At 35.4% G+C, this 69,174-nt stretch overlaps 4 protein-coding genes across 6 annotated transcripts; all 4 read right to left on the reverse strand.

Annotated features, from left to right (window-relative positions):
* Positions 1–315: 315 nt before the first annotated feature.
* LOC132307952 (DNA polymerase zeta processivity subunit) lies at positions 316–4,741 on the reverse strand. Of its 2 annotated transcripts, none has more exons than XM_059805860.1 (6): positions 4,544–4,741; positions 4,373–4,453; positions 3,932–4,044; positions 3,019–3,208; positions 2,290–2,528; positions 316–749 (listed from the first exon to the last, which is right to left on the reverse strand). In XM_059805860.1, the coding sequence occupies exons 1-5, from the start codon at positions 4,572–4,574 to the stop codon at positions 2,329–2,331; spliced, it is 615 nt and encodes a 204-aa protein (XP_059661843.1). In that variant the 5' UTR covers positions 4,575–4,741; the 3' UTR covers positions 316–749; positions 2,290–2,328. The 2 variants fall into 2 exon arrangements, with proteins under 2 accessions (XP_059661843.1, XP_059661842.1); XM_059805859.1 differs by having other exon boundaries at positions 316–754; positions 4,544–4,740.
* A 1,097-nt stretch (positions 4,742–5,838) lies between these two features.
* Positions 5,839–8,589, reverse strand: LOC132310406 (transcription factor JUNGBRUNNEN 1-like). The gene is made up of 3 exons (XM_059808580.1): positions 8,200–8,589; positions 6,804–7,117; positions 5,839–6,421 (listed from the first exon to the last, which is right to left on the reverse strand). Exons 1-3 carry the CDS (start codon positions 8,408–8,410, stop codon positions 6,014–6,016), a joined length of 933 nt encoding a protein of 310 aa, XP_059664563.1. The 5' UTR covers positions 8,411–8,589; the 3' UTR covers positions 5,839–6,013.
* Positions 8,590–16,664: 8,075 nt separating this feature from the next.
* LOC132307953 (molybdenum cofactor sulfurase) lies at positions 16,665–51,122 on the reverse strand. 2 transcript variants are annotated; one of them, XM_059805862.1, is made up of 22 exons: positions 50,963–51,122; positions 50,596–50,694; positions 49,270–49,328; positions 48,817–48,977; positions 47,505–47,647; positions 44,599–44,725; positions 33,111–33,213; positions 32,963–33,008; positions 32,743–32,781; positions 32,502–32,658; positions 31,255–31,357; positions 30,140–30,256; positions 29,515–29,592; positions 29,310–29,411; positions 28,428–28,527; positions 26,181–26,285; positions 25,015–25,079; positions 22,317–22,468; positions 18,545–18,777; positions 17,926–18,062; positions 17,167–17,277; positions 16,665–17,085 (listed from the first exon to the last, which is right to left on the reverse strand). In XM_059805862.1, the coding sequence occupies exons 1-22, from the start codon at positions 51,078–51,080 to the stop codon at positions 16,969–16,971; spliced, it is 2,472 nt and encodes an 823-aa protein (XP_059661845.1). In that variant the 5' UTR covers positions 51,081–51,122; the 3' UTR covers positions 16,665–16,968. The 2 variants fall into 2 exon arrangements, with proteins under 2 accessions (XP_059661845.1, XP_059661844.1); XM_059805861.1 differs by having other exon boundaries at positions 17,926–18,065.
* Positions 51,123–53,446: 2,324 nt separating this feature from the next.
* Positions 53,447–57,816, reverse strand: LOC132307954 (uncharacterized). Its single transcript, XM_059805863.1, has 3 exons — positions 57,598–57,816; positions 57,332–57,489; positions 53,447–54,102 (listed from the first exon to the last, which is right to left on the reverse strand). Exons 1-3 carry the CDS (start codon positions 57,676–57,678, stop codon positions 54,003–54,005), a joined length of 339 nt encoding a protein of 112 aa, XP_059661846.1. The 5' UTR covers positions 57,679–57,816; the 3' UTR covers positions 53,447–54,002.
* Between the last annotated feature and the right edge of the window lie 11,358 nt (positions 57,817–69,174).

The raw sequence follows: 69,174 nt of genomic DNA on the forward strand, positions 1-69,174 counted from the left end.
AATGATCACCTCTATTTATATGTGAAAGAACAAAGCGATAAATATGGAAAATACATTAATGGAGGATTCATAAAATCAATGCCATAAATCACTCCAATCATATTTTATCATAGACTAAAATCACTCCCACAATATTCCTAGAGCAATATTATGTGGAGTAATTTAAGTTTCCTATAATAATTATTCTCCAACACTTAAACATATTCTGGTTCACCCTTTCTGGGGTTTAAGAGAAATAAAATAGAAGATCATCCTGAATATGATTGATTCCAGGATCCAATCAGTATCGTACATGAAGAGTTCCCTCCACAGAAGAAAAGCAAAAAACTGAAGTTTCATTCACAGAAGAATATAAGACAAATGTTTGTAATAGCTCATACAATTAAAAATAAACTCACACATAAAAGATGCAAGATAACATGTGGAACTAGTATGTGAAGAGTACAATAACCAACTAAAGAAATAAAGCTTCATTCAAGCTCTCAAACAACTTCTATCTACCTTCATTGCAAATTGTTTTCGGATCATCACTACACTAGCAGTAATTATGACTTGTTACTCTTCTTTAGCAGTGGCACAACACTAAACTAATCCCCGTGTTTAAGTACACTTCAAATCATCTGTACCTCTACTTCAGGTCTTCTTAAATCCACCCTTGCTTTAGCCAAAGAGGATCCTTGTGCAAAATGTCAGAATTCAGAGATCAAATTCTTGTGCCAACACATCTTGAGCAGCAGTGAATCTTCCAACTGCCCTGGGGAAGAAAAAAAATGTAATAATTTTTCATTTTTTTTCAATAAAAATGGTATTTTCCTGCAGAGAAGAAACACCAATGTTTCTCTAGTTCCGTGGATTTTCTTTTGAAATTCATGCTTACTGTCATACACAAATATCATAATTTCACTTCAAGACTACATCTTGGGTCTAAAGCTTCTAGTTTCAGTTTCCAACACTATACATTCAGGCTTGCTATGTGCTTCTTGTAACAACAATCTCAGAACATGCCACTTCCCGCTTCCCTATTTTGAGAAAGCATGCTTCTCTCCTCAGCTTTCAATACTTACCACCCTAACAAAGAACTTGTTCTAGTGACTACAACAACTAAACTCCAACAATATAATATTGCACCTCAATAATATTTGATTATGTTGTCGTGATTTTTCTATGATAGTTACTATGAGGGCACTCTCACTGAGCTCACGCTCTCATAGCCGTTCGATGAAGAGACTGATGATGTCAACCTCTCCATCAGATGGAGCTAGAGGTGGCCCCACCCCATCCCACCCCTTTTCTTTTCTTTTCTTAATCCCTTATTTTTATGGTTACATAGAAATGGTTATTAATGGTAAGAACCCAATTTTTCTTAAAACACTTAAAATAACACGCGGCCCTTTAAAGTCCAATAAATCTTGTCTTAATTAAACATTCAAATGTAGCAAAAAATAAAAAAAGAAAAAAGAAAAAGAAGAAAAAGTATTCTTTATCCATATCAATACTCCATTCATAAATATATAAAAGGGCTAACCAAGTGCATGAGGCTCCTGCCACTGCGGGGGTCTAGGGAAGGTCAAATATATGCGGCCTTCCTTCCGGATGAGAAGAGGTTGTTTTCCGTTTCAAACCCGACCTCCAGGTCACAATGGAGCAATCTTACTGTTGCGCCAAGGCCCACACTCTCCATTCACACACAAATATAGATTTATAAATATAAATTATTTGTTATCTAGATGAATTCAAGAGAGAAGAAAAGAAATGCTTGACACTTGATAATCTCATTTATCGATTGTTAGCATGTTCTCCACTCTAATTTTTTTTTTCCTTCTCATATTAATTTTCAATATCTATTTATTTAAGTTGCATTCCACTCTTCTTTGTATATTCCTCATTTCTAGGCTAAGTCAAGAATAGAAAAAATATATTTATCTATATATATCACGAGGAAACTCTCACCAAGTTAACACCCTTATAACCATTGGATAGCAAGAACTGTTACAAGGATGCAAGCTTAGTGAGTGTATCCTTACAATACTGAGAACATAAACTTAGTGAGAACACCCTCATAGTAGACTTGCTCTTTTCTAAATTACACCATTAAATGTAAAGTTTTGCTTCTTAATGGATAAGTTTTACTATTTGAGTGCTTGGGGTTTCTGGATCACATAGATGGCCAAAACACACCACACACACACACACACACACACACACACATATGTAGAGATACACACACACACACACACACACACAAACAAACATATATATATGTAGAGAGAAAAAAGAGAGAGGGCTTACCTGCTTTATAGTGATTGCAGTGGCTGTCTTGTACTCTCCTTAAGGCTTTGGTTCAGAGAAACTTGGATGTTCCAAATATAGCTGCACACAAAGGGGTTCACTACTCATTGATTTAATAGGTGTTATTAAAGGAGGTTGTTGCCACTGCTTTGTGTCTGTTGGGATCCATAAGTCTGCATCCTTGCTTGTATTAGCTTGAGGGAGAGAGCGAAAGTAAGCTGTTATCTCCCACCTGCAATCTGTCAAGTCGATAAGAGCTTGAAGACCCAATTCCCATCTCAATACTTAAAAAAAAAAAAAAAAAGCACAGTACATTATTAAAAGATTAGAAAACACCTAAAGCATTTGATCAGGTCTTGCAAATCTAACAACCCAAATATACTTCCCAAATCAAGCAAAAACGCAAGCATTTAGCGAATGACGTTGAGTTTATCAGCTTTAACTAAGTTAAAGAGAGAGGGGAAAAAAAAAAAGGTCCATCACTGACTGAGTAATTCTCCCAATGCGGGGTGTTGGGAAGATTGGACCAGATTTTAACCAAACTTTTTGGTAGTACTTTATACAAAGTGACTGTTATGAGACTCGAACCCTGTTTTCAAGCTTTGGCAACCCGAGCTTCTACTATTGTACCAAATAATTACCCGTTTTAAGTCACTAGTATAGGGAATTCTGTTACCAAAACTCAACGAGGTGATTATATAATCAAAGTGGCTTACATTCAGCACTTACCCTGAGGTAGAGTATTTGTGAGAGGTTCTGATACTGTAAGCTTGACCAAGAACGATCGAAGAGAGAACTCCAGGTCAGCTTCTTCCACCTTTGAACCATAAGACTGGTTGACATTCAGCTTGAAAATAAATCTCTCCACTGGGATATTTTTAATGTTGAAGAAAATAACCGCAACTCTCTCCACCAGTCCCTGGTTAATAAAAAGCCAAGTTTGTTTTAGTCAATTTCAATGGTACATCAACCAGCAATGGAATGAATACGCAAGGAGCTTCCATCAACAATTTGTCAAATAGAAGAGTACAGCACCAGTTTACTCAATACCCAACTACGCATTCACCCTTCTACCTATATCTGCATATGTACGCAACAAACTTCACTTCCTTCAGCCTACAGGTGAAGTAGTAGATGTCAGCATAGGCTTCCATAATCTACCATAATCAAATAGTCACGATGTTTACTCACAACTACAATTGATTGGTTCATGGATTAACTACTCATTGTCATTGCAACATCTGTATCCCATAGAAACGGAAATGTTCCATGTTATTTCTCATTGCATTAAAGAGTACAAAATCCACTCCTTAGAGTGTAGACACTACTTAAAATGTCGCAACATCTATGCACAGCCAATATACATCATTCTCACACAACCACACATAATACATGCACACGCACACGCACACACTGCCAGACACATACATGAATACACATGAACACATACTCGTGCAAGATTAATGCGGATATGTATATGCACTTCAAATAACATGCACATAGGGTATCCAATTGCATATTTATAAAATAAAAAAAAAATCATTTTTTTGGAGCCCCATAGTGGGCATTTGTGGGTGTGTGCGAGTATTTACCTAAGCAAAAAAAAAGAAATTTAAACAAAGAAAAGAATGGAAGAAAAAACCTTCTGAATAAAAGGAAGGAGTCCAGTGACAGCAGAATTGACGTATTCTTGAAGCTGAGGGTGTCGAGCTTTCTGAACCACAACATTCATATATCGCCGCCTTTCAAATGCACCTACATCCCAACATTTGCAAACATCAAAACCCATCACGAATTTCAGTTCCACTACAACCTCAATCAATAAATGGCCTTCTTTTGATCCAACACTAGTTTTAATTTTAATTATAAGATTTGAATTCAGGACGTTGTCTACTCTGATACCATGTTACTAGTAAGTTTTTATATTTAAATTTTCTAACACACACTGATGAGTAGGCAATGGTGTTTGACATTGTGGGCATAAATTTCAAAATAAGTAAGCTATATGAAATTGGGGCATTCTTGGTCGGACAGTGATAAAAATAGGAAAAATGAAGTTGGAATTGAGTGGAGAAAATCGTACCAGGTGGATATACTCCTTTGAGAAAAACAATACAAGTGATGGCCACTTCCAGGAATTCCACCAGAATCCGAGCCGTCTCACCTGCAATTTAGAGAGAGAGAGAGAGAGTGATGAAAGATTACCCAGTTGGAATTTGGTAAAGAAAAGATGATTAGAGAAGTAAAATCGAACCTTGTGGAGATTGATTATCTTTGCGATCCATAACAATCTCTCACTTGCCTCTTTTCTGTGCCCAGGAATTTTGAAATTGCTCTCATGTGGTGAGCCGTGACCAGTCCGGTCTTATAAGTCTCAACCGTCTCAGGCACTCTTTCCCTTGTGCCTCGTTTGGATTGAGGGAATTGAAGAGAAGGAAGGAGGGAATGTCCCCTACCCAAAAATAAATAAATAAATAATAATAATAAACCCTAAAAAGTACGAGCACTTTATCGAAGGTGCCCTGGTGCTAATCGACCGGATCACGTCATTGATCTGGGTAATTTAGGTTTATATATATATATATATATATATATATATATATTTTAAGGTAAATTGCACTCACACCTCTTGAATTTTCAATTACCATCACTCAACTCAACAATCAATTATCGCACTTGTTCACATTGATACTATTGAAGCTTCAAAAGTCATACTTATCCCTAATTATTAAATTCAGTTAATTCACAACTTATCAAGCCTATTAATTGACAAAAATAACCCTCACTCACCTTAATTAAAAAAAAAACAAGGTGAATTATAGAAAAGGTCTGCAATGAGTCTTATTAAAAAAAAAATTAATAATAATAATTGGGTGTGTTTGTTTATGAATGTTGAGGTGGTAACGGTAGTTCTACATGTTGGTTGTGAGGAGCAAGAGAATAAATAAATGAAGGTTATTTTGGTCCTTCAAAATTTAGTTTATAGGATTATATTGATAATTTACACGTTTTTATGTATTTGTTGACCAAATTAAAGGATTAAATGGTCATTTTTTGTGGTGTGAGAGGTCTAGAGGGGGTGTGTATATAATCTCATTGTTGCCCTGGAAAAAAAAAAAAAAAAAGAGCCTCTTGAACTTCGTTAGTCAACTTGATATACCCAAGTACGAACCATTCTTAAACATAAGAATGAAAATTATTTTAAAAATTAAAAAAATCATATTATTCAAATTTGGGTTAAGACCCTAGGATCTAGCAATTACTGAAATAATGCAGCTAATTTTCCTGGCCTTACTCAATTCCAAAATTCCAAAATTAGACATATCCGCTCTATATATTTTTGTATGGGACTCAAAAAAGCGTGTTGGTCAAGATATAACTCATCTTACTTACCCAAAAAAAATTTAAAGAACGGCAGATGGAAATTTACGTATTCATTTTATATTTCTCTATGCAAATGAGTTTCCAGTGGCACAATAATTCGTACCACAACAGAGCCCAGTAGAATATTAAAGGACGAGAATAATTAAATCAATTAGGGAGAAATTATTACGTAATTTGAGATTATATGATTTTCACTAATTACATATGATCATGAAAGTAAAATTAAACATAATAATAATAATAATAATAATAATAATATCCTGACTCCTCTATTACATACATGAGTTCACCTTCCCCAAGCATGAGTGCACGAAACCACTCAAATTACACAAGCGTACGTTTACAGACGAAATGGATGATCCACAACAAAATCAACAACTGAGCTTAACTCATCCCAATCACCATACTTAATGAGCTCATTCACGTCTGGAGTACTCACGAAGCACGAGCTGGACGCTGTTGATGGAGCTTCATAGATGGAGCTCAGTTGGCCGCCTGCAACCAACTGCCGGTTATAGTTTGTTTCATTGACAGACGGCTTTATCTTTTCGTTCTGTCTAATCGTTGGAGCTCCAAAATTAATGTATCCTTCGCGAATTTGATGATCATCAGACTCCACTGTATTATATGTTTTCGAGCTTGCTGAAACAGGTGCAACGTTTCGTTTAGCTGATACTTCTCTCCAATCTGGTATACACTTTCTATATGACACATTTCGCTTGAATATTCGACAAAGTGTCCAAACTTCCTGCAATACGTACCATGAAGATTAAGATTAATATTAATATTAAGCATACAATATACACATAATTAATTAATAACTATCTAACACCAAATTTTTTTTTAGTACTGATAATATAGCGCCCCATTAGATATATAAGAAACAATTATAATGAGTATCTATTAGATGAGGCCTAGGGTAAGGTTTTCAAGAACTAAAAAAAATATAAAACTATTTTCAGATAACTAAAAAAAGATCGATGTTTTAAGACACAGTTTTCATCTCAAAAAACCGAAAACTGTTCATTACCAAGGTACCTAGTAATTTTTTATCTAACACACCAATATTTTTCCCTCCACACCATGTTATGACTAAATTTTGATTTGAAATAGGGAAGTTAGTTTCTTACAGCTTCTTGATCAGCAATGTTTATAACATCATGACTGTGTTTAGTACTTTTGTCATCGGCGGGTTGGAGGCGAAACTCGTGCATCATCCAGTCAGTTTTGGTACCTTTTCCGGCACTTCCTCGATAGTATACCAATGATTTCTTCAGGCCAATGCATTCTCGTCCATCTCCACCGGAAGAGTATATTGGCCTATCAATCCCAGTAGCCTTCCAAAAACCAGATCCAGTGACTCTATTTGGTCTTACGCTGTTCCTATATTTTCTGCCTCTTTTGCAGAAGAAATACCACTCCTTTTCTCCTGCTGGACTACCTTCTGCATTTTTTACAAACTAGGTTAGCACAAATATTCCATCAATATATATATATATAGAGAGAGAGAGCGAGGGATCACTGATATCCAGTGAATAACAGTCAATCTTTACTTTTTATGACTGAGGTGGTGCAATGCTATCCATTGGTTGCATCAACGAAATGGTGTATAAAGTGGTAGAATTATTTACTGATTTACAAAGAAATGGAAAACAAAAAAAGAGTATTGTTGTTTTTCCTTTTTATTTATTTATTTTTTGTTTTCCTCGTATAACAACAAAAAATTATGAAGTATCGGCAGTGATCAACCCTAGAAATATAATTATCTTTTGATATATCTTGTTCGTGTATGTGTATATATTTTCATATCGCAATATAAAAAAGCTTCATTTTCAGTGATCCTCTCTACATGAAGGGCATATATATATATATATCAAAGTTCCATTTCATGCAAATTGAAGGGTTAGAATTTCATCCCATACAACTAGCTCAAAAGTTGATTAATTCCATGCATAACTACGACCGATAGTCGAAAGCTTTCCCATATAAAAAATAGCCCCATATCCTGAAACCCTTATCGATCGTGATATATCATAATCCTCTCTCTCTCTCTCTCTATATATATATATATATACTGTGTGTGTATCAGTGTATGTGTGTATGAGTACTGGCCGGACCGATCACACATGCACTTGTTACGAATATGGTGAAAGATTTACATGAGATGTGACCATCTTAGTTCTTAGATGAAAATTAGTTTAGGGCTTATTGATCTCAATATGCATGTTATGTTATCAAAGGTGGAGTACTAGAATTATAAATCGTCCTTTTGACAAGAAACAAGCCTTAAATCTTATGAAAAACAGCTACTGTTTTGTTAAACACCAAGCACCACTTCACCTATGTGTATATATATATTTCTGTGTATATATATATATTCTTTAGATCCTTTGAACGAAATCCTAGATATTTCTCTTGTATTTATCTAATATTTAAAACAATATCAATAAAAAAATTTGAAGGATCGGAGGAGATTAGAGAGAGTAAAGAAGTTGAAAGAAATTAAGGATATAATTTATGACATACTTGGAAGATCCCATGGATCATATTTGTAGATATCAATCTCTTTGATGAGTTCGATACTGATGAGCCTCTTCTCAACTTTTCTGCGAAGATAAAACCCTAAAAGTTCTTCGTCTGTGGGATGAAACCGGAACCCAGGAAGAGGAACATCATCATCATCACCACCATCCACGCTGCTGCTACCCACGCTGCTCATCTTCTCTACTACTTCCATGCCCACCTCTGTGTGTATGTGTATGTGTATGTGTGTGTGTGTGAATGGGGGGATTGAAAATATTGTTTAAAGATTACTTTCTTTCTGTTTTTTTTGGGAGAATAGTGTTAACATTACTAGCTTTGAACTTGGAAGAACCTTCTTCTTATTAATAATGTGGGGGGGGAGAGAGAGAAATAGAGATTTAATAATGTGGGGAAGAGAGAGAGAGAGAGAGGGGGGGGGGGGGCTAGACTAGGGCTGTTTTTGGTCAAGTCATCAGCTTTGACTCTGTGAGTCTTGAGGAACCAAACATTTTTGGAACTTAAGAAGAAGTCTTTTATTGATTACTAGAAGACTTGAAAAGAAGGAGAAGGTGATGGAGTTAAAGCTAGCTGAACAAGTCCCGGTCAAATGCATGAGCACCCAGAATTTAAGCAACTACTTACTTATATTATATATGTGTGTGTGTGTGTGTGTGAATGTAATGCGACGGTGTGGCCAATGAATGGATAGGGACTGAGCAAGGCCCAATATATGTTCTTGAGAGCAAAAATAAACTTAAATAAAATTAAAACCCCAGAACAATTTATGGACAAAATCAAACAAATTAACAAAAGTAAACACAGACTCGTTACTCACAACATGCTTATAAGAGGACTTGAACTCTCAATCTCTTTCTTTTTAGATAGAGAAGATCAAATTAGGAGTACAAAAAGCTAACGGATAGAATCAGAGAAATGATCGAAACTGAACCGAATCGGTGCTTCAATTCCAGTTCCTCAACAGTTTGGTCTCAGTTCAAAAATTGAGGAACCATTGAATTTCTGTTCAATTCCAGTTCTAGACCCTTTGAAACAGGACCAAACCAAACCAATTCCATTATATTACAATATACAATTATAATTTATAGTCCGTCATTAGAATTAGAATTTACAATTAAAATTCCAGTATATATATATATATATATATATATTGTATTATATTACAATTAAAATTAGTTAGTATATATATTATATTACAATTTACATTACAATTCCATTATATTATATATAAAGAATACAATTACAATTACTCAGTTTATATATTATATTACAATTTACAATTTCAATTATATTATTTTGTTAATTTCTTGTTCCTACTATGTATATATTTTTTTCTTCAAAAAAGTAAACTGATTTTTTTACCCAATTTTATCTAAAGGAAACCGTCGAACCAAAACGAACCAGAGCGGTCTTTCACAATTTAGTTTGGTTTCAATTTTTTAGGAACCGTAAAGAATGGTTTGTTGCAATTTAGCCAAGAACCATACCAAACCGAACCGTATGCACCTTAGATCAAACCATGCATTAGACCAGAGGCACTTTATTTTAAAAGTAAAATTTATTTAGATCCCCTAAGATTGTCTATATGTAAGTTAAACCCCCTAGATTAATTTGGATATCTTTCTCCCTAGTCCCCCACCACCCCCCTGCGGGCCCCACGTAACGGTTAAAAGATTGTTTTTGTTGACATCATTAAAAAAGTAATTTATAATATTCGATTGCCCTCCTTATCCTAGTTAGTTAATTCGCGTATGATACGCGAATTAAACGCGTACGTACGAATTTTGAAAAAATACTTTCGTTTGTCGATTAGAATTGAAAGATACGGTAAAATACGCATTTTTTTTAATCACTCCGTATCTAACGCTTTTATTCATTTATTCGTTTTAGTTGCTCCGTTTAATTTGTAACCTAATTATTATTATTTTTGTTTACAAAATTCACGTTTCTAATAACGTATTTTTCTAAAATACAAAATATTGTCTTTTTTACCCTCTTTTATTCGGTATAGCCATTATTTTTTAAACCATCAAAATAATGTTATTTGTTGTGCAAACTATTGTATTTTCTACCCTCTTTTGCTTGGTATAGCCATTATCTTTCAAGCCATCAAAATAATGTTATTTGTTGTGCAATCTCTTATTGTTGTCACTCCAATTATGATATTTAATCAAAGCAATGAAATATATATATATATATATATATATATATATATATATATATATATATATTTATGGAACATTATAATCTTAAAGAATCATAAGTTTTATTAATGTTTGTAGATATTTATAGATTTTTTGTTTTGTTGTGAGATCTTTTAAATTTTGTTAATATCTTTATTATTATTATTATTTTAGAAGTTTGTAAATCACCACACTCCCTAGATGTTTTAGTAGAATATTACATTATATACTTATAATTTTTTTTTTTATGATTATTGTGTTAGTGTTAATTGTAATATATTTATTTCATTATTTGTTACATATTCTCTATTGTCTTTACAAATATATATATATATAAGAAAATAATAAGATGTGTATAACCGAATTTTTTATCCCGAATTTTTAGAGTATATAGCGTATTATACACGTACGTATTCGTATTTATATTTTTACGTCTCCGTATTATTTTGCCGAATTTTTTAAACATATTTTAAAAAAAATATCGAATTATACTTGTACGTTTTCGTACCTGTATTTTTTTCGTACCGTATTTTACTAACTATGCTCCTTATTCCCTCTAATTAATTTAACATTTTTCCTACATTTTCTCTCTCATTCCACATTGAATAGATTAGTCATTTTATTCATTTCTTTAACACGGTCATATGACAATGTCTAACATAAAATTTAAATGAACATTTACAAATTTGAGGGATCTAATTAAAGTATAGACAAACCAGAAGGGATCTAAATGAATTTAACCCATTGTAAATTTCTTGAGTCTCAATTTAGCTTATGATTTACTTTGTCCATATATGCAACTCTACATGCACTTCATAATTTCATCATCTCATTTTTGACCTTCAGCTAATTTGTACATGTGGGGACGAGATGCACGTGAGAGACTTCTATCGTTCTCTCCAATATATGTGTCGTCATGTCTTCTATCTCTACATGCATTACAGGGATCCAATAATGATTTTTGCAACTCTCTGATGCATCCAATGGAAGAGCAACTTGGGCAATCCTCCATTTTGATAATTGAGTTTGGCTGCTCTATCTATCTATCATTATTTAATTATGAAACAAAGTTCCTAATCATGAGAATAAAACAAGCGACTTGCCTATGATTTACATAAGAAAATAATTGTTAAAGTGAACCAAACACTCCAAATATAGGTTCGAATGGAGTACTGTTTGATGCATTTACGTGACTTTCTACAGCCCTCTTCTTTATAGACGTAAGAAAGTTGCACTTCCTAAACACATGAAAGTTAACGCTCATTGGCAGAACTGAACGGAATGATTAGCTCTCTTCTATGTTCAAACTCCAGACCAGTAAATGAATGGTTTTAACTCCAGCTGCGGGCTATAATGGTAAGTGTTACTTGGTGGACTTGTCCACAATCGGAAGAAATGCATGGGTATATATATGGGTTGGATGTTAGTCGCACTTAATAGTTAAGCTTTTGAGTTGTATCACAAAGTACTCACCTGTTTTAGTTAGCATCAGAACCAGACACATTCTTTGTTACGGTGTCACGCTAGGCGCCCGGCCTAGAGGGATTTAGGTCAGCCACTTGAATAGGCAGGGTAGTCCGACTGTTTGTTTGGGTAAAGGAGAATGTTACAAGGTAGACTTGTCCCACATTAGATCTGGATAAGAAAGTGAATGATTATATATGAGTTGGGTGTTAGCTTCACCAAACCGCTTAAGGTTTTGGGTCGAATTGCGAAACGTCCACACGTTATAGTAAGCCACTTGGGTATGTTGCCTTATGAAGTATCAGGTTTAAGATTCGACCCTCATTGAGTGTAAATAACCCACCCATTACAGTAAGCCACTTGGGTTTGCCTTATTGAGTGTAAATAATTCCTTGGTACCATGCTCGCGAGTAAAAGACCAAAATTTACCCGATCCGCATGGAAGGGGCACTTTGCACGTGCCTCGGGAATTAGTCAGGGCAAAGACCCGGATTCAAACTCCAGACTAGTAAATAAATGTTTTTAACTAGGAGTGCAACTTGGGTTAGGCAACCCGAACCCAACCCGAGCCCAACCCGATTTTTCACAGGCTTGGGCAATCATTTTTACAATTAGAGTTGGGCTTGAGTTAAAAAATCTTAACCCGAATTTAATTAGGGTTGAGCTTGGATTAAAGTGCTGGTTGGGCTTGGGTTGAAATGCTAGCAACTCAAGTCAACCCAAACCCGAATTATAATATTTTTTTCATATATATTTTTACTTTTAAATACATTATATATAAAATTTAGGAGAATTAATTTTCTAAAAATTTGTTTATAATTTATTAAAAATTTACAAAAAGTTTTTAAACTTCTTCTTGTTTAAGAGTAATGTAATATAAAACTAATTTAAGATTATATTAAATTTCGGTATAAAGATTAGCTATATGAGTAACTTGAAATAACCCGAAATTTTAACCGAGAATCTAAGCCCGAGTTGCAAGCCCGAATTTAAAAGTAGAAGGATGGGTTGAGCTTGGGTTGAATAGTTAAAGTTAAGGATAGGGTTAGGGTTAGGTTTGAGTTTAGCATTTCATATAATGAGTTGGGCTCAAGTTATACTTCAAACCCGCTCGAGTTGCAACCCTAGTTTTAACTCAAGGTGTTGGCTCTAATGGTAAATGTTATAAGGTGGACTTGTCTCGTATTGGATCTGGATGAAGAAGTGAATGGGGTATGTATGCAACTTAAGCTTTTCGGTCGGATCGCGAAATACCCACATTTTATAGTTGCATGTATCAGAGTCAGATCCATTCTTTGTTCCGGTGCAACGCCAAGCGCCTGGCCAGGAGGGGTTCGGGTCAGCCACCCGAGTAGGCAAAGTTGCCCAACCACTCGGGCTTTGCTTGTTCGGGTTGGGGGGGTGGGGGGTGGGGAATGTTAATCCCGATGAAAAAGTGAATGAGTTCATATAGGTTGTGTGTTAGTCTCACTTAACCGCTTAAGGTTTTGGGTTGGATTTCGAAACACCCACCCGTTACTGTAAACCACTCAGTTATGTTGCTTCATGAAGTATCAGATTTAAGATTTGACCATCATTAAGTGTAAATAACCTACCCGTTCCAGTAAGTTATTTGGACTTGTTATTTCATAAAGTATCAGATTTAAGATTCAACCCTCAGGACCCTTAAAAAAGAGAGTTTAATCAATAACACAAAATTATTTTTAGAAAAATAACTATAAAAAATCGTTATTAAAATAATCTATCTTTTTTTAAATTGAATTTTTAGAAAATAATTCTTATTTTATACTGTACTACAATTTTTAAATTTTCAGTTCATAGAACCAAACAAGCATCTGAAGTCAGCAGTCATAAATTTTCAAACTCAAAAGGGCAAATTTGTCCTTACAGAAGGCTGCATTTTCTCTGACAAGTTAGTAAAAGAAGGAGCCTTCCAGAAGGCTCATGACATTTACTTACCCATAAAAAACATAAAATAAAAAGTCACATGACACTTTGACCATGGAGGAAATTAAGCCATCAAAGAAAATGTCAAAAATAAGCCAATAATGTTTGATTTTTAAGAACCACAAATTTGACTTACTCCAACTATACAGTTCGATTGACAATACTATTCCCGGTGTTGGACCTTTTCTGTTTTTTTGCTTGGCCACGTGCTGGACTTATTTTTTATTTTATTTTTGTCATTGGGTGGGGTACACCAAACTTATTATTGAAGTCGCGCCACCAATAGACTTAGTGGTGTTGGCATAAGTCCGAATGACAAGTGCGTGAGATTTGGCTTTTAAATTGTATTTTAAATTTAAATGGTGTGGGGTCGATACAGTTTTTTTTTAAAAATAAAAATATTACAATATCTGATATATATATATATATATCTACTCTAGTGCATGTGGTAAATGCAATATATAAATAAATAATTACGTTGTAAAAATTATTATTAAATAAATTATACTAATTTCCTTTAAAGTTTGAATATATTATACACGGACCGATTGTTTAGTGTTTATTATTTTAATCTAACTAAAATACGTTTTTTTTTTTTCAGTGATTAAATTTTTTTAAAATGACAATTTTACTTTACCTAGTATAAAAATAGCTTTATGGAAGGCATTATTAACTTTTCATAATCAAAGTCGCTTTTTGACAACCAACAAATGAATTTGGGAGAGATTCAAACAATAAATCAGTATGGTATTTGTTCAAACCTTAAGATACATTTCTATAATATATTAAGTATTTTGATAACACCAATCACTGCATTGAATTTGAAATTAAAGAAAAATTTGATTCTTCATCGTTTTTCATAGATCATACTTTTCCTTTTATTTATTATTTGCTCCAAGATGCAATGAAAATTGAGTCAAAACGTGATTATAAAAGATGGGATTTGAAAATGGATTAACCACATAAACTAGTGTTGGCGCCAAAATAAGAAATGAAAAAATTTCAAACTTCAAAAAACCACAATTTAAAAAAGAAAAAAAAAAAAAAAAAAAAAAAGAAGAAGAAGAAAAAGAACATGTATTAGACAATCCAATTGTTTGACCAGAAGCAATTGACACAATGTTTCTCCACCAAAACTGGGGGAAAATGAAGTGTACCAACGATTTGGAGAAAAATCTATGGTTAGTTGTCTGGGAGTATTTTATATATATATATATATATAGGATTGAACAATTCGGTATATATATAAGTTTGGTTAAAAACTTACAAGAGACAAAAAAGACCGCAAATTGACTAAACATGTTTCTTTCCTTTTCTTTTTCAACCTCAACTTAGATTATATTTTACGCAAAAATATAAAATAGAATAAACTTCAGGGTAATATTCCTTAGTCCATCCTTTAAAATCAAAATGTACTGTTGCAATATATATATATATATATATATATATATATATATATATATATATATATTATAATATGTGAAAACAATAGACTATTACTGCTTCTAGAATACGAAGAAAAGGAGGCAAATGGAAATTTTCTTGCAATCGAATTAATTTATATTTCTGCTGCACGAAAGCTACCCATCAACCCTAGCTAGACATTTTCTCCCGCCTTATATATCACACACTCTTTGTCAAAATTGCAACTGGTCACATGGACTTATCAATCGATCAAGTTTTAATACAAATCCCATCAACCGTGATTATAATTAATCTGATGCAATAACAATTCGATCCAACATAATAAAATATAAGGTGAATTACAATAACATTTTTAAAATTTGCATTTATTACACACGATGTAGACTCTATGTAGATATCGCGCCAAGTTTCAGGAGTGCGTTGGTATCACGTTCCAAATTTTAGATCTATACCACACAAATGCAAAATTTATGGTTTGTGAGTGCAATTCACCCATATATATATATATATATATATATATATATATATATAATTCAGTGATTTTTTTGGGTATTTTGGAATTTTCAAAATGTGCAACTGTTTAAATATTTTTAGATGAACTTTCCAAGAGGTTATTACAATATTTTAAATATTTCATATTGATTACCATCATGTTTATCGTATTTTATCGGTTCGTAATCCTTTTTCAAAAATCCGATACCGTTACAAACCTCCATGAACCTGCCAATTTATACTGATATTTGTCCGAATTCGTTACACCACAACTGTAAAGCATGGGCATGGTAACCATCTAGTAATAATATAGGAGGGTGATATGCAAATTTTTATACTTTAGAGAAGTCTTGTGTAATTAACCTATATATGTGTGTGTGTGTGTGGGTTAATTACACAAGACTATATATATATATATATATATATGTGGGTTAATTACACAAGACTTCTCTAAAGTATAAAAATTTGCATATCACCCTCCTATATTATTACTAGATGGTTACTAGATGCAAATTTTTATACTTTAGAGAAGTCTTGTGTAATTAACCCCCATATATATATATATATATATTGGTAAAACCTCATAGTGATAGATATATGTAAAGACAAGGTAGCCGCAAGGATGGATTTAACATAGGATCAATAGTTTACTTCACATCTATCAACAAGTCAATCGTCCATGAAGAAGGGAAGACCTGAAAAATATACAAGGAAGAAGCAAAAATCAGTCTCAATTCCTCAGTCAATAAACTTGAGACGGCTCTTACCCAAATTTTTAGTTCCATTTGGGCTGAAAAGTCTATCATTTTTTTTCTTCAATCTTCAATTTTTGAAGATTTGAAAATGTATCAGTCAACCCAAACTTACATGAACCAAGTAATTAAAAATAATTCACTTTTCAAAAAATTAGAAATAAATAAAAAAGAGAACGCACGTATCGAATCATAACCCAGCAAAGGTTATCATTGTATTAATTCACAGTGACAGCCTTTCCATAACTTTCAAATGGTCCCAAATAGAAAAAAACAAATACAGCTAAAATATGATAACAAATACAAAAGAATAAAGATGAGGTTCGTATAGCATCACTACAAGCCTGATTTGAACAGCAGGAGACCAACTGAACAACCAAAAATAATGCTTTTAACAAAAGAATATCCACACTGTCTTCCTTCTTCAGCATGGTATCTTGTGTATGGATAAATGTAATTAATTCTATAAAACGGGCACTTGTAATATTTCCTCAGGGTGGGTCGGAATTCGGATGCAATTCCTGTCCCACTCGAAGCCATGAGTCTGTACCCGTTCCCACTTTATTGCTGCTCTCATATCTCAACAGTATCCCAAAGAAAATCTTCCCCTGCTCCCAAAATGAACTTTTTAACACAAACAATCACAAACGAAAATTGAAAATAGACCTAGCGAGTTAATTCTGGCTGACCTTCACTCTCCTGTACGATGCTAAAGTAGCCAAAGGTTCATTTGACCTCTGCACCTCTCCTGCTTGAAAATTGAGATTGATCATCTGGCAACGGTTGCATCCACCTAGGGACTGCATAAGAATGCTCAAGATAGATGAGCTATGAAATTTTGATCTATCATGAGAGAGAGAGAGACAGAGAGAGTTGCTTGCAATTTATTGGCTTTGTAAAAATACCAAACAATCATCACCATAAATTTCTTCAATTACTTATGTTTTTTTTTTTTTTTTTTTAAAAAAAAAAAAAAAATTGTTAAGATATCTTGAAAAAATAGAAAATAAACCTACGACCAATCTCTAAACCAACAAAGGATAAAGAACACCTATCAACTCATAGGGCTATCAAGAAACCATTAAGGATAGATTTGAACTCCTGAACTCTCCAAATTTTAGTGTCTTACCCCACACAAGAAAACCAAAAAATTGCACATGAAGATAATAATAGTAAGAAGGCATTTTTCTTACAGCTGATAAATAACCAATGCATCAGCAAAACAGACATGGATATGACGATAACTATCATTTTGGGGAAACTTTTTCCCTTTTAACAGTTTTCAGTTCGAGAAAGAGATTAAAATAAAACGTACCATATGGAACATGGAAGAAATGGGCAATAAAATGCGTGAACGTGTGAGGAAGTAGAAAGTTAACGGCAGACATCAGTACAGCTACAAACATTTACAAGGTCAGGAGGCTCAATTTTTTATAGCTAGAACTTACCCTGAAAAAATCTTTTCCAATTTTAAGACTTCTCCATTCGTCTTCTGCATACGGTTCACCACCAGATATAACAATGTTGGGACGGAATCTCATCGGATTGACTTGAGTGGGAGGTCTATGAGGGCCTATCTGTACATCTGCTACCAAAAAAGAAAACAAAGAAAATAGTTTACATACATTTGTTGATAAAACCCAACGTTTAACTGAAAATAAAAAATGAGAAACTGTAAACACCAAGACTATCTGTCATTTACATATCTAACAAATTCAGAGCTAAAAGGTTGACACTTGGCTGCTAGAAAATAAATAAACAAATAAAAACTGAGGAAATAACTTGTATGCAACAAAGACAAGTCATGCATCCCAGCATTGGGCATATCTGAAAGTCCCATGGAAACTTAGTCTCTCCACAATGTTTTCCGTAGTGTTGGAATTGTTAACACGAATATAAAGCATGCTATTAGCAAGAACATAAAGCATCTCCACATTAACTTTTCAGATAAGCTCAACATATATAGAAAACTTCAGGAAGACACTGAAAAGTGAGCTTCTTCAAAAATGTCAGAAACTTCCTAACCAAGTAGGTACTGTGTGAGAAGAAAGATGCATTAGAACATACTGGAGCTTAATCTGTTGTTGAGGTCAGATACACTTTCCTCAGATATTAGCAGAAACGGAGCTTCATTGACAAAATTCAATTTAGTCTCATCATCTCTGCACATGCCGACACCTCTGCTCTTCTTCAAGCAGAAGTAATTATTTAAACCAGAGCATCGTAACAAAGTACAAGGTCGACCAACAGCATTGCTAAACCAAATGTCAACTTCATCACCAGAACCCTGGACTTCATAGCTGATCAACAAAACCAAATGTCAACTTCATTCCCAAAACAATGGACTTCATATCCATTCAACAAAACGTATCACATTACATTTAATGATGATGTAGAAAGAATAAGGGGTAACATTTAAACCACAATCTGTGAAATGCAATGACATCTAAAGTTGCTTATAAAATAATTAATAAATAAGTCGCATTCAAACTCTATATTTTGTTAGACAATCTTGTGCAACAAAAGCAATGAGCTAAACAAAGCAAATCAAACTCTCACAACCTGCCTCATGTATGACTCCTCTTACACGTGGAGAAGCAGACAATTAGACAGAACAGAGTTCAAACAGATAAAATAGGGAAATAAAGCAACCAGAGAGATGAGACTCCAAGACCTAAAATAAATGTTCTATACCATGAAACATGTAAAACAATAGGTATTGAGCCAACCAATGTACGTTGAGCAGTGAAACAATTCAAATAGAATTTTGACAAAGTTGGTAAATTTGGAAAAAAGAGGATCTTTCTTTTAAGATCTATTACATTTTACTCTGGGAAAATACGATTCTTTCCTTGTATAAGGAAATCGTGTACAGGCTGTTAATAGCTGGGGATTTATTAGTTATTGTAATCCCTGATTTCTAGGGATCACTTTTTTATATGTATTAATGTGTATCTTGCCAATAAAGCAACACTTTGGTCTTCCACACAGAGTCCTTTATATAGACTTCCTTGTGGCATAAGCAAAGACTGATCTATGCCAAGCACAATATAGACCATACTTGTAATTCTCTAAGGCAACGATATTCCAAGGTAATATCTCTAGCACTACTAGATTAAACTATTAGCTGTACTGAAACTTTTTATGGTCTAGAATTCTCTCTGGACTATACATTCCACACAACCCTCCCCTTCCCACTTCTCGTGGCCTGCAAACTAGGCAAACTCCTAATACTAAACATATGACCTCAAATAAAAATAAAAGGGACCAAGGTCGGCCAGTGAGACAATGGGGGATAAACTTCATCTTTGAGAGAGAAACAACCCTAATTACCAGCCACTGCCCCTAAATGACCACTTAGTGATAAAGGAGGTAGGGGTGCAGAGACAGCCAAGAGGTTTGCCTTGAAGCAACAACCCTTGATAGAGTGCATAAAAGCTCACTGATCGTGTACTCTTGCATCAAAGATGAACAGGCTAGGCAATTTGCAAAAGTTCAGGGATGTAAAAATACATTAGTAGTGGAATGTTACGCCTTAGAGGGAAGAACCAGCGCAAGAAGTGGTGGATGAAACGGAACTGAGAATGTCGAACTGCGGAACACAAACAATGGTGAGAATCCAATGCCCCGAAAACCTAAGGACTTATTCGCAGGGTTCGTCCACGGAGGATGAGTCAAGGCCTAAGATCAGGTCGAAAGGCATGTTGATCCCGAGGGTTGGAAAAAGCTAGGTTAGTTGAAAGATGGTTATTGGTTCGAGCCAATGTTTGAGTACCAAGTGCTAAAGTGCTGAACCGATAGAGAACCTTTTCTTTTTATATGAATTGCTATAACATTCCAATTCTTTCCTGATACCTCTCAAAGAAAATCTTGAATTGGATCCAAATTGATGGGTTAGTGTGAGCTTATCAATGCGATTATGCACTCATTGAATGGGAATCCATTTTCTGAAAGATATTGGCTATTGTGCTTTCGTAGATCTCCGAGATCCTTTTGATACCCTATCTTGTCATAAAGCCAGTGGTAGCAACGGAACTGGGGAAGGTATACAAAAAAGGCAGTTCTTTCCTATTGTATTAGTATTTTCTATTACAACAGAAGGACTCACTAAACTGGGATTACTAATTGATACTAATGTAATGAACAGAAAAACATGCGCACACCCTCACCCAAACAAAAAAAAGAAGACAGAAAGTGCTAGGAAATGTTCTAAAGTTAAAAAGTAAATATATGCACATCAAATAAAGATCAAAAATATAAAACATATATTCACAAATACATCTTAAACATGTGATTCAACAATGCAAATCAAGGAAGATAAAAAAAATAATAAAAAATAAAAAAGGAAAAAGGAAAAAAAGAGAGTATCTTATTGTATTATCAAGGTCTTTATAATATACATCTAAACACACAGAGAGAGAGAGAGAGAGAGAGAGAGAGAGAGAGAGAGAGAGAAACTTATTGTATTATCAAGGTCTTTATAAATAAGGGGGTCATTGTCTGGGGCAATGGTGAAGACTCAGACAAACAAGCATGAGGTTGTGGGTCTGAGTCTCATAGTGGCCACTATATGTAAAATAATGCATAGGTTAAGTTTGTCAGTAGTCGCCTCCTCCCAGCACCCCACATGGGCAGGGAACACACTGGGTAATGCACTAAAGGTATGTCCTTGTAAATATTATTAAATTTAGTACAATTGCAACCAAAAATATCCAGGTCATCATTTTAAAGCTAGAATACAATTAACAAAGCAATATGTCATTGCATATGCAATGTAAGTTGTGCTGGGAGGTTCAAACAATAAATGAACACAATCAAATTATGAATTGATAAAAATCGGTTACTACTTGTCAAAATATAATCCAACATTAAATGAACATTATTTGACCAATTTGCTTGATTTCACAAACAGAAGCATAAGGAAAAATTAAATGAATTTCAAATTCTCATTAAATCATTAGACAGGGACAGGGGCAACTCTCTCTCGTTTTAGCATGGGCCATTCACTGGGGGTTATATAAGCTCAGGACTATCACCGTCAGATCAGAATTACATACTATTCAATTTTGATGGATTGCTGATTCCATAAATTGATTCGAAAAAAGTAACTTATAATGGAGATTCTGGTTTCTTAAAATTCCTTGGATCTCTAAGAGAGAAATTATTAAAGACTTTAAGATCATGATTGTTAGGGGTCATCGCTTGGGGGACAATGATAAAAGATCAGGCTATCAAGTGTGAAACATAGATTTGAGTCGGATGACAACCACTTTGTGCAAGAGAAATGTCAAGGTTAAAATCTGTATACAATCTCTCCCTTCGGTGCACCCCACATAAGCAAGTTCAATACTGGATAATGATTTTTTAGCTTTGGATATTTTTTACTAAAATTATGGGGAAACCATTGTGGTTCTACAACAGGTAGGAACTGTAAGTAGCTAAAATAATAAAGAGAACAAACAACGTGGACTGACAACTTCCGGTGCCTTGTCCAAAGACCCCCAACTAGCAGTCAACTTGGTGCATAAGCACGACAGCGAAGAAAACTCTTCTATTTTTAATTTTCATTGTCAAAAATACTTTAATAATAAAGCAACATTTAGATCTGGAAACTCATCCTATGCTTACATTTACTCAACTATATAACTCTATTAATCCACATTGATATTTGCCAGATCCTAATTGCTTGAGGTGTGTGGTGCAGGTCCGTACCATGTCATTTAAGTCTGTCAAGCAAGTGCCCTTTGGTGTACAATATCTAAATGATGGACAAAGCCATCTACTTGAGAGGAAAAGGGTGATAAAACATAAAACAAGATGACAATACTTAGTCTCAAACCTCTGGGCAAGTAGATCCATGGCATCTCTCCCAGCTACATATGAATCTAATTCAAGTTTAATCTGCAGTTTCACTTTGCAACGTGGTGATTCCACAAATAATATTCCCAAATTGAGGTCAATAGATGTACTAATAAAGCACATTTCTGGAACCTACAAACCGAAATATAGAAGAATTAGAACTCCATGTACACATCAAATTTTAAAAACTATTTCCACATATCAATCATATATCTATATAGTAGAGAGACAAACAGATGTCCACTGAAGATTGAACAAATTGAATGAGATTCATTCATCAGTATGCAAATGGTGAGTTTCTATTTCATGTTCAAGCCAAATTGGCAGCAAATATTATTATTTCCAATTATTGCCTATCATTCGTTATCTATGAAGCACATATACTCCTACAAGGGGGACGTACCCCTATCGTGACTGTGTCAGATACCCACACTACTTGAATACTCGTCGTGACCAATACATTCTAAAAATATCCATAATTTGAATTTTTATTTTTTTAAAAAAAAAAAAATTCTTACACATCCGATACTTGTAAGATATTTTGGACACGTATACTTCTCAAATACTTCAAGGTTGAACAAATAAGGAAATGCTAGTAACAATATATACAATATGATAAACAATTTTTTTTTTTTTTTTGCTAAATACATACAAATGTATGTATTTTTTAAATATATATACACATATATCTCCATTATACAATATATATTGATGTGTCCTTGCCATATCCGTATCCTAATTTTTAAGAATTAGTCGTATCGTCATATATTCGTACCGTGCTCTGTCTATGTCTATGCTCTATAGTTTGTGTTAAGACAAACGCAGCGAACATAAGAAACAATCACGAAACATGACAGAAAATAAACATGCCACAAACAAAGAACACAGAGATTTAGCGTGGTTCGACACAAGTCGTATCAACGTCCACAGTGAAGATCTGGCGAAAGGTTTCACTATGCGAAAATTAGGTGATTACCAGTTTCAGGCCCCAAACCCTAGTTCTTGCTATCATTCTCTTTTATGTGATTTTCAATGTCTCTCCATATCCCACTCCAAACTTTAAACGCCCTTATATCGGGCTACAAGAGAGTTCTAATTAGGGTCCATGACCCACAAGCAAAAAAAAAAAAAAAAGGGCAATCACCGGGTTGTCGGGTCAAAACGGGTCGCAATACGACCCGGAACCAAATTCGGGCCTCAAAATCACAGTTTGTTAGAATCTCTGTAAGTTCACCCATAGCTAAGGAATAACATGTGGCAACAACAAATTAGACCTCTAGATCCTCAACATAACCACTATGCTTTAAAGTTACAGGGAATTGATGCGCGTCTTGAAACTTCTTTTGTTTTTCCTTGATAAGTGTGTATATGTTGATGTTGGACAGCCTCATCTGAGTATTTGTTGGTACTTGAGAATCTTATCTGTTTCCACAAAGGCATCGCATTATGATCATCCTACATTCACAATGCTATGGATTTAGGGGTTTTGTCATCAACTATTTAATTCATCAATTCTAGAAAGCAGTGTACTTATACACAGTTCTAAATACTTAAAAGAGTGAATAATTTATGAACAATTACTTAAAAGAGTGAATAATTTATGATCAGGTAGCTTGATTAGTCTTGAGAAGCTGCAAAGAATATTTATGTAGCCATATGACAATTTAGATGCATATTATGCTTTTGTAAGAATAGCTTTTTTTAAGCTTTTTTTTTTTTTTTTTTTTTTTATGAAAACTATATCATTGTAAATTCACCTTTCACTTGATATTTCAATTCATAATCTGAGCTAGTGTACAAGGATATCAGATTTCTATAGAATAATATGTGCCAATGACGAAGGTGTTTTTGTGCCTCGATTTCGAGGAATTGCATTTTGTGTCAAAATTTTATTTATTATTCTTGATAAGTATGTATATTTTGATACTTGACACCCCTACCTGTTTGTTGATTGACAATTTGACACTCTTATCTCCGTCCATGATCATCCTAGATGTGTAATGCAACAGATTCAGCGGTTATGTCTTCCACAATTTAATTGTCAATCCTAGATACTAATTCAGGGAAACAAAAACCCTAGATGGTACTATAATTCTACACAGTTCTAAATACCCAAACAGTAAATAATTCCTGATCAGGTAGCTTGTTTAGTATTAAAGAGCTGCAAAGATTTTCTATGTAGTCATATAATTTAAATACATGCTATGCTTGTGCGAGAACAGCTCTCGCTTTTTCCGAAACCTAAATCATAGCAAAAAAATTCAGCACATTACACCTTTCAATTGTAATATTTCAAGAGTTCATAACCTGAGCTAGTGTCCTAGGTTATAGTATTGCTTGCATGCGCAATCAAATTGAATATAAGCTAAAACAACAGGTGGGACTAAAAGTTCATGCATACAGATGAACTGAGGTATAAAAATGAACTCACTTGCATGTGCAATCAAATTTAATATGAACCAAAACAACAGGTGGGACATTATACCTTTCAATTGCAATCTTTCAAAAGTTCATATTCTGAGGTAGTGTAATAGGAGACAGACTCATAGTTTTGTTTTGCATGTGCAATCAAATTGATTATGAAGCAAACAAACAATTGGGACTAAAAGTTCATGCACACAGATGAATGGAAGTATACAAATAAATGTAACATCTGGTGTTTATGAATAAGAATTCACCTTCTTCTGTGTAAGAATTTCACCATTCAGGCTTTTGAGAAGCCATTCTCGATCATGCAGAAAGCCTGCTCAAAAATTCACAATAAAAAATTTAAACCATTGCCGTACTATGAAATCACCCATTCTGAAGCTGGGAATGGCAATAATTCTTTCACACATTAAAGACGAGCTACATTCTGTATCTTATGAATCAACATTCTATAAACCCTCAAGCAGCACACATAAAAAGTTAGGTCAAATATTAAAATTATTGACAATCTTGTAGTTTATACATTTTATGTTATTCTTATTCTCAGATGACGGCATCCTATCTTTGAATTAGCAAAGTTTCAAGGACATTTCCTTATTGTCTTTCATTATTTTCCAGTAAAATTTGAACAAATCATATCTTTAGCAGATAATATAATATATATATATTTTTTTGGTAAGTAGATAACATAATATATTTAAATAAATAAATAAAGAGAAGAAAGGAAAAGCGCCACCACCCAGTGTTATTTCCATTAATTGATCTTTATAAGCTCAATGGATATAGAAAAACAAATATGAAAAAGAAAAAAAAAAAGAATCTACTACGAGGTGTTTTTCCAGTCAATCAATTCCCAGGTAAAGTGATGGACCAAAGAGCAAACTAAGATCCAGCACAACAGCATGAAGTGGCTTCCCTCAGTCATTATACTTAAAACATATTTTTTTCATGCTAGAAAGCCCTCACTTTAATCATTAAACAAGCAATGGCCCCTCTTTATAGGCTCACTATGTTACATTAAAATCAATTATGAAAATCCAGTAAAAAAATGTAGAATATAGTAGATGGAGAACATCAGAATATACTATGTTCCACACTTGTTGGTAGCTGGAGATGAAGAGAAGATCAGAATATAAATAATTCATGACTTATTCACATTTCATGCTTTAGTCATTGGAAGTGGAAATAGATCATAATATTCAATGCACATTTTCCAAAGAAGTCATTCTTTCCACGGTATTTAAAATTTACCATAATATTTTGAAGTAAATGCCACAGGTTGTATCAGTTAACCTTAGTCTTTTTGCTTGGGGGATTCTAGCAGAATAGCACACAGCACTACTGAGAAATTAACTGATATTAAAATGAAATTTAACAAGCAAAAGGCTAATATAATATGCAGCCAATAAGTAGCTACCAGTACTGCATAAAGGCCAACTATCCACACTGAACCCTGCACATGACTTTATTGGATAGATGGTAATAGACCTAAGATAGTATCTTGTAGTTGCTCCTTCAGGACCTGCAATTTAGAAATGATACAGATGTTAATCATAAAGGTTAAACACAAAATTAAATGATGTCACTGTACTGTAATTTGGATCAGGGAGTGGATAACTATTTTGCGTCACTAAAATAAATGAAATAATACCACAGAAATCCTCAATAAAAAAATATAATGAAAAGCAAGGATTTTTTTTTATCAAACTCCAAGATAACAAAGAGCATTACGAAGACAAATAATTGAAACAGCAATAAACAACCATGCAGGATAGACCAATAGGCAGTGGCCTAGCGGTATCAGCCTCTTACCTCCCAAAGGGAGGTCAGGGATTCAAGTCTCAAAAGAGACAAGTGTGTGTGAGTACCAACTAGGAAAAAAAAAAAAAAACATGCAGGATAGAGAGTAAAAATGAAACAATAACATAATTTGGAAAAGTAGAAACATGACCTAGGCAAAAATAGGGGATTCATACATACATTGCAAAAATGGTCATGATTGGTGCAAAGTATGTAGATTCATGTTCATATAGAAATACAAAGAAAACAATATGGATGAATGATTACAGATAAGAGGCGCACTTTTTTTGAGCCTGGAGCTTGCTAAAAAGAACGAGCCTGAGGGCTTTATGTAAGCCTAGTTGAAGGAGCCTGGCATATACTTGGTTGATGCGCCCTGGTCAAAACTTGATGATTCCGGGCTTTTTCAGAGCCTAGTGTCATGGATTCTTGTCCCACATCGGATCCGGATGGGGAAGGTCTTGGGCATATAAGGTTGGGTATTAGTTCCGCCTAATAACTTAAGCTTTTGGGTCGGACCGCAAAGCACCCGGCCCGTGACAAATGGTATCAGAGCAGACCCAATACTTGATCCAGTGTCATACCAAGCACTCACACGAAGGTGACCTGGTCGGATATCGGGTCCCCCACCGTTAGGGTGGACGATTAGGCAGGGTGGACCAACTACAATGAGGGCATTACGGGTTTGGGTGGGGGAGAATGTCATGGATTCTTGTCCCACATCAGATCCGTCTTGGGCATATAACGTTGGGTGTTAGCACCACCTAATAGCTTAAGCTTTTGGTCGGACCGCAAAGCACCCGGCCGTGACACTAGGCAAGAGGATGACTACATCTTTTTCAAAAACTTTAAACCGATGGCGATTTCCTTAAACCTCAGAGGAGGTCAGGGTAATGTACCCTTATTATTATTATTATTACAAAACAAACGTATGAATCTAACATCTTCTCACAATGATAATACAGTCTGTACTATACTTCAGCTGTCATCCCCTTCTCAGCTTCTAATGGACATACTTAACAACATGATGAAAAGTCACAAAACTATCTTAGATCATGCTTAATTCCAGTATGATACATAACAACCCCAGCGTACAATTTCTGATTTCTGATACTCAAAAAGGAATATGCCTTAAAGGTCAGCTGACGATGGAATAATGCAGAGTCTGGACCCACTATTCCTTAAAAAGAAATCTAATACACCCATGACCTATAAAAGTCTTGCCTTGTTAGGAATTATAGCAGAGAATGCATAGTGTCTACAATCAAATTCTTTAAAACTAAGCTTGTAAGATTCCGATACCTCTTTGACATATAGAAATTAATCAAAGTATGTACTTGATTAAAGGATTGCTAAATAATACGTCGTATTATGCTGTATAATCGTGATGGATAAAGAATTTGTGGACCTTTGGTGAACTCCATTAGGAAGTCTAATGCAAGGAAACAAGAGACAGGAAAAAATATCTGTAATTATCGACAATGGGAAACAAGTGGAAGTTTGAGAGACTTGCGAGAAACAAGAGTCTGCTACCTTATATTAAGAATTATATCAAAGAATGTACTAGATTAATAGGCCGTATTACGCGGTATACTTGTGATAAATAAAGAATTTGTAGACCTCTGTTGAACTCCATTAGGAAGTCTACTGCATGGAAACAAAAGTAGGAAAAAGAATCTGTAATTATTTATAATGAGAAACAAGAAGCTTGAGAGACTATCTCTAATTATTCTGTTTATTTTCATCTATATCTGTAATTATTCATAATGGGAAACAAGAAGCTTGAGAGACTTGTGAGAAACAGTAAGCTATCAAATCAGTATCATTTTATTTGCTGCAGAGTAGAAGGGGTGTGAGAAATAACCTTCTGTTGGATAATGAATGGATCTTGCTCTCAACGAATATAAATGTCCAGAATGAGTTGGCAATGATACAAAGGAGCCCACTATGAAGTTTATAAATTTCTGCACACCAAAATGGAGAAAAGCAAAAGGAAAAAGGGCAAAAAAACTTATAAAAAATAGATCAACAAGAAGTGCTATTTTGATATACCACCAAACAGCTAATCTATAAGAGAGAAGCAATCACCCAACATAATTGTTCTTTTCTAATTTACCAATTCAAAGTTTGTACTTAACTCATATAGTTAAAAGAGGAAGCAGCCTACTAATATTTGAAATATCTACACATTCCACTAGGAAATAAAATAAAAAAGGGAAAACTATTGATTGATAAGAGCTATAATCTAAATATATAACCAGAAGATCTAATCAATTAGAATAAGTGATGCCATTTTTCCTGTTTTAACAAACGAATATTTGTTGTCATCTCTACGATTAATACAAAATGTAGTCACCATATAGATTATTAGAGCTATTATCTTAATATATTACCTACATGGCTAATGAAATAAAAAAGACCAATAATAAACTTTTTCTTGTTTAACAAGTCGAAAATTATTGTGACATCTTCAACTAAACTATGTAGTAAAAGGGCTAGCCCAGCGCACGAGGCTCTTGCCACTGCGGGGTATGGGGAGGGTCAAATGTACTCAACCTCACCTCCGCATGCGGAGATGCTCTTTCCCATTTCAAACGGATGAGCTAAAATATGTAGTTTACTAAAATTTCAAATAACTGGAAATTCCTCAATGAATCTGAAGAAAGGAAAATCATAATGAGGAAAACTGGTTCTTTTTATTTGAAAAATAACTGGAAATTACACCGATAGACATAGGAACATATACCATGGCATCTTCGAAGGTTGACATATAACCAAAAGATACTCTAACAGCTCCGGTCGGTTTTCCATGCAGTATATCGTTATCATCCCAACAAATATGCCCAGCCTAAATTCAAAGAACTAGAATTGTTAAGGATACCTGAATACTTCACTTTGGAAAAACCAAGTAAAGCCACAATCATGTGATGGAATCAGAAAAAGACTAAGACCTCAATATTCGAAAGGAGATCCAAGTGAGACAAATCAAGATACTTTGCACATGCACCAGGATTGCAAAAACATCCTGTCTACAACCAAAAAAAATAAAAATAAAATGAAAAGAAATAATTAAATTGTCAGCAACATAGAGTGAACACATACAACAAATATGATTAAGCTTAAAACGTATAGTATGTAAAAATGCCTCAAAAATAGTATGAGAGTGTATATTATGTCCTATTTACTCTTGGGTATCCTCCAATGAGGACAAAAATATATATCGCAAGTGGTGATGCTTAAGGACAAGACCGGAAGGGTGTTAAAAAAGGGATACTCGTTTACTACATTGATGGATGCAGAATTATTTTTCAAAAAGAAAAGAATAGTTACAAGTAGCAGGATAGTGAAAAGCTAAAAGGTTTCGCATTCACAGTGAAGAGTATGGTTAAGACAAAGGTTGCTGAGATGGATAAACAAACTAATATGGAAAAAACCAAAAATACTGCAATGAAGAAATTCTAGGAGTAACATCTGTTAAGTTGTAGCACCCTACTCACTTGACAAAGATTAATATTTATTAACATAAACATTGATAATTGAATTACAAGCGGAAAAAATGCATCCAAACCAGCTTACCCGTAGCTGAATTCCAGATAAAGAAGCCAATTTTTCAACTTCGCGGTAACCAAACCAAGAACTATCTGGCCTTCTCAAGTTGAATGAAACTATGGTACCCAACTCATTACGTGAGACCTAAAATAAAATGTTTGAAGCCTATATCAGTAAATTTTTAAAAATCTATATCAAAATGAAACTTACAGAAAGTGCACATGCATTGCATAAAGTTTATTAACTCTAAGTACACCTAAAAAAATTTTAAAATTCATGTAAGGAATTCCAGAAAGGAAAGAGTCTGGCAATTGAAGATTCTCTACATGGCTTCAGCAAGACGATTTTAGAAGAAAACAATTCTTATATAGAGTATGGTGACGTTGAAGGAAACATTTTTCTCCGAACAGTAATAAAACTTGACCTCCATCCCATATTACATTTTTTTTTTTTTTTTAAAAAAAAAATATTTTAACTGGATTTAGAGATTTAGCATGCTGCAAAAAAGTAACTGGAGGAGATTAATTCATTACTACTAAGTACTAACGGAAAAATCACCGGGGTCACAATTGAAGTTCACACTTTCTAAAGCTAAAATTTGTGGACTACTAGCACAGAAATTGCAAACGATTACAGAGTAGCACCTGATTTTTTAATGGAAATGAGAAGAAAGAGAAGGTTTGGAATGATTAGAGGTGAAGAGAAGGGCACTCTAGGGGTCCTTTTTGAGTCATTGGTGCTTGCAATTCTGTACTCAATTCACTGTTTTGCAATTCCTTTTACACCTTAGGAAATTTGCACCAATTAAAAAATATTTTAACTGTGTGGTTAAATTTTGAGTCATTGGTGCTTGCAATTCTGTACTCAATTGGTGCTAATTTCCTAAGGTGTAAAAGGAACCTTAAAGACTGAAGGCGCCAAACTGCTGCTCTTAAACTATGAATTTCAACAAAAAGAAGGGGCAAAAAATCTTTAAAAAAGGTATGAATAATATATTTAAAAGGACAAAAGAGAGATTCAAGCCAAATCTAAGAAATTTTGAAAAGAAAAAGAGAAGCACATTAGAATAATGGGATAAAGCATATTACCTAGCAATGTGAATTAAAATTCTTTGAATTTTTTTTTTTAATTACAAGACTTACCTTTGAGTTAGGTACTCCATAAATTGTGCAAACACTGTCCCCATTTTCATGTCTTAACGCCAAAAGCACATTCCTCACATATGTGGCAAGTGACGTTGTATGCCTTGGAAGTAAAAATATAGAGCTTATGTTAAACATATTATGTTCAAATTACAAAATAACAAGGAAATAAAAGAGGAAAATAGATTACATTCTCCTTGACCAATCAAGGAGAAAGAAAACAAGGGGAAAAAAAGGAAAAAACGATGGCATGCTCATTGAACGTTCTACGTTTATAGCGATAAATGATGACAAAGAAGCACGGATATTGCCTAACGTGATGATCATCCCTCCATTTACAACTCAATCTCTCTCAAAGGGAAAGGACATCCTAGTTTTTCCATTTTACTTTGCCTCCACAACACAAGCCCAGATATTGCCACTATTATCATCTGCATATAAGAAGGGTGCTCTATACCTAGGCCTTGCATTATAATAACAATAAAAGACAAAAAAGATTCTGAAGTCAACACTAAAAAGAAAACAAAACAAAACTAACATATCTGATACTAATCAAATATAATGTATGTAACTTTAAAAATAATTAGATTCTGCTTAGAGATAATGATAATAAGATTACTAGGGTAAAAATGTCACAAATAGTTGGGCTGGCTGAGCTGGACTTTCCATGGCCTAAACCCATCCTAGAAAATGAAACGGACTACAAAATAAATCTTGGACTGATCTAGTTGAATGGGACTATCAGGCTAGGCAGGTAACTCAGCACACAGCCACCATTAGGCTTAATCAATTAAGTAAATGTTTGTTAATGTCCATCACATGTGAGAGAGCCGTTAGAAAATTCTCCAATCCCTTACAGGATAAGGGCAAGGCAAACATACATAATTCTCAAACAAAGCATGGCAAATTGTTAGCTAGGACAATAACCAGAATTGGAATGTGCTAACGATTTTTTATTTGGCATATTTTTAACTAAGGATTTAGAGAAGAAGATATAATGCCAACTAAAGGATAGAAGAAAAACCAACCAAGAATTCAATGGCTATTATATTTATCATTTGGAGATTACAACTCCATATTCATATTAGGAATTTATACACTAAAAAACACCAAAACATAGAAGGGTGTGCTTGTGCACATGCATGTATGTCAGCATGTGTGCGGGTTTGTATGAAAAGTGGTATCTTCCATTCCTTCACAACCACAGAAAATTCTCCATTCTTTAAAGCAACTAACTTTCCATGTACCGGGATATAGCAGATATGGATAAAGTATTGAGTATTCTGAACCCATGATGAAGGGATGCTATACTCAAGAATGAAATGGTGCCATCCTCAAAGAACTCCTCAACACTTTCTCTTCTTTTAACAAAGTCAATGTCAGCAATAGATGCAGCCACTGTGCCTGAAAAATTTTCAATGGTGAAGCAAAGTAATATCAATACAGAACCTGTATTTTATTGCAAAGATACGATATAATAGCACAAACCTCCACTAAAGTAGGTCTTCTCTAGTAACTCGGCAGCTCCTGTGGAATTGCAATAGGGGAAACAGTAAACAAAATACTAGGTCATATCATGATTTGAAGGATAATAAAGATAAAAGATTCAAAGCTTGAACTAATTAGATAGTGTTCTACGAAAAGCACACCAACACCACCATCACATGATGTTAAAGAAAGTATAATACCTTTCAAATTAGTGGCTTACCATTTCGAACAATGAGAGCTCCAAGTCCAGTTGGATAGCCAAATAGCTAAAGGAAAATATATATATATATACAGATTAAACACCAATATCAATATGTAATAGTTTCTTATATCCATGCAAGGACAACTCTGAAGTTGTACAAGTATACCTTATAAAATGAGATGACAACAAAATCTGCCTGATACTTTGATAAATCTGGTGGTTCCGTTGCACATCCTTTTGCAGCATCAATCAACACCATCCAGCTACCACTGTTTTTAGAGAAAGAGCAAATGTTTTTAGGGAGACAAATCTATTTTTGAAGGAAGCAACAAAGCCATCCTCTCTTAGATAATTTTTTCCAAAGGAAATTGTGTCGTAAAAAAACCATTAAAGAAATGTCTAGCATAGATGCAATAATGATTAAAACAAAGCAAAAAATTGTTAAGATAAGTTACAATCTTCAAATTGCAACATTAATCAAGTGGAGTGTTTGTGAAACTTCAGGTTGTAAAAGCCTCCTTTTGAGACCTTTCATTTATTTATTCCTTGCGTACCGTTTCCATTTTGAGTGTCAGTATTGCGATTGTTGCCACAAGTGCCTTTAATTCACACCTCTTACTATTTTGATGATTACAAAAAAAGATAAAAAGTGTTTTTAACATATCTCTATTTGAGATACAGTAAAACAGGAACACCAATAAAGAACAAGGCATGGAAACATCAAGGAATGGATGGCAAAATGGAAAGCCCACATCTCATCAACAGGGGTAGTTTAGAAATTGTGAGGTATAATAGTTTATAGCCTTTGGTTTAAAGCTCATCTTGCATTTCTTCATACATCATGCAAGCAAAATCTGTCACTTGAACTAACCGATCAGATATACAATGTGACCGATCAGATAGCTATATAAAATGAAAATTATAATTGATGTAACTGATCACTTCAGTAATGTGATTGATCAGATTGATCCAAGTGATCGATCAGATTATTTGATATTATTGATAGGATGCCAAAAACAGTGAAGTTTCATTTTTCTGAAAAACATCATGTGACCAATCACTTCACCTATGTAACCAATCAGATGACATAAAGTGATCGATCAGATCACTCCATACTATCGATAGGATGAAGAAAACAGTACGCCTGGAAAAATTGTGACTTATCCATGTGATCGATCAGATCATTGATGTAACCAGTCGGATGCTTTAAAACTTGAAAGTGCGGGGAAAAAGGATCTTATCCTACCGATCACTTCATTGATGTAACCGGTTAGATGCTCCAACTGTCTGAACAGATGAAGCATGTGTCCGATCACTTGCCTTCAATTGATCGCACAGATGACTCATGTGATCGATCAGATGGGTAAAAAGTCAGATTCTTTTTAAATTGTAATGGTATTCTTGGCAAGTTTCGAAATCTTATCTAATGCCTATTAAGCCTTTATATAAACACATCAAGGTTTTCATTATAATACAGAGAATTACATCAAGAGAGAAAAACCTTGTGATCAAAAGAAACTTGCATTGATCATTGTCTCATTCATATCATTTGAGCTTTAAACCTTTTGCTATATTCTATATTTGCCATAGGCTTGTGAGCTTTGATTTGCGTATCAATTCTGAGTGTTTCTTCGTTCTTCAATTATATTCGTCAAAAACTATTGTAAGGGTTGGTGTAACCCAGAAGAAGTCTAAGAGAGGTCTATTCTCTTAGCAAGAAGATTTAGAAGCAGCGTGCTTCTTCTACCGGTTTGCTCTCCACCTTTAAGGAAAAGCCTTATTGGGTTTTGGGAAGTCTCAAGAGGGATCTTGAACCGAGGAGTAGGAGTTTCCGAACCTCGCTAAATCTTAGCATTCTGAGTTTGCTTTTCTCTCTCTTTACTTTACTACTTAATCATTATTGCTTGTCTTTCATTATTCATTATGCATTCAAAGGATATTTATTGTCAAGCTTAAATAAACATTAAAACTGATTATTTGGTATTGTTCTGTTAAGACTCTATCCCCCCCCCCCCCTTACTGGGTAACAGTGATGTTGTGGCCCGAGTTTTGTTTCGGCCTGGGTTGCAACCAAACCAAAAAAAAAAAAAAACGACCCGTTTTTCTCTTACGGGTTGTGGACCTTGTTTAGAGTACTCTCTTGTAGTCCAGTATATAAGGGAGTTTAGGGTTTAGAGTGGGATAATGAGAGAACATTGAAAATCATAGGAAAGAAAGAGAGCTAGGGTTTGGAGGTTGAAATTTTTAATCTCCTGTTTTTCGAATATTTCGCCAGATCTACACCGTGGGCGTAGGGTTTCCCGAACCACGTAAATCTTTGTGTTCTTTGTGTATGGCATATTTACTTTTCGCTCGTGTTTCTTGATTTGTTCTTGGTTCGCGGTGTTTGTCATTACAATTATCTTTCAACCTTATTTCTTAAATCCAAATCAAATATGTTTTTAGTTTGTTGATAAGCATATAGTCCATGGTTTCCCTTTTATGCAATCTAATTTCTTGGTGAAGATAATAAAATTTGATAATTTCCATGAAGGAGGTGGACAGTACTGGTGCGGATTCCTTGACTTGGGTGCCGTCGGCGCGGAGGACTTTCCAGGTTCGGTCCTTCTTTTTCTGTCTCTCTGGGTTTCACGGCTCCAGACGGTCTGGTTGTCAAAAGCGCCTCTTAGGGTGGCCTTTTTGTGTGGACAGCTGCTTAGGGTAAGATTTTGATCCTCGACAATTTGAGGAAGAGAAGACAAATCATTGTGAACCGATGTTGTCTTTGCAAGATTGATGGAGAGTTCGTGGATCACCTTCTTTTACACTGTCCTTTGGCCCGTGATTGTTGGAGTCTTATCCTAGGTCTCTTTTGTGTCCATTGGGTCATGCCCCGAACCTCAAGGGATTTGATGGATGTCTGGAGGGGCCAAAGGGTGGGGGCGCATGTTAGGGTCTTTTGGAGGGTGACCCCCCTTTGCATTTGGTGGAGTCTTGGGAAAGAGCGGAATAGAAGATCTTTTGATGGGGAGGAACCTTCCATTGGGGCGTTGAAGTTTCCATTATCTTTTCTCTTTTTTTTTGGAGTTGGGGGAGAAATTATTTATCCATAGATGAATTGGTGGACTTTATGGGTTCTTTGGGACCATAGGTCTTTTCCTCGTTTCTTGTATCTGACTTTTGTACAGCTCTTGGGACGCGTTCCCCTTTTGAACGCTTTCTAATATATCTCTACTTATAAAAAAAAAAATTTCCATGAAGGAGAAAGAGAGAGTCCATAGATGGAAACTCTTTTTAGAAAATTACCAAAAAAAAAAAATCTGAGCTTCAATGCTTCAGAAAGTAAAAGGAATGGCAAAGAGTCGAAGAGATAATATATATACATATATATATACACACACGTAGAGAGACACAGAGAGAGAAAAAGAGAGGATGAATGGCAAGACAAAAAAAAAAAAAAAAGAGATAACTGATTAAGATGGTTTGGACATTTGCAGCGTGGTCAGTAGTTACACTCAATAGGAAAAGTAGTGTGGTCCTCATTGAGGGTAAAGCTAGGGGAAGGAGAACACCAAAACTAAGTTAACTAACATGGTTTGAGATAGTTAGGGAAGATATGGTATCACGTGGTTTAACTGAAGCTATAAAGGATTCATGTAACAGACCCCAAATAGTTAGGAAAAGATTGTATTGAGCTGAGGTAGAGGATAAAAGGAATAAAGGAGACATTTAGAAGGACATTACCCAGTTCTAATTCTGCCTCAACGGGGCCCTGAAGATAGAGGACTCGAGACAGTCCTAACCTTCGGTATTTCACAAAGTGGCTACTCTAAGGATTGAACTAGTGTCAAGGGCACCAGTACTCAAGCATTTAACTGTTGAACCGAGCAATGGCCTTCAGATGGAGAGGATATGTAGAAACACTTTATTTCCTATTCAGATCCAAAAGCGTCTCATTCTATCTTCTAGTATATATAGTTGCATAATGTCTATAAAATCACAGGACATTATATATTACTAGCTCAAGTCTGTCTCTCTATTCTGCTTTTTCTCTGTGTATATCACTTAAGCATTGCCTTGGTCCAGAGATCCTTTTTCAAAAGTTTGAATTCCATGAGAGAGAAAACTTCTCGTATCAGAGACGTGGCCTGAGCCGACTCCGGTGAAATCCTCTACTACTTTCCTTGGTTTTTTCTTTTTTCTATCTGGTTATGCATTCGTTTTTGGAGGTTGCTAGACTGCCTCGTCTGTTTCAGGGTGGTTCTGCAAGATCAGCATCTACGTACAGAGGTTGTTTTATTTTCTTGGATGATGACTCGGTTGGTAAGAAATGAGATGATTTAAAGTCTAGTTTGGTGGGGAAATTTGACAAAGAAGTGGGTGATCGAGCCTAGATTGCAGCTTAGGCCTCACGAGCTTGGAAGGTTTCACCGGCTGTGGTTGTGTCGCCTCTGCCAGACTCTTTGCTCCTCTTTCAGTTTCCTTCTTCGGCGAAGGCAGAGAGAGTGCTTAAGGAGGGATGGCGTGACTGGGGGAAGGCCACCCTTCTTGGATCCATGGTGTTTTAGGGCGGGGTGTTCCGAGGTGTTAAAAGAGCAAGGGCTGAAGAGAGTGATGTTGTACGGCCTCCCTCTTCACCTTTGGAGCCATGCTCTCTTTGTGACAGTGGGTGATTTGTGTGGAGGTTTCATTTGGGCGGATGCTGATGAGTCCCTTGACGCTGAAAAGGTTCGTCTCACAGTGGCAAATTGCCGTGTTTGCCCACCGTTCATTTTCATTCATGATGATTGTCTTTGCTTTAAGGTGGCTGTTTGGGAGGAATCGCCTCCACAACTTGTTCCGATGACGGACAGTCTTGAAGGGGGTGACGGCTCTCACCTGCTGAAGGAGGCGAAGTGGTTGAGATGGGTTTCCATGGGTGATAAGGGGATGGATGAGTTTCAGAGATGGAAGGAGTGGAGGGATAAGCTTTGGGATCGAAACACAGTGTTCTTCAGACGTTTGTTAACTCAACGAAGGAAGGAAAGCACTTCTCGTTCGTCGGATGGTGATCGAAATTTTCAGAGGGGAGGTGGTCTTGGCCGTCAGGCGTTGCTGCAAAGATGGAGCAGGAATTTTCAACGAGGTGGGTTTCACGCACTTTCAACGCGTGGGAGGGAGAGACAAGGCAAACCAACACATGGTTGGCGCAAGAGTGATGTCCGTTCAAATTGGGATACAGCTGTATCCAATTTGAATTCAAAACAGTGGGCGTGTAATGTTAAAATGGGCTCAAGTGCTGATGGGCTTTCTGTTGGGCCAGTGAACGGGGCGAGGGCTGTGAAGGACCACAATTTTTTTCCATGGGGGCCGATTTCTAGGCCTATTGTTTGCAATATGCCTGAATTATTGTTATGTGGTAGTGGACGTGATAAGACGGCCCATTTTAAAGAAGCTGATTGTTCGGTTGGTCCTTCTACTGGGTTGGGTCATGAGATTTTGGCCAATTTCTGAGCCGGTTGGGCCTAAGACATTAAGTTCTGGATCTGAGGTGGCCAATCGTTTTGGACCTCTCTCTTCTTTTGTTGGTCCATCGTCACAGCAGCCGGTTTCACCTCTTCTCAATGGTGGGCGGCATGTCAAGAGACCACCGCAAGGGCACCGTCTGAAAGCTAAGAGGCTTTTTCTCCCTGCAATTCGACGTAGGTGGACTCGGAAGGAGAAACAAAAATGGGTTCCTTCTGCTGACTGTGATCCGGGTAAGTCTGCTCCACTGCAAAATTTCGCACAGTTTGTTCCCTCTTCTGCTCCCCCTTCTCCTTCTACAGTAGTGTTGAGGAAGTCCTTGGAGAGGATGAAGGGGTCTGTTTCTTCCGTCTCCAGGAACCTTTCCTCGGTTTTTAAGGACGGCTTTGAGTGTGGATTGGAAGGTTTGCTTGGGTGTAATCAGGTTGATGGGAGGAGTCATCCGAAGTCTATGGTTCGAAAGGGTGACTATGTTACTATTTGTGTAGGGAGAGATGTTCAGATCTGTCTTGACGAAGCTTCTGCTACTGTGTTTCTTAATGAGTTGCGGGCTCATCTAGCCTTGAAAGGCCTCCATAATGAGCGGAGCGTCCTTTGTCTGAAGAGGTGTTCGGGACTCCACGGGCCTGCTGCTCTCCTTTTTCGTTTCTTGAGGATGGGGAGGATGGGGAGGAGTTCTTCTCTTAATGGGGATTTAGGGATGAGTCAGTGGAATGATGGTGAGACTGATTATGATTTTGTTGCCCCTTTGGCTGTTGTTAGACTGAATGGAGAGTTTGAGGTGGGAGCTGGCTGTGAGGCAGGTGTGGCTGTTTTGGAGGAGGAGTGGGTGAGGGAAAAGGGAGTTGAGGTTGGTTCCCTTTTGGGAGTTTCTTTCAATGGTAGGTTGAAGGAGGCGACTAATCTGTTTCTGGATGTTCTTAATTCTCAGATTGTTGATTGTAGGGGAAGTAGGGGGAGTAGGGGAAGTCTCCCGGTGGAGATGTTTGAGAGGGGTGTTCCGAGCCCCTCGACTCTTGTCACTTATGAGAGGAGGAGTAGGGGGTCGAGGGAGAGGGGCAGGGGAGGGAGGGGAGAGGCAGTCATCTCAAATGTTTCCCTATAAAGCTACGAATTCTTTCATGGATTGTCCGGGATCTTAATGACCCGGTTAGAAGGAAAGTTGTAAAGTCGGTGATTCGTAAAGGGGGTGGGCATGTTGCGTGTATTCAAGAAACCAAAATTGCTTCAATGTCGGACTTGTTTGTGCGAAGTTTGGGGTTTGGGGGGGAGAGATTTGTGGAATGGATTGCATTGGATGCGATTGGTTCTTCGGGCGGTATCCTTATTATGTGGGACAACCGGTGGGTCTCTTTAATGGACTCTCAGGTTGGGATTTTCTCTGCTTCATGCGTTCTCTCTTTGTTGGAGGATGGTTTTCGTTGGGTTTTTTCTAGTGTTTATGGTCCTACAGAGGATTGTGAGCGTCATTTGCTTTGGGAGGAACTGGGGGAGGTTCAAAGGAGATGGTCGCTTCCTTGGTGTATTGGTGGGAACTGCAATGTTGTTCATTCTCCTTTTGAAAGGTTGACGGGAGAGGTAGGTGGACGGTCGACATAGAGGCCTTCTCGGAGTTCATTGATGCTTTTTGTTTGTTTGATTTGCCTTTGGTGGGTGGGCCCTTTACTTGGTCTAGTGGTCGCTCTCCTCCTACCCTTTCTCGACTTGACAGATTCCTCGTATCGAGTGATTGGGAGGAGTTCTCTGATGTTGTTTAGGCCACTTTGGCTCGCCCTGTTTCTGACTATGTTCCATTGCAGTTGGATTGTGGTGGCTTGCGTAATAGACGAACCCCTTTCAGATTTGAGAATATGTGGCTTCGGGCCGACGGTATTTTGGAGCGAGTCCGTTCATGGTGGTTGGGGTATGATGTGGTTGGCACCCCAAGTCATTCTCTCGCAGGTAAGTTAGGTCTTTTGAAGATTGATCTTAAAGTCTGGAACAAAGAGGTTTTCGGAAATCTGGTTTAGAGGAAGAACCGGGTTTTTTCTAATATTGTTGTTATTGATAGGATGGAGGGTTAGGGTATTTTGGCGGATTCCTTGAAGCTTAGGAGGGTGGAGTGTCAGGCGAGTTTGCTAAGATTGCTATCATGGAGGAGATTTCGTGGAGGCAAAAGTTTAGAGCGTTGTGGCTTAAGGAAGGTAACAATAACACGAAGTTTTTTCATAGACTTGCTAATGCTCATAGAAGGGGAAATCACATTGGGAGGATTCGGGTGGATGGGGAGAAGGAAGGTGACAATAACACGAAGTTTTTTCATAGACTTGCTAATGCTCATAGAAGGGGAAATCACATTGGGAGGATTCGGGTGGATGGGGAGGTGTTTTGTAAGGAGGAGGAGATTTGTAAAGGTTTTGCCGAGTATTTTTCGAAGTTGTTCATTGAACCTTCTGGTTGGAGACCTTTTCTTGCAGGGCTTCATTTTGATTCTATTTCGAGTGAGGAATGCTCTGTTTTGGAGGAGCCATTTTCTGAGGAGGAAGTTTTGTCTGCTTTGAAGAGTTGTAATGGGGACAAACCCCCAGGTCTTGATGGTTTTTCAATGAGATGCCTCTTGGAGTGCTGGGAGGTGGTTCAAGAGGAGGTGATGGGTTCTTTCCACGCCTTTCATACTCGGGGCTCTTTTGAGAAGAGTTTGAATGCCACTTTTATTGCTCTCATTCCGAAAAAGGGAGGGGCGCTGGATGTTAGGGATTTTCGCCCTATTAGCTTGGTGGATTGCCTTTATAAGTTGATTGCAAAAGTCTTGACTTCTAGGTTGAGGAAGGTTCTGGATGGTGTTATTTCCGACTCTCAGAATGCCTTTGTGGGAGGTCGTCAGATTTTGGATTCAGTTCTTATTGCTAGTGAATGTGTGGACTCCAGATTGAGCAGGTGGGGTTCCGGCTGTTTTGTGCAAGCTGAATATTGAGAAGGCGTACGATCATGTCAGTTGGAACTTCCTCCTCTACTTATTGGAGAGGATGGGGTTTGGTGAGCGATGGAGGAGATGGATCAATTTTTGTATCTCTAGCGCTCGTTTCTCTGTTCTTGTGAATGGTGCTCCGTCAGGGTTTTTCACTAGTTCGAGGGGATTGAGACAAAGGGATCCGTTTTCTCCTTTCTTGTTCCTTTTTGTGATGGAAGCTCTTAGTAGATTGTTGAAGAGGGCTATTGATTTAAGGTTTTTGAGAGATTTTCGGGTGGGTAGAGACGTTGCTAGTCAGTTGGAAATTTCCCACTTGATGTTTGCGGATGATACTTTAGTTCTTTGTGATGCAGATGCGTCCCAACTGAGATATTTGAGGTGTGTTTTGATTTGGTTCCAAGTAGTTTATGGGCTTAAGGTGAATGTTGGAAAGAGCGTTCTGGTTCCGGTTGGGGAGGTTCCTGAGATCGAGATGTTTGCTCAGATTCTTGGATGTCGCACTAGCTCTTTCCCCATTTCTTACTTAGGGTTGCCTCTGGGAGCCCCTTCGAGATGTTTGGAGTGCTGGGACCCGTTTGTGGATAGATTTGAGAGGAGACTGGCGGGCTGGAAGAAGCAGTATCTCTCTAAAGGGGAGAGGGTCACTCTGATCAAGAGCACCCTTTCTAGCCTTCCCACTTTTTTCTTCTTTCTCTTTCAGATTCCTTCTTCTGTGGCTAAGAGAATTGAGAGGTTGCAGCGCAATTTTCTTTTTCTTTTTCTTTTTTTTTTTTGGGGGGGGGGGGGGGGGGGGGGGGGGGGGGGTGTGTGTTAGGGCTTAGGAGGTTATTGCCTTTCAATAAGGCTCTCCTCGGGAAATGACTCTGGAGATTTAGGGTTGAGAGGCATTGGCTTTGGAGGAGAGTTATCGCTAGCAAATTTGGGGAGAGCAGTGAAGGGTGGAGTTCTCTTGAGGTGCATGGTCCTAGGGGGTGGGGGTTTGGACCTTCATTCGGAAGGGGTGGGATGATTTTTGCAATCATGTTCGCTTTCGGATCAAGGATGGTAGGAGGATTAGATTTTGGGAGGATGTTCAGTGTGGGGAGCTTTCTCTTGCTCTCTCTTTCCCACGGCTCTTCAGGATTGCTTCCCATAGACAGGCCATGTTGGTTCACTGTTATCATCTTGATAACGGGAGACTGACTTGGGATGTTCAGTTTAGGAGGCATTTTCAGGATTGGGAGATTGAGGATGTTTCTCGTTTGTTGGAGGTTTTATGTAGCCAGGTGATCACAGTTGGGGATTCAGATGGTTGGCTTTAGGTTCCTAACTCTCAGGGTCGGTTCGAGGTTAGGTCTTTTTTCAAGTGTCTTACAGTTGATGCTGGGGCCCTCTTTCCTTGGAAGTCTATTTGGCGTTCTAAGACCCCCCTCAAAGTGGCCTTCTTTGCTTGGATTTCTATTTTGGGAAGGATTTTAACCCAAGATAATTTGAGGAGGAGGAATCAGGTGATGGTTAACCGTTGTTACTTGTGCTTGTGTGATGACGAGACAGTTGATCATCTTCTGTAGCATTGCAGTATGGCCAGAGACTGCTGGGTTTTGATACTAGGTTTGTTTGGGGTTCCCTGGGTTATACCTTGTTCCACTAGAGGATTGATTGAGGCTTGGAGAGGCTTCTCAGTTGGGGCTCTCATTCGGGATGCCTGGAGGGCTAATCCTCTTTGTATTTGGTGGTGCATTTGGTTGGAGAGAAATCGGAGATATTTCGATGGAAAGGAGAAGCCTGTTTCTATGCTTAAATTCTCTATTATTTCCACTCTTTTTTGTTGGGTTCAGGGAGAGATTATAAATCTTTTGATGAGATTGTTTCTTTTTTGGACTCTTTGAAGGCTTGAGGCATTTTTTTTGGCTTTTGTGTTTCTTTGGGATCCGCTCCCCTTTAGAGCGTTTTTTATAAAAATTTTACTTATCAAAAAAAAAAAGCATTGCCTTGGTGCAATACAATAAACAATTAAAGGTCATTTTGTCCTCTTCCACAGCCTCAACTAGTATTTTGGACCTTCCTCCCCTCCTTGTGGTGCCCTTCACTCTGAACAAGATCACTTTTTCTTTTTCTTCTCTCTTTTTCTTTTTCTTCTCATAGATATACTACACTAAAGTATATGATTAGGACAATAATACATGAGATCTAAATGTTAACACATTTTAAAGCATTCTAATGACAACAAGATATTATACCATTTAACAAAATCTCATATATACAACACGATTAGTTGTATCAACTATATATTCTTCACGGATGTAGCTGTATTGAATCAGCTCTAGTATTATGTTCTTTTCTTTTTTTTTGATAACCCAGAACTCCCTGAGGCAAGGCCCTTCAGACCCACCGAGTTATGGGTTATCAAAAAAAAAAAAAAAAGGAACATAATACCAGAGCTGATCTAGTAATTAGTACCAAATAATCTATAATGATTACAAATTCTCAATTTGATTCCATAGTGAATAAAAAATTCTTTACCTAAAAACTAACTAAATTTTGAAAGAAAGAAAACTAGTCATGTTACTTGTTGAGGTAAACAATTACATATACTGATAAAGTACTTAAGAAGAGCTAATGTTCTTTTAAATGACATGATTTCCCAATGATATGAGCTCCCTATCTCATCAAAATTTATGCCAATAACTTATTAATGAATTTATAAATATATATATATATATATATATATAATAAAATAAAATAAAATAAAAATCATTAGGGCTTCTGTATACTTAAAAGAGACAATCTATATTTTGCTGAAAAGATCAGAAATATTCTTGAAAATACACACACAAGATCTTCTTCTTTTTTTTTTGGCATGAATTTATATACTAAATTACAAAGTTCTAGGATATGTTAGTGGAAATAACTTCAATACTATAATTAAAATATAAAGGGTAAAGTACCCTGTTGTACCCACCCTACGGAATGAAATTATAACACATGGGTAGAACTTGGTGAAAATTGCAGTCAAAGGACACGTAACGTTTCTTACGTCAGGGTTACCAATTCTAACAAGGCTGTCCGAGTTATTTTTGCAAAATTACTACCCGTGGGTGATAAGTTGAAACCTCAGGGGAGGTCAAGGTAATTTACCCAAATATAAAATATATAGTCTCATATGAATTCTAATTACTTGAGAGTCAATTGTAGACGAAAACAAAACATTAACTAAATTAAATAAGTGTAAACTTGATACTTGCAATGTGGAGAGCATTCCAGAATTCTTTTGGAATCTTCCTTGATAATCTTCACCAAGTCGAGGTCGAGTCTCAAACCTGAGAAATTGCACTCCGACGGAAAGGCAAATAAGTTGTAAGCATTACCTGCAATGAGCAAACTATATGTTCAAACCCGAGCAAGACAAAGTGTAATAATACATCTATTAGTAATCCTTTCTTTTATAAACCTCACTATAGTAGACTTTCGCCAAATCCATAAAACCTACATCTAGATCTTTCATTTTCTCTCTATATTATTCCATTAATCTCCTCAGTGAGTAAATAACTTCCATTATTTACCTTCGTTTTTTTTTCTTTTTTTTTTTTCCTAGTTGGTACTCACACACACTTGTCTCTTCTGAGACTTGAACCCCTGACCTCCCTTTGGAAAGTAAGAGGCTGATACCGCTAGGCGACTAGCCCGTTGGTTCCATTATTTACCTTCCCGACATAAACCCAAGTTGATTATCCAGTACTGTAGCTTCACGCCTTAATATCGTTCAATAACTCTCTCCCAAAGCTGCCTGGTATTCCTAATTATTTTGATACCATGATAACTTGAAATTATCTTATCACATTCACATAAGATATCACTAATTTATTTCCATTTTGCCCAATCTATTCCAATTCTACTTATTAGGTCTTTATCCATTTTCTCGGCCTTTTTATTAAAATCATATCCTAAATATCTAAAAGCATTATTTAGTAACATTTAATCTTAAATTGTTATCATTATACTGTTGTTCTCTATACCTTTATTGTATTCACATTCCATAGGTTCTGTTTTTAATATAATTTTAAGACCTTTAGATTATTAACGTATTTCAACAAGTTTTCAGTCCTTGTTGCAGGAGTTCTTTAGAAGTGTCTAACAAAACTACAAAATCATCAGATATGTACCTTGGAATACCTCGCTGCATGTCTCATTGTCTCTTATTATTATATCTAAAAGTATTGTTAACAAATATGGGCTTAGTATTAACTTGCCGGAAAAAAAGAAGAATACAGGCTTAGTATTGATCCTTGATGTAATCTTACTTTTACAGGAAAATAGTTTTTCCACATCAAGTAAGAATTGTTAATTTTAATAAATCAATAGGAATATCCTCCGATACTTGTTATTACATTATAGGAACAGACCCAAGGCTCTGATTTTCAAGTTTTAATTATTCTTAGGTAGTTATGCTGAATATCGTTTGAATTTCAGTTTTTATTTACTAGTTTTTGAATCAAATCATCACAAAAGAACCATACATCCATAAAATAATAATAATAATAACAATAATAAAGAACTATGGAACCTTGTCCAACAGAAAGAAAAAGAAGAACAAGAACAAAAAGGGCAGAGACACTGAATTTTTATGTGAAGAATCCTAACAGAGAACCTTGTCCAACCAAAAACAATTCACTGTATGAGAAAGAAGTAACAACTAGGCTAACCATTCCCTCACCCTAGAACCTCTAATTACCTCTTCACACATACTGAAACCAAACTTTCCAAACAAATCTCAAGTTGAATCCTTGTAGAAATCTGTTTTGAGAGAGTTCCAAAACTAAACCTCTGCAGTGATTCGATCAATCAAGGCATCGACCAATACCTATTGCCACACTGCTCAATCAATCAACCAATGGATCAAAGCATACTGGGTTTCAACAAAAAGATTTCTGAAAGAATTCGATCGATCTACTTACCAAAGTCTGTTGTAGAGGCCTTCGATCAATTGACACATTTCCAATAAAAAGTAGATTTTTAGAACCTACTCAAAAGTCAGTACTTTGAAAATCCATTTATCAAAAACAAGTTTAAATAAGTATTTTGAGTACTTCGAGATCAAAACTAGGATATCTAAGGTATTTCTAAGATCAGTTTCATCTGTCCTAGATATATGATTGAACATGCAGTTTTCTCGCCATATTCTTTACAAATCTTTGTCCGCACAATGGCTGTACTCATATGACTCACGACACTTGGACACATTTCAACTAAATTTTTAGATAGGAAAATGCCAAAACAATTTTACCATAAGCCTTCTCTAATTCTACAAAGATCACGTATAAATATTTCTTTTTATTTCATTTATACAAATTGTCTTTCTAAGTGGCATCCACCCAAGTCCATAAGTCCGTAGTATGACATATCAATTTAGTTCCTCTATAGTTGTCATATTTTTTAATTAATTAAAGCAATTGAAGCCAAATATGATGGGAAGACAGAGAGAGAGAGAGAGAGAAGGTTAAGCATGAAATTTTCTGATACATGGGTGTTACAAAGGAAATAAAAAAGGCAAAAAATTGACAGCTACGGACAGCAGCGAAGTTCTTTTTGAGACAACCAAACTTCTAAATAAATGTACAAGCCACCTTAATTGTGAAAGTGGTTACATGTTACCTTAGTGATATGCATTGTTTCAAAATTAAGAAGTAAATTAAGTAATACCTGAGGTTCTACATGTGGTATTAAAAATATAAGAGGAGAGACCGATATTTAGCACTCTAATGGAGACAATCAATTAAACTTATAAGAAGTGTTTCTCCAGAGGGAGGTCACAAAAAGAAAATAATTCTAATGGCAAAGTGGAACAAAACTCACCCTTCTCCAGCCCCACTCGTTTGTAAAATAATAATACTAATAAAATTGTCATATATTACATACATCTAAAAAAATACTAAAAATAATAAGCTAAATAAAGTTTAGTTCAATATACAAGGCCTGATTCCTGTCAGCACAGACCACTACATAACTATCATTTAGGCAACTATGTAAAACCCTTATAATTAAAACAACCTAACAAAAGAAAATTTATATAATTGGGCTGAAAAATAATTCTTATCAACATTTGCAATTGCAGTATAATATTACATCATATATTAACCTAAGAGTTACCTGTAGGCTTCTCTTCAAGGAATCTATCTCCATTTCTTTTTTGTATAGAGTGTTGTAATACTTTAATGGATGATATAGGGTCGGCGGATCCTCCAGCATGATATGTAACCTTTTCAATATCTACTGCAACAGCCGAAGCTCCTCTATTGAATGCATATCCAGGATTAATTAAGGATGAATATCATAAAATAATTAATTCACAAGAAATATAAAAACTGAATGATGGAGAGATATACTTAGATTGCTCCATGGTAAATGGTGTAACTGAGATGTTAATAAAAATAGGCTCAGTTAAAAGTTTTTAACTTCAAATTGAATAGAATTCTACGAGAAAAGACCACACAAACACAGACACATAACATGTAATAATATCGACATCTTTTCTCAACATTAACATAACATGTAATAATATCGACCAATAGACATCAACTCAAGGTATTGCATTAGTATTTTCAATTAAAACATCCAGTACATGTTGCCTCATAGCCTAATGTATAAATACATCTTTTATTACTATTCGCAATTTATGTGTACTGAACCCATTCCATTTCTCAAAAAAAAAAAAAAAAATAAACAAATAATTCATGGCAGTATAATGATTCTATACACCATTTCATATCCGTGCACCTGATACAATTACTGTCATACAGCATTATGCAGTTCAAGACTAAAATTCTCATATAAAGAACAAAACTTGATGCACAATGATTATATCAAAAGTTCAACAAATGTTTCCAACATATGATTGTTTGATTGCTGCTTTTGGACCTGGTAGCAAATGCAAGTTAAGTAAATAGCTTGGATGCTCATTACCGCTTGAACTCTCAAGCAGTAGGGATGCATGACAGTTTAATTTCCATTGAGATAGATTATAAGAACAGTCCTGAATAACAAATCAACTCCAAACTAACAACTCAATAAATGAAAATGTTTGCCTCAAATCACATGGGTACGGAGCAGAGACAACAAAGCAAAAGGCGATATCCCGGATTCAAATAGCTCAATATCATGAACATCATAATTTCTTCTTAACACAATATACCGCAATCTTATAAAAATGGTTAACATGGAACTTCAACGAACCATGAAATCACATCTGACTTGTTAGTAAGGATAAACTAATCAGTAAGATTTTCATGTGGTGGCTAATGTCTTATCTTATAGAGGGTCCACAATAATGTAATGGCTCCAACAGAGAAGGCTCAACTCCGGTGAATTCAGTGATAGGTTAGCAGATTTTCTAGTTGCTAAACCAATGTTTATAATGAAGTAACAGAAATAAAAAGCAAGGGCTGGTAAGGTGGGAGGATACTCTCTTATCCCAAGTACGCTATTGTGATTCTCCATAGAGTACATAAAACAGCTTTGATTGCTCCAAGGGAAAGCCTCACCGACAAGTTTTAGTGCTGCTGTTGCCCCAGAAGTGAATATGCATTTGTAGTCTTTTGGGGATGCATTACAGAAATTAAGAACCTGTCCCGCAGTCAAAATGCAGTGGAAAAGGCAAATGAAGAGCAAATATCAATTGTTTGTCCACAAATAAACACACAGAAATAAGAAACAAAAAATAGACTACGCACAAACACCAATGAAACACAACAAGGAACAACTAACAAACATCCAATCTGTCCCTGCATAATACCTACTAGGCTACCACACAGTTGTGATCTCGGGTCTGAGCCCTTGATGAAAGATAATAAGATGTGAAGTGAGAAGATTTTCTAAATCCAAAAGAGCGGTGTAAAACTCAGCCAGAGACAACAACCTGTTGACGAGCTTCCCTTACAATTTCAGAAGTGGCCAAGCTGGAGTCGCTTTGGCTATCTAAATTTTTTCAAGGTTAAGGACTCCATTTGATATAAATAAATGAGGAGCACAGGAATAGACATATCTGCTTTAAACCTAACAAGAGCATAATTTGGAACGGACGGGAGAACCATGCCCAGCAATCTTCCAATAATCATTAGAAAATTACAAAAATAGAAAAGAAAGAATTATGTTTTTGTATGAACGAAAAGTAATATAAAATAACCAAATTGAAGGTTTAACAATTTACCAGTTTATAGAACTAACCACCCGTGTAGAGTGCTGAGAGGGTTAGACTAGAGACAAACCTACCCTTCGGCATTATTTTGCACAAACTAGCTGCCCACATCGTCAGACGTGTCAGCCCTGGATTTTACTTTCTTTTTTATTTTATTTTCAATAAAGGCTAATAGAACTAAAAAGAGTAAAATTTACTTCTCAATATTGAATGTTGCGACCAAAAACATTAATGGTGGATTTGGGAGCAAGTTTGAACTACATTTCCTCCAATTCCAAATCCAAGGTGCCGATTTGGTGCCCCCAAACATAAGCATAAATAAAATCCAATTAGCAGTACATACACAGGCCCATATCAGGCTAGTCAAGCAAAAGTCATTATGATTACTTGTGTTACTGAATCAAAACAAGCCTGAATAACAAAGTTGCCAGTGGAAGAATTTAAGCAGGAGCAGATATATTTTCCATGTGATATACAACCATTCAATTTGTCAGTTTGTACAATTCTTCTAGCATAAACAAATACATTTGGCAAAGTATATATATAAGTTCTCATCAAGGACAACAAAGAATCCTCCGCTAATAAGCCTAATATAGAGTTGTCATTATTGCAAACTACCTAAAAGAATACTTCAAATTCTAAGCATGAATTTGAAGTATCTATTCATTAAGCTAATATAGTATTTAACAATTTGCAATATATTAGCTTAATTTGCAATATATTAGCTTAATAAGCTTTTATTTATTTATTAAGCTACTATAGCATTTAACAATTTGCAATATTTCTAGAAATTTCATAATACATAAGAAATGAGAGTTTGTTTTTTACAATTTGGAATATTTTTCCAAAGATAAAACTATCAAAGGGGTCAACAAATGATCTTCTTCCTAATGACCTCCGGGCTTCTTGGAAGTGTCCACAAGCAATGCCCTTAACTAATTAGCATATTGTCACATAAATATTACAAATGGGATTGGCTTTAATCAAATTAAGCTACTTAAACATGGTATCAACCAACAAAACAATAAAATTAGCATACAAGGATACGAGGATTCCCATAGACATTAGAAGTAAGATCTTTGAAGATTGCTTCCATTTGTAACTCGGAGTATAAAGTTGCCCCAGCATGATCCAAGTACACAACACCTAGAGATTACCAACACGAATCAAAAACAAATAACCAAATTGACACTTTCCATCTGTTTGATTGCCCAGGAGAAGGAAAATGAGGGAAAATCAATTTAATTTCGTTAACTTCCATTATTTGATTGATTGAGTTCTTCTCTTTCTCTTGGTTTAAATTTTTGTTGGGAATTCTTAATCTTCTTGATTTTTCTGTTTCTAAGTAAGCAAGCAAGTGAATGGGAAAATGAGTAGGAAATAATAAAAGAGAAATGAAAGAGTGAAATCAGACCATCCAATCTCTTGAACTCGGTGGCTCGGATCTCGTCGATATTCTTGGGGGCGTTCGGATACCCGTAGTCGTCGCCGAACTCCTTCAGAAATCGCTCTCTCTCTGATTCGGTGTTCATGGTTGTTGGTTGATGATAGAACAGCACTAGAACACGGTTGTCATAAATTGTACTACGTGTGTGTATATATATATATATAGGGTAAAGTGCATTAAACCCCTGAACTATTAGTCATTTGCGAGAAACCCCCTGAACTACAAGAAATTCCCCTGAACTATGATTTTGTTACAATTTACCCCCTTGAACTATTAATCATTTGCAAGAAACCCCCTGAACTACAAAAAAAACCCCTGAACTATGATTTTATTGCAATTTACCCCCCTGAACTATGATTTTGTTGCAATTTACCTCCCATGACATCAGCTTCCGGCACCGAAAATTTTGAAAGACCAATTTACCTTTATAATACACTGCGTCGTTTTAACTTATACACTTCTTACATTTTTTTTCCTGCCAAAAGATATTTTTCACCCAACACAACCCAAAACAGAAAGCTAGAGAGAGAAAGAGAAGAGACTAAAGAAATCCGAGGTCGACGGGATGGCTCAGTCTCAGATAATGGCGGCTTGTGCACGGAGGACTTGGCTGTGATGACAGCTCGGTTGACTCGGCTGTGAACAGTGGAGGCGGTGGCGAGCTCAAGGGGGCTCGGCGGTAAACTGTGGATGACTGTGTGCTCGAAACACGGACGTCGGTGTACTTGGCTATGGAGATGGCGGAATGGGCCGGTGAGCTTAGAATGGACGGTGGAATGGACGGGCGAGCAAGGTGAGCTGTAAGGTGGGTAAGGCGGTGACGGCAATGGGCTGACGCAACGGTGCAGAGAAGTGCAATATATATGGTCGACGGATCTAGCAAGTGGTGCAACGGCTATGATGGAGCTATGACAGGATACCCACCGATCCTAGCAACAAATTCCTTGGCTTATCCAAACATTCCTCAGATGACATCTACCACTTCGATCCCAGCCACAAATTCCTCGGCTTCATCGTCCCTTTCAGTCAATCAATTGTTGCGGATGGGGTAAACTGCCAAAAAATATATAGTTCAAGGGATTTTTTTGCACATACCCCAATAGTTCAGGGGTTTTTTTTTGCAACTTTTATAGTTCAAGGGGTTTCTTGCACATATCCTAATAATTCAGGGGGTTTTTTGCAACTTTTATAGTTCAGGAGTGTTTCTTGCACATACCCCAATAGTTTAGGGGGGTTTAATGCACTTTACCTCTATATATATATATATATATATATATATGCAATTAATAAAGGATTTAAAGAAATACGTGGACGCAATGGTATCTGATTAGTTGGGGAAGATTTGAGTCACGACTATGATCCAATATTTAGGCCAAATTACTCCGATACAAAAATACTCACGGCATCTGTTTCTTTTAAAATTCAACTACACTTTTCTCGAGGTTCACAGTGACACTGCCAACAACTCTTGCAAAATTATCCTTAAGTCCTCACAATAAATTATATAAATATATATATATATATATATATACACATATATATATTCTGTTGATTGAGATCAATTTGTGAAAAATACAAAACTTCCAGGATGCAATGAGAAACATATTACATCAAAATAAAATACTCCTACTAAATTGAAAATGCAACATTTTTACATACTTGTTACATCATTTGTTTATATTATATTGCATCTTTGATTTAATTGTACTGAAAAGTACATTACATAGCCGAGAATATTTGCTCCTCTTAAACCACGAAATTTTGTTTTTATTGGCAAAATATTTTATAAATTAAAAAGTGTTGTTAATTTTCATTTGATTATATAAATAAAGTCCCTTCCTCAATGTGCTTTAACTTCACAAAACTACAAATTGGTTATTAGAATTTTAAAAGATCAATTTTAAGCAAAGTATTATTTTATTACTCAATGCAATACATTTTGAACAAATTTAGTTGTTATACAATTAGATATATATATATTTTTTAAACATTAAAAAGAAACTCACTCACACATCCAAAAATTGATAACCAAATAAATATCATTTTAATTAAATAAATATCACTTAAAAGGGGAGAGTAAAATTTTAATAAGCTTGAAATAATGGAGACTTCATCTATTCACTAAGCCGTAACACTTTAATATAAAACAAAAAGGTTATTAACTTACAATTAGCAAATAAAAGTTCAAACCCATTTTTTAAATTTTACAGCATCTTCATTTAAGTGGAGCCATCTATTTTGTTTGTTGTGTGTCATTAAAACACATTTTCATGATCAATATCATTTTTCTTCTCATCTAATTTGTTTCAGGCTCTATCTTGGGTCTAAACAAATATGTTTTCTTTTGTCCCGACAAATAACACCACCATGCATTTTTGCCCACGATAACTTAAATGTTCAACCCCAGCTAAAGTATACTTGACACACCTGGAATATAAACACATCATCATATGCCAGCTCAAAAAACTTTACTTTGAGTAAAAGAATACAAAAGGAAGCATAAAATGACCCAGTGGCTTGGATCATGGAAACAAAGAAGTTAGGCATCTCCTCATCTGTAAGGAATAGGAATAAGATCCAATGAAAAATAAATACTAGGAAAAACGAAATGGTAAAACCAGCAGTGCAATCCTCTTTCTATATATAATGATTTTTCCGAACAATAGACATCAGAGGAACAGGAGGAAATGAAGTTCCTGTTTCAGTTCCCGTGCTGCTCGTGTTTCTGCTTCATTCAGCAAAAAAAGGGCAAATCGAAGGAGAAGGAGAAGGAGAAGGAAACAAAGGGTGACTGAAAGATGAAACCAATGTGGCAGTCTCACGAAAACTTGTGGAAACTTCTGCAAAATTTGCCAACTGTTTCTGATCTTTCCCTTCTTTTTTACTTTTTCTTTCCTTCTTTCTTTCCTTCTTGGAGAAATGCATCGCAAACTGTACATCTTTCTTATGACTAACGAAATGTGTTGATGGATCACTTGCAATATGGTATTGGTTAAAGAATAAAACTTCAGTTGCTTTTTTTGCTCCTCTCTCCATCATGTTTTGGTGCCAAGCCCATCTCCTGCATTTGCTGTTCAACAGAAACCAGACCAGTTTGTGCAAGAAACCTGCAGAAACAATCAAACCATAATGCATAACGAAGCATAGCCATGGTTCAAAGTTTCATTTTGGTATTTTGAATGATTTCCAAAAATAAAGGTAAATTCATCGCCCCGAAAAATAGCCTGAACAAAAGTCATACAAGAATATTTTAGAGACACTTGTCACTCTTCTCCCTTCCCAACCTAGAAAGGGAAAATTTGATTATGCTTATGGATATCATCATCAACTTCCATATTCAGACTTCAGAAATGTCACTTCACAATTCTAAGAGATGTCAGCATCTATTAGTTATCTATATCACGAATTCAGTCTCTTGAATTTAGATTAAGAAATTAAGCTTTGCATCTGTAACAACCACATAAAAGATCACCCAAAGCACAAACAGCACAATCCCAATAGGTATAACCACGGTAATACTAATCAACCATTTAAAAGGCAACAGAAATATGCGTTTTCAGATGATACTCTAATACACGTGTGTGATGTTGTGGCCCCAATTTGGTGCCAGGTCGCACGACCCGGCGGATGAGCTTACAACCCGACAACCATTTGGACCCGTTTTCTCATGGGTTGTGGACCCTAATTAGTCTCTTGTAACCCAATATATAAGGGCACTTAGGGTTTGGAGTGGTGTAAGAGATAGACTCTAAATTCGTACAGAAACAGAGTGAGGAGCTGAAAACTTGTAATCTCTAATTTTACACATGGTGAATACTTTCACCGAATCTCCACCATGGATGCAGGCTGTTGTTGAACCACGTATAAATTTTTATATTCTTTGTATGGTGTGTTTACTTTTCTGTCTTGATTCTTGGTTCTATCTTGGGTTCGCTGCGTTCGTTGTAACACAAATAGACACATGACCAATGCCATGAAATAAGATCTAGGTACTGCTTATGGCAGCCATGCAGGAAGGTATACATTGATGTAGTCCTTTTTAACTATAATGTCTCAACAGCATCATTGCTTCTAGTTGACAGCACAAAATGAAGAAGCGTGGTTTAAAGCGCAGGATCTAAAGCCACAAAATATGAAATACTTGAGAATAAGATGCTTCACAAAGAGCTGGTTGGTTCCAATATTCTCAAGTGCAATTCCTATATCAGCATTGATGTGAGGTTCTAGAGACTGAGGAATCACTTAAACTATAATCGAGTCACCGGTGACTAGAGGCCTAACAGGAAGCCCAAACATAAAAGCGCTTGCACTGCTTGTTCAACCAAATGAAGGAAGTTCGGTGTACGCTGAGGTGATTGAGTCTTCAGCTGATTGGATAGCTAACTCGCAAAGGGTGACCTGACAGGCAAAATGATCGGGGTGGCAAAAAGAGTCCGTCAAACGCCCGGTGCTGCAGCCAGGGGTTGAGCCAATTAAGGCCCAGAGGGGGCACGTGCCCCCCCTCACCTTGCTCCAACCTACCATACATAGGTACATATTTTTGCTATATACATATACTTATATGGTAATTTTAAATAGTGCCCCCCCTAAAATTTTTAAATTTTTCTAATTTCCTTTTGAAAAAAAAAAAAAAAAAAGTTACATATTCCTAGCCTTTGGATTGAGGGAAGAGTTTGAGACACAAATGGCGCTATCTTCTCATCCTTCGTGGAGGTAGCGCGACCTCTTTCCTCAAAGATCTCCCAATGAAAAATCTCCATCTGGGTCTTCTCAATTTTATCCATCCTTTGAAGTGGAGCCTCGACTCCTCAAATGACCTCCATGAGCGCTGCTTGCGTGCACGACTTGACGAGAAACAAGGGCTTCTTGAGCTCATCATGGATAAAGTGTTCCTACCTAGTGGAGTCGCCAAAATGTTAATTTAAGGTTCTAGAGAATGAGAAATCACTTTTAAACACAACTCTGGGTGAAAGTGTGAGTTGTCCTGTGAGAGCCCTTCTGCGAGGGCTCGAGAAAGAGTGGGAAAAACTCTTATAATCTCATTAGAGTGGGATGAGGTTATTTGGGGCTTTAATGCTCTGCTATTTGGGTTGTTGTTGTAAATAAATCATTAGCTCTCCTTTTTATACTAACCTACTCTTGGGTAAATACCATAGGTGAAGGAGATTGCCCATCGATCCCTAGTCAGATGAAGATGTGACTATTAGGAGGCTTTAGGCAGAATGCCTACTCTATTATGGCAAAAGAGGGGGACAAAACATTTAACGCGATCATGACAGGACAAGTGTTGCAACAAATGCGAGAGTTCCGGGGCTTGCTTTCGTGACAGGCCCAAAGTGTCACCACGCTCCCTCAAGCTTCAATGCACCCCTTTGACGTCTCTTGAACCTTAGCAATTTTTAGAAAATTGTAAGAAAGCAGAACACTAACTAAACATGCCCTATGCCGAGACTGTGAACCTTGGATGCAATAAAATTTTAACGTCTACACTAAATTACGTGTTCTATGATATGAGTATTCATTTATTTCAAAATTAAGTTTATTCTAGTTCATTATTTTCATAAAAAATATAATGCTAAGCATTTTTAATTATGGCACCAACTTAAAATTTATTAATAAGTCATTGCTTTTGCTAAATGGTCTTTAAAAAATTAATAAAATTCACCAAAATTCACAAAAAAAATCCATCTTTATCGAATTATGTTGTAAAAAGTAGGTGCATTTTGGCCATTAAGTGCAAGTTTGAAAAAAAAAAAAAAGAAAAAATCACAATTGCAATAACGGATTCCGTTGCGTAATGCTGATACGGGCCAATTCTGTTACACCGCAACCACAACTGATACGGATACGGAGACTGCAAACCTTGGGTGCAATACATCAAACATAATGCATATACTGAAAATAAAAGCTACCTGCAGTTATATAATCCCTGAAATCGTAATAAAGCCACAATAACATAATTCTAAAGTTACACCAATAAAAAAATCAAAAGCTTAAATCTGAAGTTACTATAATATACTGTTCAGAACCCAATAACTAAAAGAAAATAATGTCAAAACATGAAGTATACAATGGAACAGTTGCACAAAACGAATAATTCAGAAAGAAATTCTTCTTAGATTGAACTACCAAACCGACAAAACAATTCGAATTTAAAATAACCAGTAGAGATTAAAGAGATGATATCGTATGGACTCCAGATGAAAATACCTATTAGTTAGTTTAAAATTCAAATTGTTTAATGGGTCTAAACTTTTGATTGCTACCCCCATGTTCACTCTGATCACATGCACAAAAAGGCAAAATATGTAAGTTTGATGAAAGATTTAATGATACCTGCTTAGAAGCAAGAACAGAGTCCCAGTAATTAGAACAAGGAATGCAACATGAAGAACCAATACAGAGTCGCTGGAAGAGAAAGCTAAGCCCAGCATAGCAGCAAGACAGAGACCCAACAACAGAAACGCTACTTTTAGGGTATTCCAAGTGGGACCCTGAAATCAAAAAAACAAAAGATCATAACTTTGTCAATAATGTATATAAAAGAGATTTAGAAGAAAAAAGATGAAGATCTTGTAGTACAAATGGAAAATTGCACGGACGTTGACACCAGGGGCTAGGGCTCCAAGTAACACTGCTTGTGCAGGTGAAACATCTTCTCCACCAGACTGTTTGCGGTCCATTATCGTTTACTTCAAATCTGCAATTCCAGTCTCTCGACCCTCGACGACTCTGAGATGAGAGAGTGAGTTTGAATTGGGCGTAGAGAACGCTGGAGATCCCCCTTGAGACTTGAGTCGGTGAATTGAGTAAAAAGTATTTGAGTGGGTGGTTCGTTAGACCCAGCTTCGATTGGGTTTTTATGAGTTGTTTTCGGGTCAAATATTTCCAGTGGGGCCCATTTAAACACAAAATGCACTCCAAGTAAAAAATAATATTTTTACTTTGAACTGTGTTCATTGCTATTTACAAGCCTGTTTGTCTGATGATGTATATTTGCTGCAAAATTTTTAGAACCAAAAACATGAAAGTATATTTTGTATTTGACCAGATGGATTGTTTGAGGTTTATTTACTTTTAACGGTCTAACCTCATACTTTGTTCACCAAAATTAAATGACTAGTTTAAAAATGTAATTTTAGATCACCAAAATTAAATGGCTAGTTTAAAAATGTCAATCACCAAAATTAAATGATTAGTTTAAAAATATCATTTTAGCATCATCATCTCTTTTCTTTTTTTTTTCTTTTTTTTTTTTTTTTCTCTCTCTCTCTCTCATATCTAATGCTGTCCTCCTGCTACACCAAACAGAGTCTTTAAGATTAAAAAAAAAAAAAAAAAAAAAAAGAAAAAAAAACTTTTCCTGGCATGGTGAGAATGGAATTAGTGACGGTTTCTTACATTCTTTTCCAACTATGGAAGCCCATGGAAGAATGGCATTTTGTTAAAGAAAGAATCCACCTTGCTGGCATAATTGAAGGATCAAGTAGAATAATCAGATTATAGTATTTGTATTACTAAAGATTCTCAGGAAGGGAAATGATGGAACAAATTAGGTGGAAGGGGAACCTTCCAAACTGCGATTAGCTTAACCTTAGCTTTGACGGGTCAATGTGTTGGGAAACGTGCTAGTTTTAAAAACTTTTTGAGGGATCTTGATTCATCACATAGAGACAAGTTTTATGTAAAAATAAAATATGATGTATCATTCAATTAATGAATTGAATACTTACATCAAAGGTCTGAGTAAACCTTTAAATCTTTCCTTTAAAGTGAATGTTCTCACTTATTGTAAATCCCTTAGCAAGATACCTTCTCCTTGGATCTCCATCTTTTTGGTAATTGTTTTGTCTTTAGGAATCACTCATATGCCTCCATGAATGACTTTGGAAAACTAAGCTTGTGGGAGCCTCCATTAGATGAGAATATAAACCCTAATTTTCTAGAGAGAAAAAATAGATTCATTTTTCCTTCTTCCAAAAATCACCCATAAAATATACATAGACCATGTATATTTATAGGCAACATAAAGATAAAGAAAATGAAACAACAAATCCTTCTCAATCTCTAATTCACATGTCTCAAATCTAATATGATTCTAATATCAAGTTGGGTTATGAGTGAGAATCCATTGGGCCTATTATTTTATTGGCTACAATGAATTAATAATTAGCCCGGTTCATGGACCCAATTCAATTAATTCATAAATTAATTTCTACTCCACTAAAAGAAATTAATTGAACTCTAATTAACTAATAAATAACCTCTAAGTCAATATTCCACTTTGACCCCTCTATGCATAATTAGTTATTGGATAAATAAAGCCATCAATCCGACTACTTAATTAATATATTTATTTTGGTATCATTGATTATTTCTGACTCGATCACAATAAAATATTTATTTGACAAAAATAATAATATAAATAAATAAATATATAATAAATCATTTTGTCTAAAAACATACGAAAGCCTTCGAATTTACTTTGTGATCAACCATGATCAATCATAATCAATACAAAATAAATACAAGTAGCAATGATGCAAATATTGAAAATATAACCCTCTAACTATTAATTACATAACTATTCAAAGTGTCGGTCTAAGGATCCCGAAGTATCCGCCAAACAAATCAAAGTAATTATTAATTAATAAAAGAGTTTATACTTTTCTCATGCTTAAGAGTCAAATGCCATGACAGTGATAGGGAGCAATTACATACGACGGCTCTCGCAATATATCTTAACCTAACGCGGATCCAGTTCAAGTCTTAATTAATTATGAGTCCATCCATAATTACCAACTATGAACGATTTATGATTACTATTTATATTCATGTATTGATCGCCATCACATACATATATAAATATCTCTTGTAATCAAGTGGACACTATCAATTCTATAATGAATCGAAATATAATACATTGAATTCACCAATTATATAAAGCATAAATATTTCAGAAACATCAGGAACATATGTCACTATTATCCAGATAGGAATTTGCTATGCCAGGGCATATAAATCCCAACAGCTCCCACTTGCCGTCATAGCCAATTCAAATTGCATCTAACTCCAATGTTATCCAGATGACGATCAATGACACATTTGTTAATAGATCAACAAAGTTGTGTTCCAATGCAATGTTCTAGCCACAAGTACATTTTCTCGTGCGGACAATATCACGTAGAACATAATACTCCCTTTCAGTGTACCTTGTTCCTATATGGAACCTTGGGTCATTGGTTTGGATTACTTGTGCACTATTGTCGCAATATAGCTCGATAGGCAGGTTAGTATACTCCACAACCTCTAAATCAGTGAGATCAAACCAAAAGGCTTCCTTTGCTGCCTTTAAGGCTGCAATGTACTCCACCTGCAGGTTTAAGTCAGCAGTTGAAATCTGTTTAACAATCTACTAACTGATTTCCCTTCCATTGAGTGAACATACACTAAGTCATGAACCTCATTGTATCTACTTCTGATTGAAAATCAGAACTAGCATACCTGACTAGGACCATATCATCACATCCATAAATGAGTATGATATCATTGGTCCTCCTTAGGTACTTAATGATATTTTTCACAACAGACCAGTTATCAAGTCCAGGATTGGATTGATATCTTCTGACTATCCCTACTATATAGCGGATGTCCTATTTGGTATAGACCATGGCATATATGAGACTTCCATATGCCAAAACATATAGTTCCAGTCTCATTTGCTCAATCTCCTTTGATAGTCTTGAAAAACTACTTACTAGAGAGAGCCATCCATATCAATAAAGCAAGAACTCATTCTTTGAGTTATGCATACCAAACCTGGTCAAAACTTTATCAATGTAGGATTATTAAGATAAGCCTATTTTTCTTTTAACCTGATCTTGCTCAAGCTTGATCCTAGGAATATAGCTTACATCTTGAAAATCCTTCATTTAAAAGTAATTGAACAACTACCTCTTTATTGATGACAAAACTTCCACATCATTCTAAATGAGTAGGATGTCATCAATATATATAGAATCAGAAAAATAATGGCATTCCCTTGTACACTCATGATTAATTCACTAAAAATCTTCTGGTATCTTTTTGTAGATTAACTTGTCTTCCATAGGTATCATCCTACTAGAAAGTTCTACAAGATCCCAGAATTTATTAGAATACATAGATTCCAACTTTGATTTCATAGTAACTCGCCAAAACGATCTATATCCATATCGGTTCACGCTTCCGTGTAGTTTACTGGGTCCAACTCATGTTTAACAGGGATGTCCATAACAGTCTCACCTAAAAACATGATTCTGTCATATTGGATAATTATCCTCCCACTACATCAATGTACCGATGAAGGAATCTGTGTACTAGATGATACTGACGCATCAATAGGGAATTCATCTATAATTCTAAATCTCTATACTAAGTGTGTTCATATGTGGTACAACTGGTACTCATACCATATTCTCTAACACTATACTACTAGGTATGTGATTCATAATATGATTCTCCTATAGATAAACAGTGAGTGTAAACAATCAACTTTTATCATTGAGATCATAAAATAATCCATCCTAGTGACTTTTAGAGTAGTTATCAAATCTATCATGCGTATGATCTGTTTCCAACTTACTTGTCCACATCAAGCGCACATGTGCAAGACTACCCCATATGTGCATGTGATTCAAACTAAGATTTAGTCAAAAACACAGCTCAACGGTATCTTTGAGACAGACTAAGATGGAATGTAGTTCATAATGCGCATCGATGTCATTAACGCTAAACTCTTAAATGAAAGAGATAATATAGCATAACAGATCATAGATCCAACCATGTTAAGCGGAATTCTGTTATTCCTATTTGACACCTAAATCCATTTAGCGTCAATTGCGGAAAACCTGGTACACCACACCCTTATTGACCATATAGTCTTTGCACTATCCCAAGAAATACTCATCTCCATGATCAGATCGGATTGTTCTGATAAGCTTACCTAATCTGTGCTCCATATCAGTCTTGACACTTTCAGAATGTACCAAAAGTTTAAGACTTATGTCGCATCAGATAAATTTATCCAAAACATGAGTAATCTTGCTTGGATGTTCATAAGACCACACGTGTCTGTGTGTACCGACTCCAATTGTCCTTTATGTCTATTTCATTTGGCTGATTAAGCCCTTAGAGTTATTTATCCTTCAAAACAGGATTCACAAGTTTGGTTTAGGCTCCTCTGCCTCACTAGGTAATAAACCTTCTTTGACTAATCTTTGAATCTCATTTTGATTGATAACAACTCAAAAATAGACATTAAAAATACAATGAGTCAGGAATAACAAATTTTCTCTTAACATTCAATCTAGAAAATGCAACATTTGTTTCTACATCCTGCAAATCTTAAGAGTTTGTGATTATAGTATATTAACCATCTTTCAATGCACCAGAAGCAATCGCATATCTATTCAATTTTATAAAACCAATTTTACAAAATAACAATCCAGTTTTTATAAACCACAAGTGAAACAAGAATTAGATAGCGTCTAACTTCTGTGCTTAAAGATAGTTCTCTAATACTAATATCCTCATACTCTCTAATTTCAGATGTAATATTCCCACTGACTTAGCTACAACCTTGACATCAGGTGAAGTACAAATATATTCCATATCATCGAGGCTTCTGAATTCTTGAAATCCTTGCAACGAATTACAAACATGTTTAGTGGCTCCAGAATCTATCCATCAGGAATTAATAGATACAACCACATAACATGGCTCAATGATTAAATATATACTTTCATATGCCACGTCATTGCTTAGACAGTTCGTCTTTGAATGTCTTAGTTAGCGGCAAAAGAAACAATTTCCTTTGCCCTCAACATACACTGCCTTATTCCCTTTAACCTCTTGGATACCTATGTTTTGTGTTAGCCTAGTCCTATTATCATCCTTCTTCTTTACTTTGCCATTCCATTTGGGTCTAGAAGAAGATGGTATAGACTAGGTTAGATTGATAGGTTCGCCTATACTTTTGATTATCCCTTCATCTGTTACCAATTTAATAAGAATATCAGCGAGTGTGAACTCAAACTGATTCCTTATTTAGTTCAATCTGAAAAAAACCGAACCAGTTTGGTAACAAGGCAATAATCATGTCGATTTGAAACTTACCATTCAAGTCAGCCCTATTGACCTCCAGTTCAATTTTTAAATAACAAACAATCATTTTTCAAAATCCGATATCAAACTGGAGTTCCTCAGGCTATCTTGATGATATTTAAATTTGACACAGTACTTAGGCATATGCCCTATCTAATCTCACTAAAACATCTCATTAAATATCTTAAAGTAAATGAATTAGGTATAGGAGTATTAAATACATTTTGTACCATTACGTTGTGAATAAAATATCTAAGATCATTTTCCAATCATTATAAATAAGGTCAAATATCATAAAATATGTAAGCAAGCAGATAAAATGGATTAGACATAATTCATCTGAATATAAATGCATTCATACAATATGCAAGGTGAATTATTAATACTATCATGCATATTTAAAATTAAAATGAATTTGTTAGCCACATAATATAATAAATCTCAATTGAATAAGAGATCATTATCATTATTGGTGAACAATCCCTTTTAATTAATGCGGGTCCCTCAACTCTGTAGCATAATAAATCAACCAATCAATATGTCAATAACTTATCATGTTGGAGGAGTTCATTAATACTATTGTAGAGATTCATTTGCTATTAGGTGAGCACTTCCATTACAATAATATGTGGGTCCCTTAACCACTGCATGAAAAATCGGATAACCAATACGTCAATAACTTATTCAGTTGGCGAAATTCATTATTGCTATTGGCGGGCAAATCCCAACATCTCCATATCTCTTAAGACAATGCCTTGTCTATCTATATGAAATGATTCCCGATTATGTTTAGCCTTTCTAAAATCATCTAGTGTAAACCACTCCGTTGGGGAGCTAACACTATTGATTTTAGATTGAGTGTATAACGTTATTAAAGCTCTAATAAAAAATAAAATATTAAATATCTTGTCATTATAATCTAGACTCTTTAAATCATGCGTATGGCCTTATTTTTAAAGATTTAATTACAATGAACATTTAATATTTTTTATTTTCATGAGACAACCATTCTTATAATATTAAGACTCTTCAAATCATGCGTGGGCCCTTATTTTTGAAGATCTAATTACAATGGTTTTAATAACGAAGGCCATGGAGTAATGTATAAAAATCCCCGCTCCCACTCAATTTTTAATCATTCATAATTAAGGTTTTAATTTTATTCATTTACATGATATAATGTATGCAAAACGTCTTAATTTTAATCCAATTAAATTTAGAAAATATTTGGACTTTAAACGATTCACTAATATTTAATTTGAAGCACACTTTAAAAATAATTTACAAAAATAATTTTTCGTTTCCGAATGAGTGCACTCAAATTAATTAGTAATCATATCCAATTAATTTTCATAACTTAATTAATATAAATCAAGCCATTTAAATAAATATCATGGATTCAATGTATGAATAATAATAATAAACAATTAATTCTTCCATGCATCGCATACATCAATAAATGATAGATAAAGAAGATAAAATAGCCAATGGAGTCAGCTTTTAACATTTAAATACTATTCTTGTTGTACGGGCGTTTACCAACGGCTTGATAACACCCGAAAGGAGCAGTTACGTGCCTGGAGAAGCCAAAACAACACTTGGAATGCGCCCGAAAGGCCCCACACATGCTCGCACGCGCCTGGGGCATGCAGCAGTGCAGGTCATGCGCCCCTAAGCGTTCCACGTGCATAGGGGGAAATTGCTTTGGCTGGCATGTGAGATGCACGCGCCAGCAAGGTTCTCAAGCCTCACTTCCTGGCGCGTGTGTGCGCCGCATGGGATAAATTCCCATTATCCAAAAGCTCAGATTCCAGTTGCACCATATAATTGTGTTTCGCGAAACATGTGATCATCAGTCCTCCTATCTCCGGCCAATACCTCACTGCCGGTAATTTTCCGGTCGCCGAAAAAACGCCGAAAATTCCAGAAAATATAAATTAAGCCCAAAAAATTCTAGAAAAATTCCGAAAAATTCCAGAAAAATTTCAGAAAATTCCTGAAGCCTAATTTAACCCTTTTGGACCTTTTTGAAGCTTCATAGCACCCTTTGATGAATATTACATGGCTTTAAATAAATTTACAATTTGAAATACAATGGAAAAAATTAAATCACATCATTGAACTTTCAAACGGCTAAATCAAAGCCTTAATTATATTCATCCAAAGATAAAATTATATTAATTTAACCTATAAGCTTCATCCATGGCCCAACCATATATCATCATTCATTCACAATTATACATACATCATTATGCATCAATATATATCAATATATTAAATCATATATTAGCATACATCAATAAAAATATATATGAATATAATTTTGGATCCATGAATGATGAATTTTGATAAAAATATGATCTCTAGTAATAAATCAAACCATGCTCTGATACCACTGTTGGGAAACGTGCTAGTTTTAAAAACTTTTTGAGGGATTTTGATTCATAAATCTTGATTCATCACATAGAGACAAGTTTTTTGCAAAAATAAAATATGATGTATCTTCAATTAATGGATTAAATACTTACATCAAAGGTCTGAGTAAACCTTTAAATCTTTCTTCTAAAGTGAATGTTCTCACTTATTGTAGATCCCTTAGCAAGATGCCTTCTCCTTGAATCTCCATCATCTTGGTAATTGTTTTGCCTTTAGGAATCACTCATATGCCTCCATGAATGACTTTGGAAAACTAGGCTTGTGGGAGCCTCCATTAGATGAGAATATAAACCCTAATTTTCTAGAGAGAGAAAATAGATTCATTTTTCCTTCTTCCAAAAATCACCCCTAAAATATACATAGACCATGTATATTTATAGGCAACATAAAGATAAAGAAAAGGAAACAACAAATCATTCTCAATCTTTAATTCACATGTCTCAAATCTAATATGATTCCAATATCAAGTTGGGCTATGAGTGAGAATCCATTGGGCCTATTATTTTATTGGCTACAATGAATTAATAATTGACCCGGTTCATGGACCCAATTCAATTAATTCATAAATTAATTTCTACTCCACTAAAAGAAATTAATTGAACTCTAATTAAATAATAAATAACCTCTAAGTCAATATTGCACTTTGACCCCTCTATGCATAATTAGTTATTGGATAAATAAATCCATCAATCCGACTACTTAATTAATATATTTATTTTGGTACCATTGATTATTTCTGACTCGATCACAATAAAACATTTATTTGACAAAAATAATAATTTAAATAAATAAATATATAATAAATCATTTTGTCTAAAAACATACGAAGGCCTTTGAATTTACTTTGTGATCAACCATAATCAATACAAAATAAATACAAGTAACAATGATGCAAATATTGAAAATATAACCCTCTAACTATTAATTACATAACTACTCAAAGTGTCGGTCTAAGGATCCCGAAGTATTCGCCGAACAAATCAAAGTAATTATTAATTAATAAAAGAGTTTATATTTTTCTCATACTTAAGAGTCAAATGCATCACAGTGATAGGGAGCAGTTTCATACGACGGCTCTCGCAATATATCTCAACCTAACGCGGATTTAGTTCAAGTCTTAATTAATTATGAGTCTATCCATAATTACCGACTATGAACAATTTATGATTATTATTTATATTTATATATTGATCGCCATCTCATACGTATATTAATATATCTTGTAATCAAGTGGACGCTATCAATTCTATAATGAATCGAAATATAATACATTGAATTCACCAATTATATAAAGCATAAATATTTCAGAAACATCAGAAACATATGTCACTATTATCCAGATAGGAATTTGCTATGCCAAAGTATATAAATCCCAACACAATGACAGGAAAAGGGAAGGGGGATAGCATTATTTCATACCAACTGCTCAAATCTAAGTGGCAAAGCCACCCATTTTATGTAAGCCACAGTCCTTTAGTTTATAAAGTTTAATTTAAATAGGTTACACTTGTACATAGCAATTCAATCACTTCAATACCAACAAGTTCTCACTACCAACAACCTCCCACTACAGTTGATGAGTTAGTTGCCGCCGTAAAAAAAGTTTTTAATGAATTTCCAACTCAAAATCTTGATCATGTTTTTTTAACATTGCTAGGATGCATGATTGAAACAATGAGAGTCTATGGGGAAAATAATTACAAATTGCCACATATGGGGAAAAATCAATTGGAGAGAGATAACAATCTTCCTTCTTAATTGTGCTGTGAACTTGATGTTGTTGAAAGAACTCTCCTTCATCTTCAACTGGGATGATACTTTTGATAGCAAGGTGATTTTTTTTTTTTTTTTTTTCTTCCCTTTTACGGAGTATATATCTATTTATTTAGACTTTTAATTTGATAAAGAATAAATTTAAAGTTAATGTTTTTGACAGGTTTTTGTGTAAAAAAAATGAAGATTGCTATATGAAGTCACCTGAAACCAAGGAGAAGTTAAAAGAGAAATAGGCTTATTTTGGTTTTTTGGTACAGGTTTTTTGGTGTGGTAGGCTTATTTTGGTTTTTTGGTACAGGTTTTTTGGTGTTGTATGCTTATTTTGGTTTTTGCTAATTGTTATTTTTATCCATGTCATGGGTTTCATGGTGGATGAAATCATCTTCTGCAATTGTACACGTGCAAATGGCAAAGAACATCTATATTCAGTTCTTTTGTGGTCTGACTTCTCTCTCCAAGTATTTCACCTTATACCATTAAACCATTGGAGTATCAAATAGAGAAGAAAATGAACTCAACTTTATTTCTGATATTGGCAACTAAAATTTCCATATATGTATCTATGTACTTAAAAATTTTCTAGTGTTGACGGCATAATGTTTTTGTTCTCTTTAGCACAATTTCTTGAATGAAATAAATGATGGGTAATGAGTTAGGGAAAAAAAATGAAGGCAGATCTTCATCAACTATTTTTGCAGGGGGACAATCATAGTGTACTATGGATTAACATCCACTTTCTTGTTCAGACTGGGATGTTTGGATGTTGGTACTTTGGGTTCTAATTGGTACATGGGTTACTAGTGTTGCTCTTGGTCTTATTTCTCTTGGATATGCTCAGTGTTTCATTGTTATATTACTGGTGCATCATTGATTTCTTCTACAGGGTTTTTGCTGCTCTCTGTAGTATGTGATACTATCTGCCGGTTAAGGGATATAATAGGGTCCTTGTTAATGGAAAAGTTTAAAGTTTAGGGTGCTTTGTATTGGTTATTGCTTCTGTTGTCTGTTTTATTGGTTGATCACTTCTGTGTTCTTGTGGCAGCCTTGGTTGTCTTGTTTGGCCTTGGCTTGTCCTATTCTTATTCGAATTTCTTGTACATTCTCTTTTTTATTTATTCAAAGCTTACCTACCCGTCCAACTAAAAAAAAAAAAAAAATTGTTGGCTAGTTAACTAAAGATTAGTCACATGAAATGAGATTAGATTTTGATTGAGCAGGGCAATTGGTGTCTTGCGAGAGCCAGGGTTTCTTGAGCTGGCTTAATCTTTCTGGGAATTGGTTTTATTGGACAGAAGCCTTCAGTATGTGAGATATCACTGCTCCATTTGTTGTTGATTTTCTATTTATTTGTACATCACATATCACTGCTCTATCTGTTGTTGATTTTCTGTTTATTTGTACATCAATTCTTGCTTGTGAAATAATCAAACTAGGCCTACTCAACTTTAAAAAAATTAACTCAACTCTAGTTTTGAAACTATAGATTTGGGTAAATTGCATTATTTTCTCATCTAGTTATTTTTACGTTGTTTTACTATTGCTTTGGATTTAATAGTCCGAAAGAAAAAAATAAAAATAAAAAGGGATTTGTCAAAGTTAAGAAATGCTGTAATTAAATTGAAATCATTTTCTTATATGGGACTTTGAAGAAAGTCTCAAGGGAAGTGAGTTTATCACATATGTTTATTTGCATTCGGCTTAGCACATGGCTTAAAACTGTCTGTTACTCCGTACTTTGTTTACAATATTCTATAACGCAGGTAAATCATGTTGCTAGCTTTTCATAACGGGTCCACATGTAACTTTTAATTATTTTTAGAAAT

Source organism: Cornus florida, unplaced genomic scaffold, assembly GCF_030987335.1.
Source record: "Cornus florida cultivar Cherokee Brave unplaced genomic scaffold, ASM3098733v1 CherokeeBrave_3.0.0_Hap2_Chr05, whole genome shotgun sequence".
NCBI lineage: Eukaryota > Viridiplantae > Streptophyta > Magnoliopsida > Cornales > Cornaceae > Cornus > Cornus florida.

Bases quoted from the DNA above. Each gene is read 5' to 3' on its own strand.
- LOC132307952 (XM_059805860.1), bottom strand. From the start codon at position 4,574: ATGGATCGCAAAGATAATCAATCTCCACAAG. The intron at 4,454-4,543 runs GTTCGATTTTAC...TCTAAATTGCAG, and splicing joins AGATAATCAATCTCCACAAG to GTGAGACGGCTCGGATTCTG. The intron at 2,529-3,018 runs GTAAGTGCTGAA...TCGACTTGACAG, and splicing joins CACAAATACTCTACCTCAGG to ATTGCAGGTGGGAGATAACA.
- LOC132310406 (XM_059808580.1), bottom strand. From the start codon at position 8,410: ATGGAAGTAGTAGAGAAGATGAGCAGCGTGGGTAGCAGCAGCGTGGAT. The intron at 7,118-8,199 runs GTATGTCATAAA...TAAAAAATGCAG, and splicing joins TGATCCATGGGATCTTCCAA to AAGGTAGTCCAGCAGGAGAA. The intron at 6,422-6,803 runs GTAAGAAACTAA...TACGTATTGCAG, and splicing joins ACATTGCTGATCAAGAAGCT to GAAGTTTGGACACTTTGTCG.
- LOC132307953 (XM_059805861.1), bottom strand. From the start codon at position 51,080: ATGAACACCGAATCAGAGAGAGAGCGATTTCTGAAGGAGTTCGGCGAC. The intron at 50,695-50,962 runs GTCTGATTTCAC...GGTAATCTCTAG, and splicing joins CGAGTTCAAGAGATTGGATG to GTGTTGTGTACTTGGATCAT. The intron at 30,257-31,254 runs GTAAGTCTTGTA...ATTTTATTTTAG, and splicing joins ATGGAGTACCTAACTCAAAG to GTCTCACGTAATGAGTTGGG.
- LOC132307954 (XM_059805863.1), bottom strand. From the start codon at position 57,678: ATGGACCGCAAACAGTCTGGTGGAGAAGATGTTTCACCTGCACAAGCA. The intron at 57,490-57,597 runs GTCCGTGCAATT...TTTTGATTTCAG, and splicing joins CCCTAGCCCCTGGTGTCAAC to GGTCCCACTTGGAATACCCT. The intron at 54,103-57,331 runs GTATCATTAAAT...TTGTTTCTGCAG, and splicing joins CTGTTCTTGCTTCTAAGCAG to GTTTCTTGCACAAACTGGTC.